The following is a 72,089-nucleotide window of genomic DNA, read 5'->3' on the forward strand; positions in this document are numbered from 1 at the left end:
ACAGTTCTTGCAGGGGCTTTTGCTTTCCAATATTGCTTTTCGTATATATATATATATATATATATATATATATATATATATATTTCAGAGGACCTGAGCTGTATATCAATGCAAAGATCTTGCATTGACAGATCTGTGTGACATGAAAGCCATGCTCCCCTGGAGAATAATTACTTTAAAGATGAGGACTTAAGACACTCTGGACCAAATCACTGCCTCCTTCAAGGTCACATGGGGTTAATCTCTGGATACAGTGTCTGATTATACGGATGGAAAATATCTGACCTGGATGTATTAAGTATTAATAACCCAGCTGTTTTAATACATTCTACACTTTGCAGGGCCCGTTTTATGGGCAAAAAATGATTTCTTGCTGTTTTAATTATGCAAATGCAGGCAGTGTACAATAAAATAAGACTGGTGACAAGCTGAAGGCTTGGCAAAGGTGTTGACTGGCCAATTTATTTATTTATACCTTAGGTCAGTCCCCACAATTTTTTAAATTATATTTCTTTTTCAAGGCAGGCCTGGTTAATAACAAAGTAACACTTTCCACATTTCCATAATGATGTAATAAAAATAACATTTGGTGCACATGCAGGGAAGTGTAGCATTGAAGTATTGTAAACAATCTGCCACTAGAGACTTGGTCTTAGTGTACTTCATAGCTAATTATCAAGCACACTAACCACATCATGCCAGAATAATTGATAATCCAGCTCTGAAAATGTATATACAATATGTGACATTTTTATACAATATTTTATATGTTTTATGTATACTGGCAATGGAAAAAATAGTTTTAAAATCTATTTAATTTTTTTTTTCAGATGCCTGTTGCATCATCAGCTAGTGAAAACCCACCAGCTTACAGCTGCCAACTGTGTTTATATTCATAAGACAAGCATAAAATGGGGCCTGTCTCTGAGGGCTACCAAGTTGCTCATACTGTTAAGAATCTGTTACAGTGTGTGGATGGGCCTAACGGTTTGGCACTGAATCTGAGCAGTTCCAGTGTCAACTAGGGCTTCAGCCCACCGGTGTAGCACCATTACATAGCTCAGGGCTGGACAAAATTGGTCGACCATCTCTCACTGTGAAATAGTGACCCCCACGGTTCAACAGTGGGGTTGCAGTCTACTCAGACAAGCTGCGCATGAATTGTACTCCAAAGTGTTCAAACGGCAATAACCACAAGCTCGGCCTGTGGACTGCAGACTGAAAGGAAAGAGTAGCTTGTGGCTGTGCTCTGTGAAACGGATGGAGACTTCTGTAGCTATGAAACTGGCATTGGGCATTCTAAAGTATTTAAAAAAATAAAAATAAATTAATGGAAAAAATTGGGCTCTTCCCTCTCCTTAAAGAGACACAGCTGCTTGTCACAGTCGGAGACATGGCTGTCCCTCCCTCTCCCAAAATATGAATGACAACAATTATTGTTGTTTTGTCTTGGTACTGTCGTGAGTTTTAGTTTGAGAATGTTCATATCCACAATGGTGATCTGTATAAGAATGTCAGCCCTTTTTTATATAGTACATAGTTTTTGTACACAGTTTTAGGGGACCAAAAGTAATTGGACGAATGAACATAATCTTAAATGAAGTCATCATATTCATTATTCATTCAATGGCTGCCTGAAGTCTGCAACGCACAGATTGTCACGGTAAGGGTAGGGGGGACCCAAACGCAGAGAGAAAAAAACACAAACTCAAAAGGGAAAATTAACAAAGGCTTTACTTACACGACAGGCAAACAAGTAGGGAACAGAAAAGGCCACGATGGGCAAAAACACAAACTCAAAAAATATCTAATGAAACAGAAAACAACAGGAACTCAAAAACACAGGCAGGGCAGAACACAGGCAGGCAGAGTACAAGTAAGTCAAACAAACACAAACAGGTCAAAAACACAGGCAGGTACATACGGTCTGAAACACAAGTCGGGAACAAACACAAGGAACCAGCACCCAAGTCAAGGGAACAAAGAACTTAAATAGACAGGGGGTAACAAGACACAGGTGAACTCAAAAAACAATCAACCCAGAAAAGGAAGGGATAACAAGACACAGGTGGGAACAATGATAGAATAACGAGACAATTGGAAACAATCATACAATTAACAGGGGGGAGCAGGACACAAAACAGAAGTGCCGCCATCTGGCGGCCCAACAAGGGAAACACAGACAGGAAAACACAGAACCATGACACAGATATTACCCGATGCCGAGTATCTTCGCTGGTGATGCTCTACCATGCCATTACTGCAGCCATCTTTAGTTCCTGTTTGTTTTGGGGTCCTTCTGACTTTAGTCTTCTTCAACAAGTGAAACACAATGTTCTGTTGCATTCAGGTCAGGTGATTGACTTAGCCAGTCAAAAGAATTCTACTATCTGGCCCTAAAATACTCCAACGTCCAATGAATTTTGAGGCATTTGGTTGGATCTGAACAGATAAGATGTTTCTGCGCACATCATAATTCATCCTGCTGCTGCCATTTATACAAAAGGGCTGTAATTCCTACACAGTTCACCCAATATGGATATAAATACCCAGATACCGTCAGATTAAAGTTGACAGTCTGCACTTCAGCCTCAGATTCATTGTCTAATTTTAAAACCAATGTTCTGGACAGAGCCAAAACTACAAAAAATGTGCCAATGTCCCAATACTTGATGAACTGCACTGAGTGTACTTACACACACACACAGAATCAAGGACACATCACTGGTCTAAAGAATTTGCTATCAGGAAGTCTCTCCATCTCCGCAGTCCCTATGGTTTTGCCAGTGTGTACTGCAGGCGTTGCTTCTTTGATCGGCACGTCACTCTTGTAGCAGTTGAGAGAGAGTGCGAGTTCACAGGACTGCCTGTCACAAATATTGATCGGGAGAGACCTGCTGAACTACATGCTGTCATTTACATTCAACACTGAGGAATTAGGTTGTCCATTTGCATGTGTTATTGTCATGTTATTTATTTCAACAAACAATTATTACAATACGTTGTTTTATTATTAATAATAATTACAATTATTTCACTTATTTGTAATATAAAATGTTTAAATAAATATTTTCCCCAAAAAAGAAAAAAGTTAGGAATTAAGGACTGGCCTTATTATTGCCATTCAGTACTGAAATGTATTTTATTTAACATTGACAAACCATAAGACCACAAGAAAAACATGTAATACCTGATTAGGTAATGTACTGTTGTCTGTGTTTGATTTGCTATGTGTGTGTTGGTCTGGATTAGCAAATTCCATGACCTTATTGTTTTACATTGTTAAAACTTCATTTTTTAATTCTGATTAAACAAACTAACCAAGTGATATAAAGTAGCGTGTCACTAACCCATAACACAAATTAACCTTTGTTAAATGGTAACACTGTTAACCTCTATGTTTAGCCGTCGCAGAATTATCATTTCCTCTGATTAGAATCGTATAATATTATTCATCATATGCAAATTCTTGTTTTCAATTAGTTTAGTCACATATTCATGATCATACCCAATAAATATATGTACCTTTTTTTTCCCCAAACTGTTGTTGTGTTTGTTATTTCACTAAGTTGGGCTCTACACATGTACATAATTCTTACTGGCTGTTGACCTCCATTGTTCTGAGTAAACCTGACCAAACCTCACTAAAACAACAACAACAACAACAACAACAACAACAACAACAACAACAAAAATAATAATAATAATAATAATAATAATAATAATTATTATTATTATTATTATTATTATTTGTTTAAAAAAATAGCTTTTTGTAAAAGAGATTCTGTTTCAATGGGACTCTCCTGGTAAAATAAAGGTAAAATAAAATAAAAAAATATTATTATTATTATTTTTATTATAAACCTGATACAATTTGGAAATTAAATAATGAATTAAATGTGGTGTGTCTTAAGGCAATACTAGCTCTTATAAATTAAGCTTTGTAATTTAAGGGGAAAAGTTAAAGTGCGATGCTGGCGAAACATTCAACTGGGGATTTGCAGGAAATGATGAGAGATCATTATTACACTACCCTCATTATAAGCTGCTCATCAGACGAAGCTGGAGTGTAATATTAATTAGACTGAAAAAAAAGAAAGGACATCACAACACAAACGCCATTTTTATTAGATTTTGTAGGTCTTTCCTCTCTTTTATAGAGAGACTGGAATAGTTGGTGTTGTGTCTGTATGGAGCAGGATTACTGGAAGCACTCAGATGCCCCAGATGTGCATGTTTTCCCCCCTTAATTGGGGACCGTTCTTCAAAATAATTGTTTTTGCTGGGCTCACCTTTTGCCTGCCCTGGGACAACTCATAAACCGTCCCTCACCCCAAGCCGCAGAATGTGAAGAAAAAGGGGACTGGGTAGGGGAAACAAGTTGATGGAGCAGTTTTGGTGAAAAGGAAGGGAGTGGCAATCTTCTGAACTGTGAAGGAGACCATCATGTGTGATGCAATGTTTCCGGAGCCTCATGCAGTCATTCACAAAATTGCCTAATTCGTGAATGCTCATGAAATTCAGTGTTTGCTTAGAAAGGGGGCATTAAGAGGGTCATGAAGACAGAGTTCATTTAAACACTTGACTCGTCCTCATATTGGTGCATGTAAGTGGACCACGGTAGCACAGCTGGGATTTACAGTTGAAAAGATGAAACTTCAAGTGCACCTCTCGACCAGTCATTTGAATTTGTAAGTGGGGTCCATTTCAGTCATGAATATGCATAATTGCGGTAATATATGCAAACTGCTACACTAATTCACTAACGGTGTATAAATGTCTTATTCGTACATATTTTTGGGTGTAAAAAATCATTCTTGCTCAGTAAATATATTTACATTACATCTCACAGATGTCTTGTCCAGAGCATCTTACACAGATTTTTTTTTTTTTTTTTGTCATACAATTCTTTTATATAGATAGTACAGAAGTAAATAAGGTCATGTATCTTGTGAAAGGGTGCAATGGCAGTGCCCCAGCTGGGCATAAAACCCACGACCTTTGAGTTACAAACCCAGTTCCCTAAGCCACGCCGCCGCAACAAAGTGGAGAGAAAAAAGATACCGCCCCCGGAAAATGTGGACGTCATCACCTCTACGAGGGTTATCCTCAGTCTCTCGCAAGAACATGCTCAGAGCATCAATGCCCTCATTGTGTTGGGGGCGTGTGCGTGTGTGCGTGTGTGTGTGTGTGCGTGTGTCTGTGCATTTGTGCATATACATACAGACAGTACAGTGCAAAAGTGTTGGAGCAGTGACACAGTGTATGTGTGTAAAAGAGAATGTATGCCTGTGGTGCACAGATCTGCTGATCTGCATAATACAAGTGTCTTAGATGACAAAGATGTGTTGCATGAAAATATTTTCAAAAATGTTATTTGTATTATTTGTATTGAATGTCCTTTGTAGTGTTGGCTGATCATTGGTTACTGAACGTGCTGTAAAATAAAGATATGACTTGTGAAAAGTTGCTAGGAAAAGTATGTGCAAGCTTGCCACAACAGTTTGTCCTTCATTGTAATAATTATCTTTCAGAACAGAAAATAAACCACCTGACATACAAACTATCCATTTTATAATTTAAATTTGCTGTTCTGTGAGTTGTTCAGTTCACAATAGAACACTTTGCACACACAGCCCACGCTGAGGAGTATGCCATTTTAACTGATAGTCCATGTTTTCTTGCATGTGTGTATTTGTACCATGTGATCCATTCCTGGCAAACGGCCCTGTGATTGGTTGTTGCCTATGCTGCGCAGTAATCAAAGGGAGCTTGAGTATGGCATTGGAACTCTGCCTCCCAAAAAATAAAAAAGAATGAAATATGACTGTTGGAGGGGTGGGTGATCGGAAAAGTCTTGGGCTTCTCTGAGTAGATGGGAAGAGAGCTGGAAGCCCGTAATGGAAGGACAGTGTGCCCATTTTTACCGGTGATGGGGTGTAATTTTCAGAGCAGGGGGTGAAGAACACAAGAGAGGGAAGAGAGAAGACTCGGGTAAAAACTGGCCAGGAGTCTGCAAAATGAAATGTCCTGCAATCGAACAATGGACAGTTCAGGAAAGGTTAAGATGGGGATTAAGACTGGCAGAATTCGAGTTATGAAGACATTGTATCAGTGAGAGCATTTTTCCTCTGGTAACAGCTGTTACATACAGCATTTCTTTCTGCACATAACTGTTTGATTCATAAAACAACCAAAACCATGTAAAATTGTCATATAAACACATTTTGTAGTGCTCCCTTATCATATTAGGGAGCACTACAAAAGCATGAGAACTGATTGGAGGAGAGGCGCGGCTCTCAACAGCTGGTAATATGGTAAACATTGGCACCTATATTAACTAATGAGATACATATGCAAAGGTAACTGCACCATTGCATATACCTACACCCCCTTAGACATGTACATATATGCATACAATACAGCTGACTACCACTTTCCTCCTAGCAGGGCTGCTGCAGACTCATACTTGGTGAATAGCATAGTCCAGACACACGACTCATTTAAGGCTATAGGGCTGATTCTGTGTGTGAGGCAAAGGACCGAGACAGTCTGATCCCACTCAGAAGGCCTCAAAATTTCACATTTCACCACCACCATTATCCTTAACATAATCATCATCATCCTCATCACCATCATCTTCAGCATCATCATTATCATCATCACCACCTTCATCATCGTCTTCATCACCACCATTAGCATCATCACCTTCATCCTCATCTTCATCATCAAACTTATCATCATCATGATCCTTATCATATTGCTGGCTTTTCTGGTATTTTCTCAGAGTCACAGGTTTTCAGTTTACCACGCTGCACTCAATGCCACCCACACAAAAGTATTTCCACAATCAATACCGAAGCCTCACGGATAAATGTAACAACTGAAGCATAATTTGTTGTTGTGCTGTGCCATCGAAGTGTGTCGGTGGAGAAAAATAATTGTCCTCAAACAGCCCGCATGAGCCCATTTATGTATGTATGCATTTATTTATTTATTTATTATTATTTTCATCATGAAGGGCAGTGATGCCAATCCTCAGACGCCACGATGACCGAGGAACAGCCGAGCTCCAGACACAATGGCCTCATTACCTCCCGAAAGCAGACTATTATACTGAGGGAGATAATGACCTCTTGCTCAGGGGTTGGGAGTCCTAGAAAACAAGCTCAAAGTTTTGTTGTTAGACAAACAAGGAATCAAAAAGCAGAAGCGGAGTGGAGTGTTGCTCCGGAACCGGAGACGGCGTGCCTGGACGCCGGCAAGCTCCCGACTGCTCGCTGAGATCTGGCGGATGACTTATCGCCCTCGCACCCTCGTTCGCATTCGGCGCAGTCATAATGAGCGAGGTCAAGCATGCCGAATGCAGCGCTCACAGCCAATGGACAGGCGCAACGCCGGCTCAATCCAGCACTTGCTGATTTATTCATTTGTTAAGCTTTATTTATGCACGGTAGGTTGACTGAGCACGCAGCATCTTTTGAGGCAGCACCCTGTGAATGCCCCCGACCCCCCAAGTTGCCTAACCTGCCTGTCTTTGGATGGCGGGAGGAAACCGGAGTATCCGGAGGAAGCCCACGCAGGCACAGGGAAAACATGCAAACTCCAGAAAGGCCTTGTACGGGATGAAACCAAGCAAAGAACACAGCTGCTCCAATGTAAGCATTCGACAAAAGTAGCAGAGACCATTTGGAGCACTGAAGCGATAGTCTTATAATTTGTGGGGTTGTTGTGCATCTCATTTCAGTCATAAGATACTGTTACGAACCAGTGTGCAATACATGAGATTTATTATTGTGCTGTGTGCATGTATTTAATCTATCATGTGCTCATTTTTCCACCGATTATCCAAGTTGTATTGAATTGAAAAATGGCAGGAGACAATACCATTCTATCATAATTTAAAACAGCTCTCAAAACATTTAGTTATTATTAAATAATAATTTATAACCCTATTTTAGAATCTGCAGTGCCGTAGAAGTGGTTATGTGCGGTGCTACTATATTTGCATATGCATTTGCCGAGGCACAAGGTAAGAAATGTTTCAAGTTGAATTAATTAGCTAATTAGTATGCAAATTTGCATATTAATGCTGTTCATTTTTGTACAGCAAGAATCAAAGATCAGGGGATGCAATTCAAAGACTTCCTTTCAAACTTTTCTGAAAGAAAAACTTGCAATAGCGAAACTACAGAGAAGGAAAAGTTAAAGTATCTGAAGTATGCACAGTAGTCAATTTGAAGCAGGTTCTGGCCACAGTAGTGTACAATTTTCATCTGCTGATTAGAGTGGGTTTGGAATTCTGTGAGCTTGAGCATGTGCAAATTTTTTTACTTTAAATATATAAATGAATAAATCTCCACTAAATGTACAGCATACATATACATATGCTATCCTACTGTCTGCAGATTAGTATAAGGAGTACAATCTGAGTTCATTGTTAGATTTTGTTCTAGGCAATAGCTGAATATGCGGGTAATACTGCTACTACTAATAATAATAACAATAATAATCATAATAACAGTAATAATTATTATTATAAAAACAAATAATTATTATAAAAACAGGTATTTATTTTGCGTGATGCAATGGTCTAATATGGTAAAATATGGTAAAACATGCTAACTTGATCACAAATCAAAGCTTCAACCTGAGATCTGACTGCGGTGAGGGGTAAATATGCAAATACGTGATGAAACAATTCCTTGATTCCTGCTTCAGCAGCCTACACAATTTTAATCTCCAGAAATGCCTTGTTTCTCTATTTCTCCTTTCATCGTAAAATAGGCCGTGAAACTTTCACAAACTTAAAGCAAATCTTGCTAACAGCTTAACTTCTGAAAATGAACACATTGACTTCCAGGGGACGTGCCGGTGAGGTATTTTTTTTAACTCGCAGTCCTACGGAGATGGAGAGGAATTTGATTGCCACGTACGGATTCCGTTTCAAAAACTTGTGCATGTTTTAGCGACCGATTTAGAGCTAATCCCAGAAGTATTCGGCTCCGGCATTCTGTAGAAGTGCCAATGATAGGTGTACTGAGTTTACATCCCTGCTCTGATAAAAAGCCGAGCGCAGGCACCGTGGTTTAATATTCCAGCCAACTTCCGCCGTCACAGGGATTCGGGTTCTCCCTTGGCGCCGCGGTGCCTTTGTAAACGCTGTAAGTTTTCTGGAGTTTGTCAGCTGAATTGCGATAGCGAGAGAGCCGCGAGGAGAGACTGTGTCCTCCCCGTCGCCGTTTGAGCCTCGCTGAACGCTGGCAAAAAAAAAAAACAAAAAAAAAGACACACAGGTCTCCCCGGGGCCGCTGAGCTGCGGAGTGGCCAGGTTTCGCCCGCTCGAGCGGCGGGCCTGCGGCCGGACCGGCCCAATCAACCGAGCCATGGCCACTCAAGGAGAACCTCTGACCGATTTTTTTGTACGTTATCTTGCGGGTGATTCTGCTTCAGACAAAAATCATAAATCACTATTGTCCTCTATTACTTTCTACACCCCACCCTCCCCTCCCGCCACCCCATGTAGTTGTATACGAGCTGTTTTGGTCACTAGTAAGCCAGTGGATGCTTTGGACTTGCTGTGATCTGTGTAACACTTTGTTCACTGTACTCGTGCATAAATAAATTTTAAATGTAAGGATTTGCCTCAGGTCATGTGGCCAGTTCCCCTTCTCATCACCTCCCACAGGCCTGTTAGAGACCGGCAAAGTGGCCAGTGGGCTCAGAGCCACCCTCTGGTGGCCGGATGTCCAGGGCCAGAGAGATCAGAGGCCCTGTTCTGTGGCTCCTGATGGCCCTGGATGAGATCCAGCCCAGCAAACAGTTATTGAGCTCTGGCTTCTTACACAAGACCGAGGCTCTGGAAGATCAGTGCTGTGAACCCAAACCGTCTGTCTGAAAACCCTGGAATCTTTCCCTGCACAACTCCTCTACATTACTACGGAGGAAGAAGGGCTTTAGCTGCCAGTGGAGAGCATTCGATTTGTCGCCTCTCCATCATGATGCAGTTGTCATGGTTTCCAAAGACACTGAGACTTATGAAATCCAACCGTATGTTTAAAAATAGAACAAATACATACATGTGATTAAGAGTGATGTTAAGCTCATTACTTCTAAATATCATCTTTTCAGAGTAAAGAATTAATGACTGCAGTTTGTGAGAATATTGGTTGACATTGACTGGAGTCACGTCATTGTAATAATGTTTTAGTACATCTAGTATCCAATCTAATGTTTGGTTTTCACATGTTTGTGATTGACAGCCTTGCTCAGTAAACTTTCCGGTCAGCTCAGCATATGGACCGTCGGTCGAATCAGTGTCACTGAAATTACGGTTTAAACTGCAGGGTGAAGATGGAAGAGAGAGCTCCATATACTGATCAGTCACAACCATGACTAGTTTCAGACTTTGCACTGCAAGCCCTTAAACAGTCCAGTCAATGAGCAGCTGTTGGAAAAAGCACTAAAGAAAGATGTTTGCCCAGGCTTCCTTGACTCGGATTGGTCTTTCTCATCCTCTACACCCTATAGAGTAGAATTTGTAATTGTCATCAGAGCCCAATAAAACCCGACCAGAACCTGAGAGTTTGGGCCGGGCTCTTTGTAGCTGGCCCTTTAAATTTTCAGCGCAAAGCACCGTGTGAGATGGATGGCAGTTGCAGGCAAGCTATAAGCTAAGCTATGTGACAGAATGGATGCCTCGGAGCAAACGTTATGGTCAGGGGAGTATGGAGCGAGGCTGCAGCCATCAAAAAGAAAATCTGAGGTCTAGACAAACTGTTACATGCTTTTATAAAGCTGCAAACAAAATTGGGGGTTTGTGAAATGCCTGTACTCGACCCATATGTCAGTTGCATTTTGTCCAAACAGAATATTAATGATACCAAAAACCAGGGTGTGTCTATTGTACGGACACAGTCATTAACGCCAGGTTCAAACTGGGTCAGGCTGTTCTCAGTGCTCCAAATGGTCTCTGCTACTTTTGTCAAATGCCTACATTGCTGCATCCCTGTTCTTTAGCTGATTTCATCTCCTGTTTTGTATTTAATAGAGAGTTGTTTTATTGTATTTTTACCTGTCCTCATGTGTTTCTTAAGTTACATCTTTTCTTTTATTTGTAGCTGGTGAAGAAATATGTTGTGCATTTGTGCTAATATACATTTTCCAGCTACAAATGTACAAGCTGCAGTCATCCCGTGATAGCAATCAGAGAAAGGTGCAGTTGGGTAGAATAGTGCCGTTCTCCGATCCAAGGCGTGGCAGCTCTCTCTCTGTCTCTCTCTCTCTCTCTTTCTCTCATTTATTCAGAATCTCTGGCTCAATGGCATATTGCAGCGCTCAGATGCCAAAAGCATTGCCTTGCATCTGCGTCAGAAGAAGCAGAAAATTGGACTGTTTGGGAGCGGAGCGGGGCGGTCCTCCATGTTATTTCACCTGGACGGGGTCCAAGGGGAACCAGCAGCCGGAGAGCTGGCCGGCAGCTGTAAGCGATTGGCTTTGTCCACACGCGCGACCGTGCGTGCGTCTGCGTGTGGTCGTATGGACAATAAAAACATACTTATAAAACATGTAGCACATAAACAGATGCAGTCAACATATGAGACGCAGTTAGCAAACGTATCAATAAATAAATTAAAAACCATGAATTACAATGATTTGATCACCCATTCTGAAATACAGTTTGGAGGCTGTTTCATTGGTCACCATCTGGGCTGCCTTTACATGATGAGCAAGCTGTATCTTAATTACACATTTATTATGTGAGTCTTTCATTAAAGTGGGCACGCATAAACGAAATCAAGTACATGGTGTAATTATGCACAATATGACATAAACACATCTGAAAAAAAAGATCTCGCTATGCAAATGTGTCTCATTTCAAACAGCAGAAAATCGCTCGTTCTGTGCAATTAAGAATTGCAAAATATTTTAAGCTTTGCACTTATCATCTCGCCATCTCTGAAACTACATAAACAGTAATCTGGAGGATTAATGGGCAAGTAAACAGTAGGCTGCAGGTTGAATTCCCTTGCAGGTAATCACTGAATCATTGCATCCAATATTCACCCAGATTGTTATATGTGAATAACATGAATTGATGTAAAAGAAATAATAATAATAATAATAAGTGTCTGCAGACCAAAGAGACGGTGAAGTAATGACATAAATACCCTGCTCTTAATGAAAATGAACACCATTGTATTGCTTCTTGTGTACAGCAATGCATATATTGGACTTTTGCATTTTGATGTGAATCAGATGCCCTATTAAAACTGAAAATGCAAACTATTATTGCAAGCTGTATAGTAACGTTCAACCAATTACAGAATAGTATCAACCACTTGCTGAATAAATAAACAAACAAACAAACAAATAAATAAATAAAATATTAGAGACAATTAACAGCCTTTGCTTTACGTCGCCATGGCTTCATAAGGAAACATTACCACGCTGCTGAATATTCGTGGCAGTGGGGGGTGCTGTGACTGGGCTTGCCACCAGATGCTTGATGTTCTCTCCCTCAGGAAGGATGCTGGCATCGTACTCTTCAGCAAGGTGCCTTGCCCAGGATCGCTTCGCTAAATATGCAGCTGCGCGAATCCGCGAAGCGTAAACACGCCGCCGGATGACGAGGGTGGTGGGGGGGGGGGGAGGAATCGGACGGTCGGGCGAGGCCGCGAACATGTTTGCGGTCGTGTGTGCCGGGAGCCCTGTCGAATATCAGCCCAAGGCCACGTCGCTGCACCACACGCGTGCGGTTTAGATGCCGCCCAATCAAGCCGAGCAGAGGTGCAAACCGCACGCGCTTGGCTCTGTTCTCCAGAGCCTCAATTAAACCATTTCAATCAGCCGGGCAGCCGAATTTCAGCTGGGCAGCGTCCAAACCTGTTTGCGTGTGTGTGTGTGTGTGTGTGTCTGTGTGTGTGCATGCACGCGTTTGTGTGCATGTGCACTTATTTTGGTGGACATGTGTAAATGTGTGTGTGTGTGTGTGTGTGGTGTGTGTTTGTGCATATATTTGGGGATGGAAACAACAAGTCAGAGCAGTCAGCAGACAGTTGTATCTGAACAGAAATCTGCGATCATGCCTTGAAAAATAATCAGTGGGTTTGTTTAACCTGTATAGCTGTTGACAGCAAAGTGTTTTTTTTTTTGTTTTTGTTTTTTGTATATGCTGCATTGTGTGGTCTTAAAAACATACACATAGTTTGTATGCCTCAATGTGTACTCTGAAATGCATATTTATACACACCGTGTATAGTTAAATGCAATACAGTGCATTGGCCTGGAAGTTCCCCACTCTCCACAGCTGAGATAATTGATGATGCATCACATTTGTGGCTGCCTGGCTCATTTACCACGTCCTGAGACAGTGCTCAAATTTACATCATCACTTCAAGGTGAGCAAGCAGCGAGAGCCATAGTGCAGCCATGGGAGAGAGCTTTAGTGATCCCAAATAATGGGCGGGGCTATCTTGTGATATACCTCACTGAACCAATCAAAGCCTCTCAAAGTCTCTGTTCGTCAATATTTTCTGAAACAAATTGATCGCGCTGTGCTCATGATTGACTGATACAGAAGGCTGTTTTAATGTACTGCATCCCAAGTTCATGATTTCTGCAGGTGAAATATGGATTTTGCCTCTGACAGCTCTAGCATTTTGGATGCCCACACTTTGGGACATGCATATATTATGTACATAGTTCATATCCATAAGTTTCCTAAAATTGGGGGACTATGCATAAAAGATCTGCAATTTAGACACAGTTCACATAATATAGAGGCAAATTCCCTCAAATATAAACTGACAGTCTGCACATTGACCTCTTATTTATTGTTTCATTTCACATCCAATGTGCTGGAGTACAGAGCTAAAGCAACAGAAATTGTGGCATTGTCCATTTATATAAATATAAATCCTTTGTGTTTACTGTACATACAGTATTAAGAACTGTGAGGAAACACAGTTTACCATCAGATAATAAAGTCACAACCACATAAGCTGAGTGCAGTCGATATGTCTATTTCCATATCTACTTTTACACAGAGCGTGTAGTTCCAGAATTGTTGTTAATTTAGCATTTTCAGCCAATAAAAACAGGAATTACACTACCCAAAGCTTTGCAGTACAGTTCTAATTTTACAGGGGAAGACATAGCTCACTAATCAATAAGCGAAATAAGGTTACCGATAAAGATGCAGGCACAAACACACACACAAACACACACACATTCTTACTGATTTTTTTCACAAGAGAGCATCCTCAGGTAGTCATCATAAACAAGCATTTTTATGAGTGATAGTTATCAATTTATTGATGAACACATAATTTTTATGACTATATTGTTACTAACTGAGCAGCTAAAATGTGGACAGGAGGATAAGAAAAGTAAACTGTTTTTTTAATTATATATTTATTTAGGAAATATAGGGAAATGAAGGGACGGTTACAAATATTCTAATAGAAAAATACCTTTGTGCATGCCTGACAACCAGGTAAGTAGTGTATCAATTAACAAATAAAAATTAAATGGATGTAATATGTTCTGCTCACAGAATGTTAATGTTAATGTAACAGCATCATTCACATTTTATTTATTTATTTATTTTTTGACCAATCAGATGTTAGCTATTACCATGTTCCCTGCCCTGAACTGAAGCTGCATTGGAAAGCCTGGTGTGGATGCCCTATGGAAAGAGCCACATGGGTGTAGCTCTTCCTCCAAACAAAATCTCCAGCCTGGATTCTCAACTGGTCACTTGGTTACCTATCGTTGTTGTCCTGCAGGACATGTGGTGGACAGGGTCTTTTTTATTCTTTTTTTAAGGGACGTGAGATTGTTGCTCAGCATGTGAATACCAATGAGTTGTGTCCCCCTCTCTCAAGCCCTCTGTTTGTGCTGTTATTGCCATCTGCTTGGCTAAACAGATCTCCCTGCTGTGTACATATGCGGAGTGGAGCTTTGGGACATTGGCTTGTAGTAGGAAGGAGGTTGTGGGTTCACATCCCAGATGGCGCATTGTCGTTTTACCCTTGAGCTCAGTGCTTCCGCTTATTGTTGGAAAGGGTACCCATAATATGCAGACATTGGTAATATTTCAGCATTTGACTGCTTACCAAAAAAACTTGTCCAATTTATAAATATTTGACTCGTGATTCTTTGGTGGAAGACTATAATTGTTCCATTTTCTAACCATGATTAAATCGTTAATTGATCCTTCTCAGTTTTACCAACACAATGCCAAATAAGGCTCAAACAAAGCTCTGAACTCAAACAAAATGAGATACAATCAAAAGGAACACATATATGTAACTCAAGAAGAATAAATAATCATGATATTTAGCTGAGAAATAGCTTCATAGAAAATGAGAACTTAAATTAAGATTGTAATAAGCATGTTTGATGCATCCATGAAGGCCACACTTTCCATGATCAGAGCAAGAAGTCTAAATCTAGTAGTAACTCCATCTCCTAACAGGACATTTTATACCCAGTTTAGGAGCTCTGTGATGAATTTATAAAACCCTGTCTGTGGTTGAGTAATGAGGGGAAAGGGGCTTATTTTCCATAGCCAGTATTCTGCTTATAATAGTCTATTCTCTTAGGTACCCCTGAAATACTAAAAAAGGGAGCCATTTGCATTTTTTGTTTTCTCCAAGGAATTCTCTCAAGAAAGCTTCAATGCGGAGAAAACTAATCTAAGCTTGGGAGAGATTTATGATTAGGCACCTTTCTTAAGTTTTTTTTTTCCCCCAGATTTTAATCTCCAAAGTTGCTTAGACTGTAGTTTGGCCATTATGTGCTGAGTTTACAATAGTGATGACAATGACGTTAAGTAATAATAATAATACTAATAATAATAATAATAATAATAATAATAAAGTTGTCAAATATTGAATGCATGCAACATCATTCTGTATTCATTGATTTATTAATTTTCTCTCATCGTAAGTTTCGCTGATTCCTGCATTGAAACGGTACTTTCCAGTGGTGTTTGACAGCCTCCTGAAGTCCTTGCCTGTATCCCCTGCCAATCATTCCTGAGAAAGCTGTTCTAGGGATTATCTAAATCAAATTAAAACACTATACATCATTATTACATAAAAAGCTTTGTTAGCCTTACACAAATAAGAGAACTGTCCCATGATGAATTTCTCAAATGTATTGCCTGCACAGGATGCTAATGCTAACAAGAGATAAATAATATAATGAAACCTAATGTCATCCTTCCACTTTATGTGTTGCACTTTAGTGACAATGGAAAACAGGCTATAAATCAAACATGGCCCAGAAGCTAATGAGTTTCGACACAAGCAAGAGATGACCACGGTGAGCAGGGATCTCCACCACTCTCCTGATATTCCCTCATTATCATCTGAAACCCAGGTGTCAGTCTCTGTCACCTTGACTACGTGCCATGATCATCGTTCCGTCACTGCGCATCGACTTCACGCGGCGTTCGCATGTGTGTTCTCAGCATGAACAACTGGCCAACTGCTGCCTGCTTTTTGCCAAGAGGATAATGTTCAGGTGTTTTTTTTTTTTAATTAAAAAAAAAAAAAAAAATCTTCTCAAGAAATAATTGGCTTGGGGGAAAACTGACCACGCCTATAACAAGAAGCAATTATCAAGCGTGATACGTTTACTGTATATGCATGACATTTCCAAATGGCATTCACATCTACGCCTATTCCCACAATTGCATTCTGTTAATCATGCATTAAACTAACTTTAAGGGGAAAAAAAGAAGAAGAAAAAAAATGTGGAAAATATGAAATAAATAAATAAATAAATAAAATAGCAACCCTTTAGACAGAACTAATTAAAAGGAGAGAAACAACCCAAAAGTGCAATTATAATTTGTATTAAGATAAATCGTGTGCAATTTAAAAAGTGAGATAAAAAAAAAAACATCCCACCTGGCACTTCTCTTAGAGGTGAACAGAAATGTAGCAGATTTGCAGCCATTTAGGAGTGAAGGGCTCTGAGGATGAGGAGGGGGGATAAGTCACTCAGGGCCAGGTGAAAAAGGAAGGCATGCCTGGTATAGAGATATGGCCCCGCGGGTTTCGTCACATTTCAGATGACTTGCGGAGGTTTGCAGATTCCTGGTGGGTTATGAAAGCACACAAACACGCTCTTAAAATAAACCGTGACCTTGAAATTAATTTTAAAAAAAAATTTGAAGCAGGATATGTTGTTCCATGTGAAAGAATCCTATTCAGAAGCAGTGTACCATTGGTAGTGTTGTCTGGTTCAATATAATTTTATTATACATCTCTTTGAGAGAGGTGAGGAATTAAACCTATTGCCTACTGCATGCGAGATGGAAGCAGGGGAATGTGAAAATATGAAGGAATGGTTTTTAAGCCTGGCATGCCAGGATGAAGACTGCAGACATGCACTTTTGGAGACAGAAGCCATTGTATGTAATCCAAAAAAAAATGAAGTGCTGGGTGGGGCAGATTCACAGAGATGGATCTTGCCCGGTGCAGCTTTTGATGAATGGTTCGCTTTAATGGGGGAATCTCACAGGGAGCATCAATGCCAATTCAGAGCCGGGAATCACAGGAACCACCAAGGACACCAGCTCACACAGGGCGCACCACACAGCGCAGGTGTGTGGAGCATTAGCATATCTCACTGCATAACCCATATCCTGCTATACCATGGAGTCAAGTTACAGCAAGTAAGATCTGCACCTGAAAGACTAGACGGCTCATTAATTTTTACTTGGCTTTATTGCATATTTCACCAAAAATTGCTACTATTACTCCTGTTACTGCCAGTTATTACTATCAAGACAACTACTACTTCTAATAATACTTCTACTACGAATTCTACCACTACTATAACTACTACTTCTACTACTACTGCTGCTGTTGCTGCTGCTACTACTGCTACTACTACTGCTATTACTACAACTACTACTACTACTACTAACAATAATAATAATAATAATAATAATAATAATAATATTATTATTAATAATAATGGCAACAAGCCTCAAAGTAACTTGGTCATTTCTTCTACTTCTGTAATGCAGGTTTCACAGTCTTGCCTCGAAATAAAAAAGGAATTTGCTCTACGGGTAGCAGCACGGGACTGCTGCATTAATACCAATAAGAATCGCAGCGTAGCGTGTTCATTCATTCATTCAGTCCGTCTGCGAAATGCTGTGCACCATGTGTAAGCAATGGCATGCAGTGCTGCTACTAGCTACTGTAGCTGCTACAAGGGTGTAACATTTGGGTTGAACACTTGAGGGCTTTGCAAGAAAGGTTATTAAATCTACTGATTTTTAAGGTGGAAAATATCTGAAAACAACTGATCCGAAAACAACTGATCTAGGCACACATGTTTACAACACACTCCAACCATGACCCAGTTCTTCTCATTACTGGGAGTATATTTTTGGTACCATCAAGTAGGCTGTATGTAATGTTGTGTGGAATAAAGGTTATATTGTGTGGAGTGGGGTGAAGAGCTTGAGAGCATTAACGTCACTATTCCATGTTAAAATGGGAAAACAGAGATCATTCTGATAATTTATGTTCTGATGTTCTGACAATGGCAAAAAAAAAAGATTAATCGTAACATTTTTACCCATTTATGTTTATTGAAGGGGTTACCACACCTGTACCCCCCACCCCATTAACACCATTGAGCTGACAGATAAATTGCAGTGTCACAAATATGGGGCAAATTAATTGCTTTTAAACCAGTCTTCAGTATTCACTTCAGTTAAAACATATCTGCTGGCAGACTGCAAGGGTAACTAGATAAGGACGTTGTGATTGATTAGCTTCAAAAACGTGAAAATATTAACGTGTGGCTGATTATCCATTTTTAATCATGTTCAAGGATGACAGATGTAAATTCTCAACCTGTCACCAACACAACTGCACCACAGACCTTGTGGATTATTTATTTATTTATCTATCTGGTCTTCTGAATAAATTGTATGTATGAATGTATGTACACTCACCGGACACTTTATTAGGTACACCTGTTCAACTGCTCGTTAACGCAAATATCTAATCACGTGGCAGCAACTCAATGCATTTAAGCATGTAAACATGGTCAAGACGATCTGCTGAAGTTCAAACCAAGCATCAGAATGGGGAAGAAAGGTGATCTAAGTGACTTTGAACGTGGCGTGGTTGTTGGTGCCAGACGGGTTGGTTTGAGTATTTCGGAAACTGCTGATCTACTGGGATTGTCACGCACAACCATCTGTAGGGTTTACAGAGAATGGTCCGAAAAAGAGAAAATATCCAGTGAGTGGCAGTTCTCTGGGCGAAAATGCCTTGTTGATGGCAGATGTTAGATGAGAATGGCCAGAGTGGTTCGAGCTGATAGAAAGGCAACAGTAACTGAAAAAAACACTCGTTACAACCGATGTATGCAGAAGAGCATCTCTGAACGAACAACATGTCGAAGCTTGGAGCAGATGGGCTACAGCAGCAGAAGACCAACCCGGTACTAGCAAGGTGTACCTAATAAAGTGGCCGGTGAGTGAGTGTGTGTGTGTGTGTGTGTGTGTGTATGTATGTATGTATGTATGTAAGTATGTAATTGGGCTCCCCTGTCAATCAGGCTGAAAGGCCAAAAATAAAAATAAAAATCTGTAAGGTCTGATATAACATTGATAATCAGTTACACTGCTACAGGATAATATTTTCACTTTTTCAAAGATAATCATTCACAATGTCCTAATCTATCACCCTTGCAGTCCCTCTACAGATATGTTTTAACAGAACTGAATACTGAAGACTGGTTTAAAAGTAATTAATTTGCTCCACATCTATGACAATGCAATTCATCTAACAACTACAGTTGGTAGTAGTGGTGCCATATGACATCACTTCCACTTTACACACATTTTGTGATAGTGTTGAATGAATGAATAGCCTACATGCTTTAGGATACGCAGATTGAGATCCCTTCTTTTCTGCTCTGAATGGGTCATGGCTCAATTTCAACGTGTGTGTGTGTGTGTGCTGTATGCATGCATGTAAGTGCCTGCACGTGCTTGCACACAGCACACGCGTGCAACATGCCCCCCGTAACCCACACTCACACATCCAATTCCCTTCCCTGAAATTGGGTGACTAACACAGGTTACAGCGCCATGCATATGAATTAAACCCACACACTTGTGGATACATATTCCATATCCCCTATGGCACGCATTTTAATTTAAAGCACCAGTGACCTTATACATATTTCAAGGCAAATATACCCATATTTCCCATATTCCAGTGTGTCCATTATGCTGTTTATTCATCATAGTCAAGTTACCCAAATGGCCTGTAATATGATTTTTGCCCTTATTAAATCAAAGAGCATGTGTTATAGGTACAACGTCGTGACAGGCCACAGACAGATGTATTTAATTAGTTCATCTTGACAGGCCGAGATTTTGAGGTTAGAGATCCATTCTTTGCTGCTCTGAATGGGTCAACTCAATTTCAGTTCCACACAAAATCTTCTCAAGCCTCGTTTGAAGTCACCAGCTTAAAGTAATGCAAATGACAATCTGAAATTGCATGTCTAACTGTGTAAAAGTTAATATCGTGTAGAAATGATAGAAGTTTTTCACCTGGCTAAACCTCTCTCTCTCTGCCTCTCTCTCTGTGTCTGTCTCTTTCTCTCTCTCCGTCTCTTTCTCTCTGTCTCTCTCTCACTCCCTCTCTTTCATATCCCAACCGAGGCCATTTGCGATTTCTTCGGATTTTGCGCGGGAATTTTCTGCACCCTGCCTCATGTTCAGCTCTGTTGTGGTTATTTTCCGAGCAACGTTTCTGGCCCCCCCATCTGAAATCTGTCTATGAACTAAAAAGTCACAACTCTTATACAGCGCTGCTGCCAGTGCTGACAGCTCATTATAAGGAAGGATTTACAACCTTTTTATAGTAATAGCATTTAAAAATCTCACACTGTCACAGTCACTTTCCCAATACGACTGTTCGTGTGGTATAGGAGGGTGAAGACTTAAAAAAAAAAAAGTCTTATTAAATAAACACTCAAATGTACTGAAACCAGCTGGCATGGACAAGACTGATAACTGCCTACTTGCATGGATGTCACTTTCATAGTCAGAAGCATCAGGCAAATGAGTTTAATGGTGTTTCTGCTTATTGTGAGAGAGATTTAAATGACATTATTTTGTAAACTTCTAATTAGTTCTTAATGATTTTCTGGAACTTAAACAGTTGAAATTACTGAGGCTGCAACACCCTTTTAGCCCTTGGCTTTGTTCGGGGTCTCAATGAATCAGTGTCTCCTGTTTTATTTGTTATTTTACCGTGTTCACATAAGATGGCGCAAGGACATGGTATACATGTTAGAAGAAGTGTTACTTTTCTGAAAATAGAATATGTGTTAGCACTGAAATAATCCGGAAACTTGAATTATTTGAAAACCGCTCCATTAGAACTTTGCGTTCCGCTTTGATAAGTGAAACTAATAAGGCGAGCTGAATCTTTAAAAGGACTGAATGGAAAGCAATCAGATGTGCCCCGCTGTTCCCCGGAAAGAGTAAGAAACAAGCCTTTAAGAAGCAGCAAGGCCTCGCAGCTTCCAGGTTATTGAAGAAGCAAATCACGTGATCACATACAAGCTGTACGACCAGCCTACTCATTGGCTGTCTTAACAGCACCAAGGAGATATCAGTGATGAAGTTTATTTCCCAGAAGCATTTCCTGTGGCCTCTGACGCATGGTTGTTTACTACCGCATCAGGTACGATTAAAGGAAAAAAAAAAAGACAGAAGATTGCCTATAAGCCTGATGGCTTCCTAGGCTTACCAGATTTTTTATGATTTCTGAGCTCACCAGTACTCTTTTATTTCTTAATGATGTTCCAAACAGTTGATTTTGGTTAGCCTAAGGTTTTTTTTTTCTTATTTCTCAGACTCATAATGTGTTCCATGACTTTCATTGTCACAACTCTGGTCCTCATGTTGACAAATAACAATCAAAAGCAATCAAAAGGCTAGAATCAAAAATAGATGCTGAAAGCTCTCTTATACCTGCACTAAGGAAGCAACTGAATGCACCGAAAAACACCTGCAAACCAATTTGTCCCAAACATTACGATCCCCTGAAACGGGGGGTCTATTTGTAAAAAGTGCAGTAATTTATACAAGGTGGAAGGAACATGTATAAAAAATACCCCTTCATAAAAGCACAAAGAAGGTGCACTTTAACCACATATGAATTGTTTGATTGCAAATCTAAAATTGCAGAGCGAATCCAAGAAAAAATATGTCCTTGTCCCAAATATTATGGAGCTCTCTGTATAGTGAACTATTACAATGCCATTCAATGAGCCATGTCACCCCATTTCAAGTAAGCGTAAGTAATATTTTGACAAATGCAATGATTTGCAAGTTCAATATTTTGCTGCATATCCCTTGCATGTGAAGTCTATGACTCATGTCCAGTACATCATTAGGTTCATGGTGTGATTCTTTGAGATGTTCTACCTTGTTGTTCCCGCTACCTCTTTCAGTCGCTGTGTGATTGCTGAGGTTTCAGGCTTCAATTTCCTTTTGAGCAAGTGAAAAGCATGCTCAGTGGGGTCTAAATCCGAAGGCTGACTGGGCCACGTCAAACATTTCCACCTTTTCTTCCTGATAAGCTACTCCGTTAGGTTTTTTTGTGCATTTTGCGTTGTTGTCTTGCTACACGGTAAACTTCCGTCTAATGAGTTTGGTGCCTTCACCATGCTTGACAGATGAAGTTTTCTGCTGAAAGTCTTGCGCAAGTCTCTCTCTTCCTCGACATTTTCACCTTTCCATCACTCTGGTAAAGGTTTATCTTTGTCTCGTCTTATTTTCAAAACTCATCAGGCTCATCTTTGTATTTATTTATTGGAAAATTCCAATCTCACCTTTCTGTTCTTGGTGCTGATGAGAGGATTACATCGGGAAGTGTAATTTGCCTCTCTCAGTCTTCTGCACAAAGTGTCCTGTGATACTTTCACCCCACAATGTATGGAGATCAGTGCCAATTACTCAAACTGACAATTTGGATTTTTTTTTCCATAACTCTTATAATCATCCTGTCATCAATTCTGATGTCTTCCACAGACAATCTGACCGCTGGTGATTCCCAAGTCATCCAGTTAGTTTATTTAGGGAATTCCATATTGTTGACTTTGGAATACACAAACATTCTGCAATAGTATTTTTTTTTCTTCTTTTCTTTCATCCTCACAATATCTTTTTTTGGTTGTCATACTCAGTCGAACAGTCGTTCTCTGGCCCTCATCTTCAGTTTTCTTGTCTTGTATCTTTTAGTTTACTGTATAAAGTAGACTGTATACACACTTCCAAAGGATGCAGCCCATTCCGAGACAATCACCGCCTTCCAATTAATTAATTACAGTGATATGGCAAACCTGTGATATTTGAAACTGTTGATGGTCATTTGTCCCAATACTTATGCTGACTTGGAATACGGGGACTAGGCTCATTAAATGGCACCATTGTAAAATAGTTCAATGAATGTAAAAAAAAAAAAAAAAAAAAAAACCGCATGAAATAAATGCAGAAGTTGTGCTTTTTTGCCTCATAGTCATTCTTTGATTTGAAATATAATTGTCATTACTAGCAAGGGAAAACAACCAATTTGTCACAACTGTCACAACATTTTTGCATTTAACTATAGAAGGGATATTGATTCAGGTAAGTTTAAGTGAAGCAGCTCATGGCAAAGGAGACCCCCTCTTCAGAAAACTATTGCGTAGTCCCCTTACACCAATGTACATCTTATACAGGGGGTTGTGTTCACAAGAGAACACATAATAATTATTTTTAACAAAAATGCATTTCATTATCTGTGAGATATTCCCGTTAACACAAACAAGCCAGCAAAGAAGAGATTCATACTACTACTACTACTACTACTACTACTACTACTACTACTACTACTACTACTACTACTAATAATAATAATAATAATAATAAAGGTGCATCTCTTAGTCTTTCAAGAAATGTCGGTCCTAGATCAAAATCAAACCAAAATAATGGGATAAAAGTCGTGGTGACCTAGTGTGTCCCCAAGATCATAGTTGAGTGGTGGTGGTTTAGAAATGTGCAGAAACATTCACACTCGAGAATGATTCAAAAACTTTGTTCACTTCTCGGGTTGAAAAAGGGCTCTACTGAGAATATTTTTATAGCCACGGACCACAATCCTCATTTCTGTCTTGGTTGCACTGCAGACAGCTTGATTTAGTATAGTTCTTTAAGTCTCAAGGGGGATGTCAGTCTCTCTGTCTCTAGGGCAACTGGGTGATCAGCAATATTTCATCTGGTTTCACTCTGACACATAAAGTTGGATGTCAATCACACAGTCACAATTTAACAGAAGAAAAATTGTCTCTGTATACTGCATAATGTGTCTACTGCAATATTATTATTATTATTATTTCCCATTATATGAATACAATGACTTACTAATGCATACAACACTGACAATAACAGTTATGTTTCTCATATTCCCTATACTATATGCAGTGGAATACATTAGCCCACAAACAATGAGATACTGGCATGAGAATGTTGCTATATTATATTTTGCAGTCGATCATGTCAAACACAAACCGCAAACTGAGAGCCAGTTATCAGAATACATTCTGAATTGGAATTGGGATATGCACTCTCTCAAATATAAACAAACAAACAAATAAACAAACAAAAAACAAATAAATGAATTAATTAAAAGTTAAAAAATGTGGTGACACGATGCAGCATAGCTTGGCATTGAGACTGCTGCTGGTTAGACACTGCACTTGACAAACTTGTAACAGACACTCACAGCAGAATCCATACAGAGGAGGCACAGCACATGGTCTGACAGACTCTCGGCTGATGTCTATTGATTAGTAAAGTGTGGTAAGGAATAGGCAACATGCATCCAATGTACAGAGTAACAGGCAACCAGAATCATTACCTCACAACCTCTTCTTCTTCTTCTTCTCATTCTTCTTCTTCTGCTACTACTTTACACTGGAAGCATGCACTGTGTGTACACACTGACACTGCATACACAATGTGGCTATTTTCTGAAGAGGGCGCACGGGAGACTGATCAAATATCTCAGAGACTTGGGCTCAGATAATCAAATACTGGTATGGATTTTGTGTACAGTATTAACTGCAGTCATCTTTTATGGTCAGTAATGAGTTCAATATTGAGTGGGTTAGGGGAGGGATAGGTTCTAAAAGCAAAAAGAAACATCCGTCCACTACAATGTCATAATTAAAATGGTTGGGCTGCGCTGATTGTTACATTCACTGATGTTAGTCCTGAAATAAGGTTTCACCCTTTCAGTTGGAAGTCGTTTTTGAGATAACCATTTGAAGCGATGTTATTTATTTGTAATTCCCACAACCCGCATGACTGAATTCACGTCGATTCACCTGCGTCGTCAAAGAGCCCTCTGCCATCGTCGTGGCTCGCCTTTGTGCAGGTCGGGGGGCTAGGCTGACAGAACAAACGCGCGAGTGCCAGCCCTACAGACGCTGCACGGGCATGCGGGCCGGAGCGCCAGGAGGCCGCTCTTCTCCTGGACCGGGCGACCTCGAGCCGGCGTGGCGTCGCCTCTCGGATTCTGCTCCGTTAGCCTTTCTCACGCCGCTGAGGTTTTTACGACCCATGATACCCCGCTGTTCCACGCAGAGCCGGCAAATCCGCTGTTAGGCGGGACGGCGTCGACCCAGCCCCGCACATCAAAGCCTCTCCGCACCCCGGTCGCGTTGGCGCAGACAATGAGTTCAGAAAAAAACTTTATTGAGCTGCAGCCAAAGAACCAGTCCAAAGATCACAGTGATCTGATCCCATGAGCAGAAGAGTAGACTATAGATACACAGGGGGAAATCACTGTGCATCCCCTCATCTGACACCTGTGCTCAGTTTGTACTGCACACCTGTTTTACTGTCTGTATACTGTACCTCTGCTCCTCTCTACATATCTTTATTCTTTATGCACCTGTAGTGCTACCCACTTACAGTGCCCGTACTCCTCCCTCCCTGCATTATTATTATTATTATTATTATTATTATTATTATTATTATTATTATTATTAGTATTAGTATTAGTATTAGTATTGTTGTTGTTGTTGTTAAAATTACATGATTAATGGCTATTACAGCATCAGCAACACACCGTTTGCAATAGAATGTCTCCAGGAAACAACGGGGACAGAATTTATACATTTTTACATGTGGCACTATTGTCATCCTTTCCATTATAAGGGAAGTAATTTTATTTTATCTTTCCCTACAGTGTCCACATGGAGACAGCGTGCTATAAATGTTAAAACTGCAAAATGAATAGAGTTTTCAGGCAGTGGGTGTCCATTTTTCTTTAATTCAATATAGTCAAAAACAGAGCAGCATGGTGGTGCAATAAGGTTAAAAAAAAATATGAATGAGTTTATGAATATGATATTGAATTACTATTTTAAATCTGAATAATTCAAATGTCTTGGATGAATGAGCTCCCGTTTGCTTTAATTTTATAAAAACAGAGGAATGAGTTGGAAAGAAACTTAAATGTATGCAACAAAATATTGTGACAGGTTTATAAACCCCCAAAAAAAGCCCTGTAGTGAATTACTGATTGAAATGAAAGCCATGGTTGATTTGCATCAAGGTTTTTCGCATGTTTTATGTATAATGTAATTTCTTAGCGCTGCTGCTGAACTAGTGTTTGACATCTTTTTGCAGAGCGAGAGACTGTGGTTTGTCATGGCGTGTAAACAGTGGTGCCTGCAGACACTGGATGAGACATGTTGGGTCTAACACGCTGTCACGCAACAGTGCATTCTCCACTGAAGGCCTTCTAGCATGTCTGGGCAAGTGTTGAGAAGATGATCCTGTTTTGAGTGTAAAGTTTGGAGGGTTTGATTTTCCTCTGCAGATGTAGGGAAGGGTTTTTTTTTTTCTTTTTCAGTTGTTTTGTTTTTCTTTCTTATTTTTACCTTGATGCCCTCCCCCCCCCCCCCCCCCCCCCCCCCCCCCCCCCCCCCCCCCCCCCCCCCCCCCCCCCCCCCCCAAAAAAAAAGGCACACTTTCCCGAACGTGTACGTTTTAATTGCCCGTCAGGGTAAAAATTTGGATCTGAGGAGGAATGTTCGGTTGAGCCAACATTTCAAACGCTTTTCCTCTTCCAGAGGGAGATGAGAAGTTATGCCAGCTTTCCAAAAATATGCTGTCAAGCATGCGGCCCGATTGTATCACTGCCAGCACAGCAACACCAAATCAAAACTCAGCAATGCTGTGCGCTGTCTACAGGCTGAGAACACAAAACAGGTTTACTAGAGCAGGGGTAATGCAGTAATCGCACCCAATATGTGTTATCTCTGTAGATGTAATGAGTCACATTTTTCCTGATGGATGTAGTCCTCTGTCTGACGTTTTTACTGCATTGCTACACATTCAAGTTTGCATGAGTTCAGTTCATTAAATATGTAAATGAATGCAGGTTGAGATTAGAGAAAATGCTGACAAGACATACAGGTAGATGGCAAGATGGCATCCGTCAATATGATGAGACCCATTTTTTTTCATCATATATTTTCTTCATATACACTGCCTGGCCAAAAGTGTATGGACAGTGGACAGTGCCCACTGCACAAGCCTCTGGAGGCAGTGTTATGATCTGGGGTTGCTTCAATGGGTCAGGTCTAGGCTCAGCAACGTTATGCAGCAATAAAATGAAGTCGGCTGAGTACCTGAATGTACTGAATGACCAGGTTATCCCATCAAAGGATTTTTTCTTCGCTGACGGCACGGGTATATTCCAGGACAACAATGCCAAGATTCATTGAGCTCAAATTGTGAAAGAGTGGTTCTGGGAGCATGAGGAATCATTTTCACACATGAATTGGCCACCACAGAGTCCTGACCTTAACCCCATTGAAAGTTTTTGGGATGTGCTGGAGAAGACTTTACGGAGTGGTTCGACTCTCCCGCCAATACAAGATCTCGGCCAAAAATGAATGCAATTCTGGACGGGAATAAATGTTGTGACGTTGCAAAAGGTTGTCGAAACAATGCCATAATCACGCCGTAATCAAAGCTAAAGGCGGTCCAACGAAATATTAGAGTGTGTAACTTTTTTTTTGGCCAGGCAGTGTATGTTCCCTTCAAGACCATGCTTGGAGAACAGTGAGATTTCAGCATGTGGCTGTTTCATGGTCATAAGGTCGCGGGTGAGTGTTTTGATGTCCCTAAACACGCTAGTAAGTCTTTTTTTTTCTATACTCATTAACAGCTTTAATACCATCCAGACCATCAATCATGTGATTAAGTTCTCTAAGCATTAACAGATGGAAATTGATGGTAAGAAAATTGGCCTTTAAAATGTCCAAACTTACGTGGCGTGCTTTGATTTGTTGACTGCTTTTCAAAAATGAGTTGGAAATTTATGCGATGTCTAATGTGAAGGAGAGCTTCTGGTGCTCAGTGTTCCTGTATACACCACTCATTAGTTTGCACACCTGACGGGTGGAGCTCTATACTGTGAGACTGAGCTGCTATGCCATTCTGCCATAAGTAGCTCATAGGAAACCAAGCTAGCTGGCTAACAAACTCGCAAATAAGCTACAGAAACAAACGGGAGAGAAATATAAGAAGAAGCGATAATTGCTAATTCAGTTCTTGCCTGTTTCCACCAACACAGATTGGCTCTGGTTGAGTATTTGATAGCTTACCAGGTATGTTTAGCCAATTGTTGAAAAAAGTTGACACTGTGGAAGGAGAGGCTGTTTTCCAGGAATGGTCTGATTCGAATCAATTACCCACTAAGACCTGTCAATCTGCGGGTAGTTGGTGGACAGAGCCTGCGGCAGGTATATTTTTTTATTTGATTTTTTTTTTCTATGCATTTCTATGCGGTAGCCGAGGAATGAGGAGTGAGGAGCTGGCTACTGAGACTGTTAAAAGAGATAAGGGTAGAAGAGGCAGTGACCTGTCTGCCTTCAGACACTCACGGTGAACATAGCCTAAGGCTGGGGGATAGCCTTGAGCCCTGCAACCCGCTAACCGCTACAAGGCAGAGGCTGTCATATCCTTGCTTGTTTTAAACATTTTCTTTTTCCTTTTAGGAGTGTTTTAGAGTCAACCCTCTCCCCTCCCCCCTGGAGGGGTCAGAAAGGAAACATTTCACTGGGGAAACCAATGGATTTGTCATTTTTAAGATACCTTTTTTTTTAGAAACTTCCCGGAAAAAAAAAAAAATTCACCCAATGTGTGTGAACAGAAAAAGAATAAAATTTTTATGAGTATTTAAGCCGTCTTACATTTACATTGGTAAGCCTAAGGTTTGGCCTCTGTCACTGATTGTTTTTTACCTCTTATTTCTCAGCCTCATATTGCCTTCCTTGATTTTCATTGCCACAACTCTGCTCCTCATGTTGACAAAAGGCAGTAACAGACTCAAAAGTCAATCAAAAGCCTAGAATCAAGGCTAGATACTGAAAGCAATTGAACCAAACTGACAAATCAGAAACACCTGTGAAGCTATTTGTCCTAAACATTATGGCGCCATGAAACTGGGGACGGGCGGGGGGGGGGGGGGGGGGGGGGGCTATGTACAAAAGTTCGATGTAATTGTTACATGGTGAAACCAAAAGGTAAAGACACCCTTTAATAAAAACTGAGAATGCACACTTAATCGCATGTGAATTGTTCGATTAGAAAACAAAAGACTTTGTCCCAAACATTATGGTGCTCACTGCACAGTATATGTGTGGCCCAGGGATGGCCGCTGCCCTAAACGACTCCGTGTAGCGTTAATGCCGGGGGCTTGCTCTGGGCGCGCAGCGTGCAGTCAGTCAAAAAGGGGGAAAGGCTCGTAAAATAATGGAAAATAATCGGTGGATTGCCCGCTGCAAGCGGACCACTGCAGCGCCAATCTGCATAATGCTGATGGACTAAGAGCTGGCTGATGGACTAAGTAGTTAAGGTATGAAACATTATTCCAAAGCCATACTTATCACGCAATCAACTCTGCTGTGTTCGAGAAAAGATCCATTTAAAGGGTCCATTCTAGTGTGAAATAAACTATGCGAAATAGAATTTGGTTGATTCATATTGCCATGCCACAAAGCTGACAGTCAGTAAAGAGATGTAGCCTCCAACTCCTGCCTTTGGAGAGATTCATTCGAGCTCACACCTGGAAAAACAGGTCATGCAGGTTACTTTACAATCAATGGGTAAGTAATTAATTAGAACAACAAACAGAAGCTAATGATTCTCCCAGTTCAAGCCTAAGAAATCGCATCGCGACAAGCGTCAACTAGCAACTCTTTCTGTTTTAATTACAGCATTCATACGACAACAAACATTTTATCGCAGCATGTTATTAAAAAAGATAAATATTACTGTAAATAATAATTACATAAACATTGTTCAGGTTGCACAACTGTATTTAGGGAACAAGTAGTAAGGAAGCAAAAAGATATATTAAATGTTTGCATGTTTTTTTCATGACTGGAATCTTACTTGAAAGAAAATGTTGATTCTACTTTCAAAACATGACAGTAATTGAATGTTGTTTATTTTTTGTTGCTTTTTAATGAAATGAAACATATTACTAAAATCAGGCTGCACTTAATATGCATTTGTACCACAGTTTTCATCTGTAAATCTATGATCAAGGGTATTCATTTAATTATCTGTTATATTAAAGAGGTAATTTATAATTTATTATGTTTTGATTGAGCATGCACAGGGAATTTTAGTCCTGAATTTATAAATTCAGACAGATATGAGTCACCCCACATTTAGTTACCTCATGTACATTTTCCTGCTTCATTTCTAATTGTGTTGTCAACTTATTTTAACATGTTCATGTTTAACTGGCTCTATTGAGGCAATGGAATATTGCTGTATTTCTACTCAGTAGCCAATCTGAAAATAGTTTCTCTGTTTATAGCTAATCTAAACCTGAAAACAGCCTGTCAGCTTGAAAACCAGAGAACTCATGACGTCAGTACTGCCTATTATCCTCTGTCGTTAGTTTGTGATTCGTTTTGGCAGTCGCCAAAATGAATGGGAGTTAATGGATACAGAAAAACCGAGAGGAACAGTGCAGCCGTTACCGGAAAACAGGGACATTTGATGTTTCTAGTATTCATGTGATAGCAGTGTCACTATCTGCAATTAACTGAAACTAGCAGAAAAGAACTTCAATGCATATATATAGTCTATAAACTACTGTAGCCACAGGCATTGGACTATGAGCTAGGCAATAAATAATATATAAATGGGTAAAACACATAAATTGCGTAAAATCTGTTGATAAATTAGACTTATAATTTTACATTCATAAAATTGTCATCTCTGTAATTGACATGTTTATCAACATCAACAACGCATCATCAACACTTTAATCAGCACCATAGTATTGTCTCAAAAATAATTTAAGAGTAATTTCAAAATATTAAGCTATTCTCTTACTAAACTGCAATACCTTCAGTAACCACTGGAGTTTGTGAGCTTCACAGAGAAGGGCAACCCCTGGTCCCCAGGGCACAAGCCACTGTGCGCCATGAGCAGAAGTACTGCCGAGGAGATTCTTGCCTAGCAACTGGTGATAAAAAAAAATAAAAATAAAAAAACGCCAATTATTGGCTGCCATGACCAGTCATTTTTGTGTGCAGAAAAACACAGCCTCATAGGATAGCAAGGTTGCTAGCTAAACCAATTGCATTACAATGGTGAATCATATGCAATACTTGTCGGTGAGTTTTAGCCATTGGAGGATAAAAACCTGTGATTAAATGTCTGGGACCACATAAGCAATCATGATGGCTCACAAATCACTCTGGATAACAGTGCCAGCATATGCCTGAAATCTAAAAATCACGTGTTCCCCACTACAATGTCCATGATTAAATTGCCAGTGGAGTTCCTGTGTGCATGCCCCTGTTCTGCAGTGGATGTGGGAGGGACAGAAACAGAGACAGATGGAATAGACCGTGGTCTGAGTTCAGGCTGTTTGTTCACAGTGAGGAAATCAGCCAAGAACTGTGACAGCATGTAAAAAGAGCAGCCATTGTGCTTCCACTGTTTCTGTCAAGCACACAGCACTGCACTTTGACTTTAGTGGGGCTTTCACTTCTGTCTGTTTGTAGCCAAGAGTACAAATCATTCCGGGAATATAAATTTAGACCAGTGAAAGAAAAATAAAATTGCCTGTAGGAGCGGAAACAGAAAGCTAAACAAGATGGATGTCCTGGAACAGAATAAATGAGTGGTATTGTATTATTTAAGCAGAGAAACAGGAAAACAACAATCCATATCTACAGAGATAAGGGCATCTATTTATTTTCTTTCTTTCTTTTTTTGTCATCATCACAATGTTGAACACTGTTTAATGTTGCTACCTTAGTACTGAACAGTGAAGATTATTAAGATATATGATATTATATCTTAATTATATTCTTATCTGAAGAAAAGACACAACCAACCAATCAAAAAGTAAATACATCTTAAGATACTTCATATTACATCCCTAAGATTGTAACTAGGATATAATGACAGGCAATAAACTTAACTTTCATCCACAAGGGTGAACCTATCAGTGACATTTTAAATGCAATAAGTTGTATTAATACTCTAAGTCTACTGAGCATTTCACAGCCATTTGAACTAAGGGCGGTAAGGTACAGAGCACACACACAGAGGACACACACATGCTACCGTATGCGTAAACATGCACAACACACACACACACACACACAGCAGTAGAGCCTTAAGCCAGTAAAAAGGACTGAAAAGCACAGAATGCAGAAAAATTCAATGTAGCACTGCAACCATGGCACAGGCCAATAACATATCCGGAACATCATTTCCCACGTAGCACCAGGATTCTGTGCACATCAGACCCCAGAGAGGATTTGTAGAACTGAGCAAAGCTGCTAAACGTGTATGCACACTAAATGACAACAACTAAATAAATAAATATTGCACCACTGTTCTAAAAATGTTAAAATTAAACATTGCTTTGGATTAAGTCCTTGTAAGCATACACACATATCTGACAACAAATAAAAATTTTTTTAAAAAATATATATATAAATAAGTTTTATCTCACAAATGTTTCCACTCTTACACACTAGGGTCTACATTCACAAAAGTGTCTCAGTATAGGAGAGCTGATCTAAGATCAGTTTTGCACTTCGAGCGCATAATTGGCCAGGTTAGGATACTAACAGGTGAAACCTGATCTAAGATCAGTTTTGCCCTTCAAGCGCATAATTGGCCAGGTTAGGGTACTAACAGGTGCAACCTGATCTAAGATCGGCGCTGCTTTGGGAAGCTCCATGTATGCACCTCTTTGGACGTTTCAGCGAAACAGAAACGAGTGTGATTTGACCAGACCATGCAGGAGGCCACCGTGCTCCGCCCCATTCATTACAGGTCTCTGGGGTTAGCGCGTCCCTGAGTGCGCTGTCCTTGTTTCTGGTGACCAGCGCATCATTGTTTTCTGGTGCCTGCCTGCTCTATTCTCCAAATAGAGCGCCTCAGAATGTCCCTCCAGTCCCGAACAGAACATGGAAAACTCTTGATCTATCTCCCACTTTACAAATGCCGTGGCCGTTTGTAACTGTCATAATAGCTAATGAGTGTTATGAGATAGCAATAATATGGTGAACCACACGTAACATGATCACAAATTCTAATTCTGGCACCTGGGTTGGAAAAAAAAAATAAATATATATATATATCCATTTTGCACAGTTGAACTGCTGTTTGCATGGAAAAATGCACTGCCATTAAAGCTTGCATTTTGGAAATTGTGTTCTAATGATGATCTAAGTGCTTTCGCAGACCGGAACACCAAGTCTGTCAGCAAGTGAAAAATTGACGCACTTTAGAGTGAAAGCATTTGTATCCCAGTCTTGCATGATAATGGAAATGCAAACCTTCAAATTAGTCTGCGTATTTGTATGACTTGTCTCGGAGGCCTTCAAAATCTTGCTGCGGCAGGTTTGTTATCTGTTATGAACGATTATCTTCCTTGAACTATGCTCTACACATTATAGTTATTTTGTAATTCAACTTCGGAACCAGAGGATTGCTAGGACTTATTATTTTGCACACACAAAAATGAAAAATAAAGCCTCTGGGGAGATAGTGTGCCAACTAATGAATGAATCGTAGTCTTCTGCAAACAATGGAGATGCAACTTCTTCAGAGAACTGTCAGCTTGGGTCATTTTGGCTGACGACATCTGTTGTCATTAGTAATTATAAAACGCAGATTAGATTTTTTTTTTCATTCTTGGATTTTAATAATTCACCATTCAAAACAGAGAAAAGCAGTCCATTTTGCCTGTTGATGTAGGCATCTCAAATAAATTGCTCAAAGGTATATCTTCAGCATATTGGTGACAGAGCCAATGACCTTGCGTGTATATATACAATCATTTAGATTCATATGCATATTCTTGTTAATATTTAAAGAAATCTCAATATTCAGATCACCGTCCCTAAAGCTCTGTGATTTCAGGAAAGTATGTGCTGGAAGTGTCATGTACAATATATGGTGCTTGGAGAGTTATCACTTACAATCTGTTAGAAAAGTATAACTATTTAAAGTAATTTCCACCAAGGAAGTAACTTCAATGTTGGGGAACAACAGACAGAAAAATTTATTTATTTATTTTATTTTGTTAATATACTATACACTAGCAATACAATGATACTATTTGGGGGGGGGGGGTCGTTAGATTTTTTTTATAACAGTTGGGGGGGGGGGGGGGGGGGTATGTCCCTCCCCAGCAGGATCTACATCCATGATTGGCATTCACATGCAGTTTCATGCAGCTATAATCAGCAACTTGTGAGAAATATACAAATATTTAAATGATTTCAGGAGAACCCAATAGGGAGCAGACAGTAGGGGCTGCCGTGAAATTTGCTAAACATAAAACCACATCCAACATGTGGAAAAGTTAGAAGATGCATTAGTTATACATGATTCATGATGCAGCTTGGAGAAAAGCTTACTGTTGTGTGAAATTTGACATTAAGAATCTTTTATGTTTTCCATCCTGCAAACCCAAGGGCAAGAATATGAAATGAATAATTGTGTTCGCTTTTTTAAAGCAAAATAGTGAACTCATAAAATTATTTGAGATTATTATTTAAATAAGCAATAATCCTATCACAGAATGTGCAAAAAAATGAGAATACAATGTTTCATAAAAGTATAAGATGCAAAATTAATTTCAATTTCCTTCAGGTGCATGTTTTTTGGGCCATATCTTCCATTGCTCTCTCATTTACACACTCCTTTGTAAATATCAAATTGGTGTGTGTGTGTGCGTGTGTGTGTGTGTGTGTGTGTTTCTTCTCAATTGTTTGTCAATGATTACAATGGGAGCCTACTCTGCTAAATTCACTCAGGAAGTTGCAGATTATAATGGGGAACTATGGGGGACATACATACTGGCTTAAACATTATATCTTCACATAAAGCTACTAAAAACCGAAACCTGACAATGTTAGTTCAATCCAGACAGTTTGAGGGAATTGGATTTCCAATTAATTTTGGGAATTAAATGGTTTCAGTGAAGAAATAAATCTACGAACCAATCATATTTCGGGTTGCATAAACATGAAGTAAGGAACGCGTGCAGTTATTGGTTGCAAAGATGCACAACAGCTAGGCAGCAACTCAAGATTCAAGGGCATCATGGACAATGTAGACCCATTTAAAATCAGAAATCATCTTGCATTTTCCCATGTTTCCAATTAAGCAGTACCAAAATATCAAATTTCGCAGTGATTTATGGCTTATGGTAATATCGCTACCTGCCTAAATTCCACTGATTAGCTCAAACTATTTTTAGCACTGCGCTCTCATCCCGTGAACCACCTTAATGACATGCAAATGATAAAACTTTGTGTCCCCGGTGGTGTTACCAAACCCTTTCGTTAATGTTAAATAACCTGTGGTAACCCCATGTGTGCGAATCAGAGAATTTTGTGGTGAGAATAGCAGAGTTAGCCTTCAGCCTTTTGGAAAAAAAAAAAAAGAAACTGCCGCTAACATTTATGAATAACCCCTTAAGAGACCAGGCTGCCAGGCTAATGGAAGCAGAATGGAAAATGAAAGCACTAAATGTGTGATTCTGAATGCAGCAGAGCAATATGTCTTATTTGCAAATATATTTATTTAATACAGACGCGAGCAAGCCACAGCCCGCAAGTATGAATAAACTGGTTTAATTTATTATGGGAAAACATGCCCGGACAATAAATTATATTTCACTGCATTCATCCCAGTGTCACCAATTTTCTTTCCCCCCTGTACTATTTTCCTTCATGCAATGCTCCAGTCTCAATCTGCTCTTCACCTTGGTGCTGACTATCATTATGATACGAAACCATGTTCCAGCTTAACGTTAAGGGGCCCTGTGATCTCTGCAAGTGTCCTGTAACATCAGAGGTAGGTGCAGTGGGTCTGCAGTGTACGCACACACTGTCACATAAACAGTATTTTAATTATCAAGTGCTGAATGTATTATGTCATGTATTGTGATTGTGTGGGCAATGCACAGCAGACGCAGTTGTGATTGTGACTGTGGAGACTAGAAAACAAAAAAAAGATACAATCACAAATCTGCAAACAAGTTAAACATGTTTGCATATGTCCTGTAGTAGTAACACTGTATCTGCTGTTGTAGTTACATTGTAATTGCACAGTCATCAGGTGAACTGAAGTGTTACACAAAGCAATTTTTGTAAGTTCACAGATTTATGTATTGCTATTTATTGTAGATTTAACTGATTGATTTAGGATAATTAATGATTTTTAATCTCAGACAATGACCCCTGACAACTCCCTTTTTTTTCAACAAACACATGAAAGTGAGTTCAATGCACTTGAAAAAGAATTAATTCCATGCAAGAGCCTTGAGTCTCACTTTGATCTTTAGCATTAAATATCTTCATGTCTCTCCGGTGATCTAAATGGGACGGTCTCAGAAAATAATGTGTTTGCCTGCTGTCATAGAGATGCACCTGGGCCTCCATGTGCTCTTTACGAGTGTTTTTACTTGTCTGAGCGCACACACACTCATCCGGCGAAATTACTTCTGTTTCTCACACCTATCGCAAAATAGCAGCATGATCAAAGCCGTACCCTCTAGTGGAAGGCCGGCCCCTCGCTCCTTTCAGAGCTGTGGTTATCAAATCCATTTACGGTGTTTAATCTAATTTAACGTGGCAACCTTCTCATGTTCGTTTTCAAAAAAGCGTAACCATGGAGATTTATTTATTTATTCGTTTATTTATTTATTTGCGCCGCCAAGCTGGAAATTGTTGCGAACCCGAAATATAGATAAGCAAACCACAGGCGAATCAAAGTCTGACCTCAGTGGCAGGCAATTACACTTGCTGCAGCGCAACCTTGTGTTGGTCTCCCACAAGACCTTAAACAGGTCTCTTCAATGGGGCTGGTAAATGAGTGTTTTTTTTTTTTCAAGTGCAAATTTGCATTGGGAAAAAACAGACTTATTTTCGGGCCTAGACATTCATTTTGCCCCCCCACCCCCACCACCCACTTATTTCACAGTTGAGTCCTTTGTTACTTTTTCTATATCTGTGTTGTGACACCCCCCACCGTTGACTATTAATGAGTAGTGAAAGCATTTGGTTTGCACCCTATTAAAATGAATCAGCATATTTTCTCATGCAGGCTTCCTTAGATGCGGGCAATTAACGTTTGACTAGATTTTATTTTTAGTTTGTCCTCATTTTGGCATATATTATTTATTTCCATTTTTTTCCAAAGCTGTTTTTTTCCCCTCCAAAGTGGTATTGTCTCTCTAAAGGCAGTGTAAAAAAAAAAAAAACAAGCTTTTTTGCTGTAATTGCTTTTTTTGATCTCAAGTCAGATTCATGTTAGTTGTGTATCAGAAATCACATGCATTCTATGAATCCTTACAAACAGCATAAGCTAAAATTGAATAGGCACCCTGTGTGCTCACAAATTCATCAATTTACACTCTTTAAACACAGGCATGTACACTCCATCTTAAAGAGTCATCATTAAAAATATTATTGATTACCAATACTGCTAACACATAAACTATCGGTCAGAAATTTTGGATAATTTTGCCATAGCCATGGCAATAAGGCCTGTCATTCCCAGCCACAACAGTGCATTACAAGTCCGGACAGGTGTCATATCACATATATCACATGTCTTAATATATGCGGCAATTGTAACAAAGCAGATTTCAAAACTGCTGCAAAAGAATAACTATATTTCCCACATTATGTAGTATGTGTCTATGTAATGACTTGCAGCCATGACAGGTTATGACAGGTGTTATACCATGTTTATGACAGTCTCATGGTGGCTTTATGGTTTATAGTTTAAGGAAAAGTGCTTCTCACAGTGTGTACAGAGAAAAGTTAACTACAATCTCCGTTTCAGCTGTTCAACCTAACTGACTGTTGTGCCTGCTAGAGATTCTATTAAAAGAGATCAGTTGCAGTCTTACACTCTAAACAATAAATTGTTGGATTTACTAATATTGCATCCATAACTAAAATTATTGATGCAATATTAAATATACTGTGTGTGACTTTAGAAGATTACAGATTAATTGGTCAGCGTTGGTTTCACTTAAATGAAGTTAGTAATGAATCAAAACGTAACAAATTTCACTCAAGAAAATCAAGTAAAACTAGAACTTGAAAAAATCGAGTAATGTAAACAGAAAAAAATAATGTGTGCTATACAGATTTTTCTTTTATATTTTATTTTATTTGTTTAGTCTGCAAGCTACAGGACTGTTCATTATGATACAGGGTAGTTTCAACAATCTAGTGACTGATTTTTTATTTTATTTTTTTCTTAAAGGAAATTAAAATATAGAAACTAAAACAGAAAAAATTTGTTGAGGAACAATAAAATAATTTTCCCTGCCTTCCATATCACAGAAAAATCATTCCTCATAAACTGATCACGGTCTTTTTTTTTTTTGTTCATTTATTTCCCCCCAGTGGGCTTTGAAAAAAGTCAAATCCAATTAATTTTTTTTTATTTTTTTTTAATTTCAAATCAATTGCAATATATTTCTTAACACAGAAAAAAAAAAAAACCCATGTGAAGCTGCACGTCAATGAGGCGGAACATCTGGGCCATTAATGGGTGTGCTGATCATTGCTGAGAAAAAACGGCTTCGTTAAGGATGTGCGAATGTCATGGGTGTGGCCCTTTAGCTGGTGAAACCAGGGGAAGGGGGGCAGCGAATCACATTGGGCAGAGAACAGAGGAGGGCCAGAGTGGCCTGTCAGCACCCAGGGGTTTGGCCATGTGGTGAGGGGATGCGGTATGCACGGGACAATATGGCCTCTCCTTGACCAGAGCAGGAGAGACTGGGAGGAGAGCCGGAGGGCGTACACTCTGAAGGAACATTACATTATATTGCTGCCATTTGGCAGACGCTCTTACCCGGAATGACTTACAACGGGAAGACAGGTGCATAAAGTGGGGTTAAGAGAAACGGTCACTCTAGAGGTGGAAGGAAAATACTCAGACCACAAATGCGAAAACGTTGGCTCCACTGCAAAGCCTATTTGGGAAAATACAAGAGAATTGCACAATAGCGAAATGTACAACCTACAACATCGCAATATGAATGCACAAGGATAATAGCAATAACACTGCAATGAAAAATATCAAAGGCAAAATCCATCACAGTTGCAGAAGGCAAACTGTTAGCACGAACACATTTCTCAAAGCCTCTCATTCGCCTCAGATGAACTTGCCTCTCTGTCTGTTTCTACTCTGCTTTACCAGGACTGGTCACATGCTGCTCATATGCTTCATTTACTATTCGTGGCTGTATTTTGTGCTTTGTGATGGCAGAGGGTACATTGTAAATAGCTCCGATACCATGAGCCAATCAAATGTTCGGGTGGTTCCAGTAACCGCACATGGGGTTCCGTCACGTCAGTGACTTTGGGGTATGAAAGATCAGCAATTTTGCTCGGAGGGTCTTTTTTCCCATGGCGCGCAGGCAGGACTGCTGCCGTGGGCTGTGGTGGCAAATTGTGGTCACTCACTCACTCATGGACGCTTACTCAGACGCATGCGCAGGTGATGCCAGCTAAAATGTGTCTGCGGAAGTGAGTTGCGCCGTGGGTCTGGACAGTTCCATGCTTGTTTGTGTGGAAATGGTACAGTCAAATACAATGGTAGAAGTACTTAAGCAGGTCATATGCAGTCAATGGGCTGGCTGGCAGTAGGTGGGCCTGAGTCAGGTATAACTGATGTGCTGATTTTGTTGTTTTATGTCTATATGTTGGTCTATAAGTTTGGAGGCACTTAGTAAATAAAACACCCCACTTGGGTTGCACAAGTTCTAGTCTCATCTCTCCAAGTTCACTGTAAAATCCATCGACTCGACCATCCTTTTAACAAAGGCCATTCACATAATGACATGATTTTTGATGGTATGTAATGCATATGTAATTTCACTTATGGAGGGCCAACCACATAATCACAGATAACCTGCACGGTATGTAAATCATGTTATGACACTTCTGGAAGACTATTCATATAATGCCACATAAACTGCATGGTAAATATTGCATATATAATTACACTTATGGAAGGCCACTGCAGTTTTCTGCTACCTTAATAATTGGTAATTGACTGCTAATCATGCTATATTAAGAAGACCTTAATAAAGGCTCAGGGGAACGCTTGGAAAACATCATGCACTCCTCTTAGGAAGGAGATAATAATGTGTTTTCATTCGTAAGTTATGGTGTTTGAGAGGCTGTGCTTAAAGATAAATACATTTTTTAAAAATGATAATAAATCAAAATGACATTTATATAAAAAAAAGTTAATTCTTGCACCCATTGTAAAAAGTTTGCCTGAAAAAAAAGTTTTTTGTTTTTTTTTTGTTTTTTTCTTCTTATGCTTTACATTCACCCAGAGGGGAGAGAAGAGACTTCAGTGAGAAGTTTGCTGAAGTTTATGCGTCACCGTTAGAAAGAGCATGTCGATACGCCGAGAGAAGAACGCCTTGTATGCGGATATCTTCAGAAGACTTATAAAACTCTGTAAAGATGACACGTCTTTGGTCCGTCTGAGAGAGAGATGTGTTGCACAGAAATAAATGTGTCAGAATTAGGTGGCATAAAATAAAGAAAAGAATGTACCACAAACACAAAAAGGCTGTAATTTGAGCTGGAAATTGCATGCCATGTTAAATTGAAAAGCACCACACAGATGACAGTTCAGTGTTATACCTGTCTCAGGAAAAAAAGTACCCATCACACTGACAGCAGACAGAAAGCCAAAGGTAATGGTGATAATTACCATTAAAATACATGTTTCCCCCTTCACAAGTATGTACCGGGCTGTCATAAGCCTTTATATTAAATGTATATGAAATAAATATTATAGAATGCATTCAAATGTCCAAATTAGAGGTATGGAAAGCAAATCTTCAGGCCCAAACAGAGCATGTCCATTCAGTTCTTTACATATCTTTCTTTTTTGTGGATGACAATTGCAGATATGCAATACAACTGCCATCACAACAGGAAATCAGTCAACGGTGATTACAGTAGCTGCTGAGCTTATTTTATTCTATTTTCTTTCTTTTCACTACAGACTAACTGCACTTTTTCAGGCACACACTTTTTGGCAGTTTTCTCCACTGGAATTTGAGTCACGATTATGTTAAAGAGAAACCATTTCACAGCAGGACCCAGGTGTAAGTGTGATGACAAACACATTTATATAGGCCTGCATAAAACTTTTGTTGTCCAAATTCGCCCCATTTTTCTATGCCACTTCTGAGCTCCACCGAAGAAAGAAATAAGCGTGTAACCACAGGGTTGCAGGCTCACACTCCAGGTGGGACAAAGCCATTATACCTCTAAACAAGCTGTGACTTAAGTTCTTTTCGATGCTGGCCAAAATAAAGACCCAACACACAAACTGTTAAAAGATTTTGTACACGCAACACTATTTTGTAACATCCAGATACCTGCTATCTTTTTTTTTTTTTTTTTTTTTTGCTTTGGCGATGAGCAGCAGCCAGCTTTGGCGCACAGCGCCCCCTGTGGCCTAGCGCGGGGAGGAGCGCACGCGGATGAGAGCGCGCTGCAGATGGTAAGGCATCTGTACGCAGTGACGTGGAAAACGGCGGGCCGCCACGCCGGAGCCTGGAGTCTGATTTCCTCCTGTTCGCTGTGACTGGGACACGGGGGCCACTTGGCTGGTCTGCCACGCCTTACCCCGCGATGTTACATCTCTCTCTCTCCCTCCGCCGCTCCATCTCCATCTCCCCCCGGTTCCCCGGAAGTCATCAATCATTCGGCTGGGCCCCGGGCCGCAAAAGCGGCTCGCCTGTAGCGGCGCGTAATCAAAGCCAGCGTAATGAGGCGGGGGACACGTCGAGGGCAGCCTACGCTGCTTCCAGTCTTCTCTTCTCCTCTCCTCTTCTCTCCTCTCCTCTCCTCTCCACTTGGGCGTCACAGGAGCTCGTCGCTGGTGGCTGTCTTAGCTACTGGTGCCCTGCACGTCACCCCCTGAGCTGGCATCGCCCCCTTCCCCTGTCCCCTCTCCCTGCTTGGAGCTGGGATGTCTCCTTCACGCTGGGCCTGATCCTGCTGTCCGTGTCCTGGCTGGGTGCGAGATTGTTTCTCCTCAGGCAGGTACTCCCTACTGATGCTACAGGGAGTAGCCTAGCTATACCTCCACTGCTAACAACGCCACGGGCAATACTGAACTAACACCACCACAAACCACAGATGTACAACTGGCTGTAAAACACTTCTGCACAGAGGGATCACATTAATACTTCAGAGAGTAACCAGCTCTTGCTACCACATGCCACAGCAAACCTATAGGAAATAACAGACTCCTTCCTCCAAAGCTTCAGCAGAGTAGCTACATCTCATCTGCTGCACAGACAACAGCAATACCACTGAAAGTCTTGTGCCTACAGTGCAAACCCCACAGCGATGCAACAGGCAGTAACTAAACCCCTCCCTCCCGCACAAACCACAGGAGGTTCCACATCCACGTTGGAAAGGTCGGACGGTGTTCTGATCACGACCGCCCCTCAAGCACCTCTTAAAGTTTTATATTTCATCCAGATCATTAGAGGATATTTTATATAGAGGCATATTCACTCCGGTGCTCCTGTCTATCTTTGAGCTTTTTATCCCTTTTACTTTTCATTTTCCTCACTCTTCCCCGGAGCTATGAGTCAAGCTCACCGGGTCACGCGGCTTTCTTTCCACGTTTCCCCCGTTATTTATTTATCTTCTGGGGGCATTCTTATATTTTTATGGTCTGAATGAATTTTAATTTCCAGTCATTTTAAATTTGTCATGGAAGGGTAAAAAAAATATCAGGACAGAGATAAATATTAAAAATATGGGAAAGGAATGTATGGGAAAGTAATTAGTTCTGATACTGACGTTGGAAATTCCTCACATTTCTCAAAAATGTATTTCTCACCATGTCAACTCCTCCTTTGTAAAATGCTTATCTGCTTTACCTATGTGGCCTTGCACAGTAGAATGAAGGGACAGACTTGCCTAAAAATTTATATGTCCATTCAATATTATAATTGCTTTGAAAACATCCAGTTCAGTTTTATTGACACATACATAATTTCTCTATCTTATTCAGTGTGAGAAAAGCAGACATGCTGTTTGTAAAGAACAGTTTGTTATCAATACAGTAATGATTGTATCTGTAACTCGTTTTCTCAACAAACATTGTCAAAACATTGCACTATTTTATGCTGCTTAAAATATGCTTTTACAAAAAAAATCAATTTTTACCTTTTTGACAATTGGTAAATGGATGAATAGGCCAGAGAGATATTTTTGGCAGACCCTTGTTGTATCGGTAAAGGAATATGTTTCCGGAAACACTCCCTCATCAGATCTATCCTCCCTCCACTCCACAGCTAACCATCAGCGCTCACATCAAATTTAAAACCTTGATATCAGCCTTCCAGGCTACCAAAGGGACTGCCCCTTCATACCTTCAGAAGATCATCAGACCGTACACACCAGCCAGACCCCTCTCCGTTCCACGATCACAGGATATCTGACTCTCACCCCCCCCCCCCCTCCCCTCCCCTCACTCCCCCTCTGAGCCTGCACTTCCCCATCAGGTCTGCTGTCTGTTCAGGCCCCCTGGTGGAGGAATGAGCTTCCCAATGTCCCAGTGCAATCACAGCCGCAGAGATGTTGGCCGTCTTCTGATATGGACTGAAGACCCACCTCGTCAGGTCCAGCTTGGCCCCTTTACACGCCCCTCTTGAGCCTTTTTACCTAGCTCTGATTCAGCATAAGGGCTATGTAGTATAATGGTTAACGAGCTAGCCGTATAACTTAAAGGCGGCAAGTTTGATTCCCAGGGATGACACTGCTGTTGTCCTTTTGATCAAGATATTTAACCTACATTACTTCAGTATATATCCAGCTGTCTAAATGGATGCTATGCAGAACCGTGGCAGCCAGCCCAGTTCCTGAAGATCCACCGACCTGTAGGTATTCATTCAAGCCAAATGAAGCACACCTCATTCAACAGCTAGAGATCTTCTAGAGCTGCAGATTATAAGAATCAGATGTGTCAAATTAGGGTTGAAATGACAACCTGCAGGATGGTAGATCTTCAGGAACAGGGTTGGTTACCACTGATGTAGAAAATGGAAAAAGCCATGTGAATTTCTTTGGATGAGAACATCAGCTAAATGCCTGTAACTTAAGTTGTTTGTTTTTAGAGTCTGTGGTTTTCTCTTGCCTAGTGTATCCTTTCCCTCCTGCCCCACTCTCGGGATGGGCAGCAGTACCCACAGAATGGGTATAAAGTAAAGATTTACAGTTTATTTTAAAAACATGGGCTACAAACACACCACAAATTCAAACTCAGCGCCTGCAACAGGCTCATTTCTGGCCATAGAATGCCACTTGTTCCCATATCAGTGCTCAGGGCAATAAATGACAATAAAACAAAAGAAGCCTCCTCATCCCCCGATCGCTTATTACACACTAACCCACATCATAAAACTTATTTTTTAATACTTTCCACAGTTATCCGGTCTTGTTTATTTTGCATTTAAAAAATGTGTACCCTTTTCTCTTTCAGAACAGCACCTCAGGTCACTGAATATATCGTTTTAAATGTGTTAAAAGTTTTAAATGTGCATATGTAATGTATTTACGTTGTATTCACTTTTGTTGTATACAATACTTGGGTCTTTGATCCATGTAATTGAATTTTTTTTTTTTTTTTTTTGTAATGCAAAATGCTGGGTCAGGCGCCATTTTCAACTCAATACGACAAGCATCCAGTCAGAACATGGCCAGCATATCTAACCACCCGATGTTCTCTTTATGTAGTATTTTGTTAAGCAGACATTTGGTTATCTGAACAGAGATTTACTTTTATGTCAGTTAAATTACAGTACGAATTAAACAAAAAATTAAGACCTTTAAAAAGAGGTATTTCATGAGCTGCTATTCACAAATAATCTAAGTGCATATCTGCCCCTCCATGTGCATAACATAGACTGTGTTGACAAGCAGAGAGAGCCCGCAGACTGAAGCTAGCTAGTTCTCAAAACAACTGTACTATAAAATGTATTTATAATTATGGCAGATTGGAGAAACCAGTTTTGCACTGTGACAGAAGCAATTTAAGAGCTTGAAAAAGCAGATCTGAATTAGAGGCTTTATTTTCATATTTGGAACTGGGAGACTCACTTGAAGAGGGTGTTCTAGACAAAGCAATAGCCTCACTGGTGGGTATGTAAGTTTACTAAGAAAGTAAATTTAGTGTTTTCCTTATTATTTCTCCTTCCACATCAACATTAGGTACGCTACTCCTCCTAAAGCTTTTCAACAAGACCTACCATGTTTGGCCAGTAGCTTCATCTTTGCTTTTTATGTCAATAGCACAAATATTTTTTGAGTTATCTGTTAAAAATATGTCATTCTGAGTGAAGAAAACTGGTTTTGGTGTAGATAACATGTTCCAAAATGTGCTATTTCAAAAGGTATTGATAAAACATCCTAAATGCAAGGGAATGCATAGGAAATCAGTTCTGCTAAAGACAAAAAAATACAAAGAAATTTGAATTTGTAGCAGCAGGCAACTTTTACTTTGTTAATACAGTGCACAGTTTGGGCTGACTAAGTAGATTAAGTGGGCAAATTCGAATACATTTGTTGACAAAATGTCAGAATAACTCATGTTATAAGGTCACCAATCTTCAATTTGTATTTTTAAAACTATATTTATATATTTAAATATATATATGTATGTGTAAAACCCTCAGATTTTCATTTATGTTTATATTTTGTATTTATAAACAAAATTGACCTGTATCTACAAATTTTAGAAATACAGTAGCATTCAAATGGAAACAGGTATAGTTGATGTTTGAAAAAAAACAAAACAAATTACAGTAATAGCAGTGTGTGTGTGTGTGGTAGACAGAGAGAGAGAGAGAGAGAGAGAGAGAGAGAGACAGCGAGAGAGCGAGAGAGAGAGATAAACCAGTGTCTGTCTGTGTGTATAGGCTATTTGTTCTTTGTGCACAAACATGATTGAGCTGTTCAGCATTTACCAGTTAGTATTTGTGAAATAAAATCTTGAGGACCACATGTATAGAGCATACCGCATTTCACAGTGGTCAAGTGAAGGGTAGGAGGCTGGGGGTTGTAGGAGTAGTGACTGTGAGCCCCAGCTTCAGAGTTCAGACTTTTCTGAAATGAACATTCCAAACTTTGTTGACAAGGAAGAAATGCTAACAACAAAGTTCAGATTGCATTTAGACTGAGAATTAATGTATTCCCAAGAATCCAAGAATGCAAGAATCTAGTAGTCTTTGTTTTAGTACACAGGCCATGGTCATCAATACCATGGATTACTTTTGGTCACCACCAAGAAATCCTTCAATACAATCCAAAATCCTTTAAAATCCTGTCACCACAGAGTGTGCTGTGACGCCTGATCTTGCACACGTGCCACCCCAAAGTCTCGCCCATGTCCACAGAGGCAGAGTTGCGCTAGCGTCATTCAGGTTCCCACCCACGTGCAGTTTCACCCTATGCCCTCTGGCCGGGGCATGTTAATAAACCTCAGCCACACGCGGCTGGATACGGGACCGGGGCGCGGCTAGCCTAGCCTGCACTTCACCTGGGCCGCCCTGGAACGCACACTCTGTGGTCCCTGTATCATTTGCACTATGGCCCAAAAAAGGCTGCAGGCCATTTCGACTCCTACATTTTTGGAACGCAACTGCATACGCACATCAGAATTATGTGGTGCGGTAAGCTTACATGGATGTGACAGAGTAATCCTGCTCAATTCTTCGCCTGTGAGGGCTCCATTTTGAAGCCTGCTTTATAATGGCGAGACGCCTATGAGAGGCTGGGACAAGTGTTTGATCATGTGATCAAAGTTTCTCGCTCTCTCTCTCTCTTTTTTGGTGAAAAACCTCGCAGCGGCATTCTGGGCTAATTAGAGAAACGAAAGGAGGAAACATTCGGACAGACAGAAGGAGTAGCACGGCAGTAATATCACTGCGGGGAGACAAAAGTGTGATCAAGGTTTTCCAGCATTTTCAAGAGATAGGCATCATCCTCGTTTTTCATTTATTCGCAGATGAAAAAAGGTTACTGGATGTGTTTTTAGGTGAGATTAATTACTTCAGACAGGCGAACCTGGCGTCTAGTTCAAAAACACCACTTTTCATGATATTGTTGCAAAGGTTTATCTCCTTTATAATGCTTCTATTTTCAGAATATATATCATCAAAAAAAGTTAATGTGAGTGTGTTCGTTTAAATAGATTTTTCTACTGCATTGTTAGTTTTTTTTTGCAGCACGTATAGGTGATTACATTTTAATTACAGTATAATCAGACCATTGCGGAACACTTGTGGCTAGAGATCGTATAGATATTAACAAACAAAACAATTTATACGGTGGGTGTGGTGGTGGTGGTTGGGGGGGGGGGGGGGGGGGTGGGGATTGGGGGGGGGGGGGGGGGGGTGGGGATGCTGGAACAAAATTACCCCTAAGCTCAGTATCCCAGAGTGTCAATAGAAATTATCTAGTGTCAAGCGTTGAGAGAGTTCAGATGAAGCCTTCTGAGGTCCCAAACTGATGTTTCCACAGATAGGAGCTCCAATTTCCCCTGCTCTGTTTGAAGTTGGAGATGCTTTATTTAAAACCTTCTTTTTAATCTCATGCCCCATGCCGATACACTTCAGCGCTATACCTCCTGGAAATCAGTCTTAAGACATTATTTCAGAGGCATGCTTGTATCATATTTATTTAGTAACGTGTAATGAAATAAATACCTAAGAAATACTGCACATACTTTCACAATGTAGGATTTGACAGACACACACACATGGAGAGAGAGAGAGAGAGAATATATATATATATATATATATATATATATATATATATATATATATTCTTTTTTTTTTCTTTTACTTTAGAGATGCTGGAACTCATACATGCAAATCCATTAAAAATACAGTAGGTGAATCATCACTGCTGCGATCTGAAATGTATAGAGCTTGTAGGAATAGTTCACATATAAAAAAGAAGCTCACAATTCATTATTTGTGAAACGCCAAGCATAAAGACAATAATGATGGTGTAAAGACCAGTGTTCCAGAAGTTCACATATTCAGACACTTCTGTTCCACCAAGGAGTGGTTTTTAAGGTGAATGTGAAAGAAAAAAAAAAAAAAAGGTTTGTCAATATCAAAGAAACACATGAAAAAAAAAAAGATGTTTATTTTCATTATCTCATGACTGGTGATATGGTTTGCCCTTGTCTGAGCTTGGATGAGGGAGTCCATCCAAGCTCAGACAGGTCCTCTCTGTTTTGCACTGCACATCATGGAGCGTCATTTCTTAATTAAATGACTGCTTTGACCTCCCCCCCCCCCCACACACACACACACACACAAACTTCAGATAACAGGGTAGATTTAAAATTTTTACAGCCGTTGCATTCAAATGTCAGTCATGTCAATATATAAATAAATAAACAATCTCGGGGCCGGCAGAAAATAACATCTGTTATCTCCGAAGAAAGATTGTGCTCCGGCATTTTCAGTGCATAGTCCCAATACAATATAATTACTCAGTTTTTATTGGGCTTCTCCAGAGTGGCGGCCAGAAAGCTGGAAGCCTCCATGACACATGTAATCCATTGAAAATGGTTTTGTTATATTAATGACATAAGTGCTGCTGGGAGGACCTTGTACCGAGCCCGTTGTAATACTAATTATAGAATCGAAGGTTTTGCATTTTAATTATCACCTTTCCACAGCTTTGCAAATAGAAATATGCATTCCATTTGTGTCACAATTATCATGGAACAAGGTGGGGAGTTCTAGAGGGAGGTGTGTGTGTGTGTGTGGGGGGGGGGGTGCTCTTAATTTTGTTTTGAAATTTTAATATGAAAAACATCACAGTGGGGATTGCTTTTAAGGAGGGAAAAAAATGTAACAGGAAAACACAATTTATTTATTTTTTTTAGGTTTGTGGTTAAATGTGCTCATGTGTGCTCGTGACAAAATGTCCACTGATTCATGGGCTCAGGCGCTTAAGTATAAATAAATAAGTAAATAAATAAATAAATAAATAAATACTCCAGATTTATGATTTTCCACTTTAGGAGAATGGGACTTCACATTAAAAAAATAACTGTTTTGAGTTCCAGTAAAGAGCAATCAATGTGCATTTATTTCCAGCTGACTAGCTATCTGCAAAGTATTGAAAATCAAAAGGAACTTATTACATATACATGAAACAATATAGAAGCAAGGCCCCCAGGTCTCTACCAGAGCACTGTAGAGCCAGATTGCTATCTATCACCACAAGTGACGCACCTCAGCATTAAGACCATCGAAGTCCATTGATTGGTTTGCCACACAAAGAATATTGGAAATGCGCATCTGTGTCAGATTCACTGAAAACCTAGTGTCAGCTTTAAAGAGGACTAGGCTACATTGCTGGCCTGGGATCTTGCTGGCACTGTCTCATTTTATTTATTGGACAATTACTTAAATTTTTTATTAGCAACCGTTTTGCAATTATTGCATCCGGCTCAAGCAAACAGTGACTCTTTGCACAGCGATGATGAGATCAGCAGTCCACAACAAACATTTGAATAAAGTGAGTTTTCAAATTTAGCAAGTTCAGCTATTTTAGCTGTTAATCCTTGATACTTTAGTAGTTTGGCTTCCTGTATTGGTGAACACCGAGTAGCACTGGGTCCTGATGAGATCGACTATATTGTTGGTTTTTGATAAAATAGGATGAATAATCATGAGTATATTTTATTTCCGTTACAATATATTGGAATGTAAATCCCAGTAAATTGTATATTTACTCATATATTGTGAAGTGCTTCAGCATCTTGGAGCTACAATCCAAGTCTGTGTAGTTGCCTTCTTCAGTTTTAACTACAGGTAAACAGTGTAACTCCAGTAAGAGTGTGTGTGTGTGAGTCCAATATTTACTAAATACAATCGACTGGAGTTGATTTTACACTGATTCTTCTGCAGGTTGCTGCAGCCAGGTATTTCGGCTTCAATGTGAACTGAAAATATGCAAACAATCACAGAAACGGCGAGGAACACCTCAAGATCGACCTGTGCTGTGACTCCAACTTTTCCCGATCGTAGCCTGCCTGTCTTTGTCAGATTGCGTTTTTGGCTGTCAGCATTTTCCAATATTATAAATAGCTGGCAGCGAGCACCTTTGTCGTGGTAAGCATGCTAGGCTGCTCGCTATTTTTCTCCTCTTGATTTCCACCAGGCTCGGCCTTCATCAGGTAAAAATGGGCTCATTTCCTGTTCCAGGTCAACTCTCTGACTAACGATGATGCAGTACTTATGCAACAGTCTTGGTTACCCAGGCGTATCACCGACAGTCACAAGCGCTCATTAATCAAAGCGACGCTGAAACCATTTAATCAATATCTAAACATTTGTCCTTATATGTGTTTGTTTCTTTTAAGGAGATGTTTTTTTATGCTGAGATTTTAGTAGAAAAACATATTTTTTAATTTTATGACTGACCAATGTTGCAAAATATTAACTATTGATGTTTGCCATCAGCGGTGAAAAATGGGAATGGTTGTGTAGTTACTGTACGGAGCAGAGTTGTCTAAGATGGTTTTTTTATGGGTAGGAAAGCTTCAAGTGATAGGAAATAATGAATCTCTAATGTAATGCGATTCTGAAGATAAACAATCCCAGTCTGTTGTCCACAGTCTCTTGAGCTTAGGCACATTAAAGTCAAAATAACTAATCTTCATTAAATGCCTCATGCTTAAAAAAAAAAAAAAAAAATAAAAAATACAAATCTGGATAAATTGTCCAATTATCATCACCCTGTTTTTTTTTTTTTTTTTGGTTTTTATTTAATCCTGGCATTGTAAATGTATTTAGGGCATGGCTGTCAAACTCCAGTCCTGGAGGGCTGAAGTGTCTGCTTGTTTTCAGCTTGTTTTTCAGAATGAGTGATTCAAGTAAGCCATTGATTGGAAAGAGTCCGCACACATTGTTCTCAAATGCCTTAATTGGCTGCTGATTGAAAGGAAACCACAAATACCAGCAGACACTTTGGCTCTCCTGGACTGGAGTTTGACACCTCAGATTTAGGGGATATCCGCGGTAATGACAATATAGACTGTGACAAGTGTTCAGGGCTTGTTTCTCCTTTGCAAGTGTAGAGTTCTCTATATGATTCACAACATTTTTTTTTTCAGTGAAGATGCTGTGAAGTGAAGCATTGCCAAAAGGTACAGAGTGACCTCAAGTATTGTGTAGGCTCCAGAATGTCATGTCTATGTGGGCTAGGGTTTTAGTCATGTATCCTGCTGTGAAACACACACACACATACACACGCGCATGCACACACACACAAACACACACACACACACATATATGCTTACATGTGCAGATACTGAGAGGTTTGTTTGTAATAGTGAATGCACAGTAGGCTGACCTCTCTTGGCTAGTCGATTGTTCCCTCTGTGATGGATTACATTAAAGCTGAAATAATGACTGTAGTCAAGTCTGTTTATCCCTCTTAGAATTTTATAGGCCATGATAAATAAACTGATTTCAACTCCCCTAGGTTAAAGGAAGCAGTTTTTAAATCTTTCATCATGCATCACGGTTCTGTCCGTGTACATGGCTGTTTCGTGGCTTCCGTGTTTTGTCTGCAGTGTGTCAGGCTGGATTTGTGCATCACACGTGCAGATGTAGCGAGCCTCTGCTCCAGCCTCCCTCACCAGGGCAGGCAAACGCTCACGGGTACACACGCATGCAATCACACACGCACGCGGTGCATACACCCAGACACAGACACTCACACACACGCACACACATATACACGCACGGGAACACATGTACATGCATACATGGTGATACACATGCACACACACACACATACAAAAAACTTCTGAATATCAGTATATCTCCCAAATGCATTATTTACAGTAATTGTCCCTGCTACACCCACCCACAAACACTCTATTGCACACATGCACACACACACAAGCACACACACACACATGAACGCGTTCACATACAAACACACAGATATGCTAATTGCTTTGACATTCATCTATATCTCCCTGACACATGAGCATCGTGTGATTATATTCTGCTATAAACGGCAGTAATATAACAGTTTTTTTTTCTTTTTTGAGGGGCGGGGGGCGCCATTGGCAGTAGTCTCATTTCTGGAAGCAGCAGTGCAAACGCCGCACCTCAATCTGTGTAATAGGAGAACATGGGGTGACCCAGTGCTAAAACCACCATACAGTACAGTAACTACACATGCACATACACACCCGCCCACACACAGAAGACTTATTTTTTTATACCTATTTTCTTTCCATGCTTGGTCCATTATTTCTTTAAAATGACTGATTAATGCGGTGGTGCCTGTAATTATTATGCAAATATATGAAAATATAGGCTTAATGGATGGCCCATAGGTTGACAGGAACAAACACTTTATGGAGATTTCTCTGAGCTTCTCATCAAAATTCAAGGACAAATGGAAATGGTTTATTGGAGCAGTTCATAAGTCTCAACCAATTCCCCACAAACCATCAAAAAACAACAGGCACAGATATACTCTTAATGTTTAACATTATACAGAATAATCGAGATGTTCATCGCATTTCTCAGTCGTGGCCTTTATAATTTGCTGTATCAGTAGCAGCATTAGAATAGTAGCAGTGATTTTAGTAGCAGTACTGAGCAGTTCTCCCCATGCCATTAATTTATCATTAATTATGTCCTTATCTAACATTTATCATTGTTTTTCAGTGATCTATTGTGTGTTTTATTTATATGCCATGTACTGTGCACTGTACCCGGTGTGGTTACATTGGTAACATAAAAATCAGGGGTTTTCTACAGCAGACATGAGCATTTTGGCGGTTTTCCTCCTGTACCCCCTCCCCACCTGCACCCGCACCCCCACCCTCCACCCCACTGTATGTCCTTTCTGTTTCACGTGAGGAAGAAGGGGGGAAAAGGATTATGAAAGCCGGCACACAAGGACATTGCTGTAGACCCCCTTTCCGCTAATTAAGGGTGTAAACATGACAGAATGCTATTTCACAGAGCAAAGCACCCAAGCCAAAGTTGATTATTTCCGACTCTTATCATCTATCGCTTATCAGAGCGGACCCAGACATGGGCTAATGGTGTTAAGTGGGCCAGTGTATTAAATGTGTGTACAGTATGCGTGTTGTGATTATTATTGTGACTGACTGCCGCGTCTGACTTTATGGCTGGTGCGCAGTGAATGGGTAAGCCCGTTTAAAATAATCCGAGACTGCGGCTGATAACAAGCTTCTTTTATGTGCTGTCAGCAGAAATCAGGATCTAAGCCTTGAATTTAATGTTTCTTAATGAGGCTGAATTATGTATCATCAGTACTTTGGAGTATTTAATGCAGAGGAAGCCTGACTCAAATTAAAAATGATCTGTGCTAGTACCACTCTACTTAACGGCTCATCTTAACGGCCACTGCTGGGACTTCATAGGGGGCCTTCTTAACCCTGTTGTAGGTTTGCATGTCGGAGTGATGGAATCGGGACGATGCTGAAGACACAACATGCACTAAATCGTGTGTGTATCCGTGTGTGTGTGGGTGAGAGATAACCAGAGAGTAAGAGAGAGACGCATAATTACTGTGTGTATGTAGCCTACGTGTACGCTGTACACTATACTACTTCAACACTTGCTATCTTTTCTCGGTGCAATGCTGAACTGTTTTTCGATTGAAAGAAAGCTAAAATTGTAGTCTTTATGCCATATATGGCCATAACAACATCTGAGAGAGAGCGAGAGAGAGTGAGAGAGAGAGACTAATTACTAATTCTGTAACCCAAACTAACCTGCATCACGCTCAGACCAGCACTGCTTACCAGCCGCAAATCAGAATAACCCAAATTATGCAACAAACAAAAAAATTTGTATTTAGAACATTGGGATAAAGAAACCAAAACACAAAGTCGACTAAATTGCTATCAAACCCTAAAAAAGACTCTTCTGTCAGAGATACAAAGCAGAGACAGATCCTGACCAAATACAGATTCAGTGACCACACCCTTGAAACTGAAAAAGTCAGACACAAAAATTCATGGTTACCAAAAGAAAAACGAATATGTGGCGTAAGACAGGAGAGGTTGAGACAGAGATGCACTTCCTCCTAAACTGTACAAAATATACAAATATAAAAAAAATATATTACAACAAATTTTCAAAAATTATAAAAAAACTATTTTTTAGCAAAGAATGAAAAATGTGCAGTCCTATTAGGACAAGGATCAACAGCCCCAATTGCGGCTCAATATGTCTCAGCTTGCCATAACCTGAGGGACACTGAGTGACCATCCTACATAATTATATTTATTTATTTATATTATTTTTCTTTAAATGCTTGTGTTGATTGAACACAAATATTGTTATTGTTCTGTTTTTTTTGTTCATAGAATGTTCACTTTTATTAGTACCTCACTGTACATATGTAGTTTGAATTGATTTGTGATGCTTTGGCAATATGTACGTATGTACTTCCTGCCAATAAAGCAATTTGAATTAGAAATTTAAGCGAGCGAGTGAGAGAGAGAGAGAGAGAGAGAGAGAGAGCGCTCTTTGGGCTGTGGGGGTTATGGTGGATCTGAGTGTTCATGTCAAGCCCCACAATCCCCAGGTGACCCTAGTAGATATGCTCAGTGGATCACAGGTGCCCTCTGGGAATCCACAGACCATGATCCTCTCTGAGTGAACGCGCAGCGAAGTGGAACGGCAGGCTGTGGAGTGTGAAAGGAGAACCACACTGCCATACTCCTGAATAAGGTCCAGAAGTGCCCGGCTCTATTACAACAGCTACACTTATAAACCCAAACTAAATGTTTCCTGTTTTATGCTCATCTCCTCCCATCAAACCTGACGTAACTATGATAAAAAGCCGATCATCAGGATGTAAAAAAATAAATAAAAAGCCATCAATGATACAAGAAAGAAAATTTTTTTTTTTTTTATTATCAGTGAAGGCATGCCAGCAATCATTTCAACTGTATCCGCTGTGTTACAAATATGCATGTGTCAGGGCTGTTTCTTTTATTTTTCTGAATTTGTTGTTTGGAAATTAGGGGGAGCTTAAAATCAGCCACACTCGTTCCAGAATCCTGACTGTAACCTGCTTCTAAAGAAAGTCTGACAGTCCTGTCATATTTGCTTCACAAGTAATTATGGGCTGAATACTAGCATTCTTTCAAAAACAAACAAAAATTAATGAATGAATTAATTAATTAATAATCTGGTGAGTCACATTCCAAAAATTGTCAAATGTGAATTCAGCTGGGACATTCTATTTGACTATATGCTAGATGTCACCATTAAAACAGGCTGACACTAGCAAATGGACAAAATGGCCAAATGTTGTTTTTTTCTTGTTCTGTTTGTTTGCTTGTTCCCTTGAGCTGCATCTTAGTGCAAAATAATGAGAATAATATTCTTCCTCAGTTGGTGTAAACATATGATTGCAAACCAATTATTCTGCCTCAATTTTGATTCAATGCCAAACAACTGTGCAGCTAATCATACGAGGTCAATATCTTTCAGAATCATTTTATTTATACTTAATTTATTTTGTTAGCAATCAGATGGGTGTCAGGTAAAAAAATTGATAAATTATTAAATAATATACATAATATATTTATAAATAAATTAAACTCGCTGTTTCCACATGTCAGCAAGTCCCCGGGCCATGGAGCTCGGTTTCCAGATCTCATTAGTGTGTACAATTTTCATCACCACATATGAAAAAAACGTTAACCCAGCAGTTTTTCCCATTTTTCCCTGCTGAAAACAGCACCAATCCCCCCCCCCCCACTCCCACACACACACGCACCCTACAACCTAGCCGCAAGCATCCCCATCCCCCTCCCCCACCCCCATCCCCCCCAACCCAACCACCTCACCACCCTAACAACCCTCAAGGTACACCTAAAACAGGGGTAGGGGTGGGGGTGGGGTGGGGGGGGGGGGCGAGCTGACTATAAATTTTGTGTCTCAAGTCTAAATATTTCAGTTATGTCTCCTGGATATATTCGTCATGAAGAGGCGGTTGTTATCGCTGTTAGCAGGTCTAGGTTACAGTGGCCTCATTACGAGTACTGTAAGGGCGTGGGAGCATGGCCGTTCAGGTAGCCGATGTCGGCAAAAAAAAAAGAAAGAAAATGTTACGGAAGACCCGGTAGATTAATCTCTGCATTTCAACACTTGTCTTTTTATTAGACACCCTCTTCAAAAGTTTTCTCCATCCTCGATATTAATCGTTCAAAGTAATGAGATGTCAGAGAAATCAGATAATTTCACAGCAGGGTAAAACAGATGAACATATTTTCATATGCCCGTTGGCATGTTCATCTACTAAATGTCAATTGGGTTCAAATCTGGGGAACTCGGCGATCGTCTCATTAGTTTTAATGGACACATTGCTCATAAAAAAGGCTTGTGTCAAATGTTTCAGTATCCCACATGAATCCTTAATCTAGTTTCATGTTTCTTGTTTTTATCTCTTTTTTTCTGTTTTCTGGATGTCGGAATATCCTTTCCACACATCATTGGTGAATATAAATTGTCCTTTTCATATTAGCAAGTTTTACATATTGTTCAGACATTTTGCTTTTCCTTTTCTATTGAAAGCTGTTTTCTAAATGACCCTGCTCGCTGAAGATTACGTGAGAAATGTAGGCCTGTTTCTTTCTTTAGATCACTTACAGTTAATAGCCTTTGGGTCCACCCATCTGGCTTTAAAATAGATTCATCAAGATGAGCACCCAAATTGAAACTAAAAAAAGTTCAGAACATTAAAAAGGACTAGAAATAAAAAGAGGGAACACGTTCTTACTAAAAGTGATGATAAAGGCATTTTTGTGCATCAACCTTATTATAATTCACCAGTCCACATTTTTTTTTTTCAATTTTAAATTGCATTACAATTACAATTGCAATTGTATGTATGTATGTGCACACACAAATAATCATGATATAGTGTCTGTCGTAGACCTATCATCCCTGCCCCCTAGTGGAAGGGACGCCGGCGTCCACAGAATGGTAATAAAGGAAATATCCACAATTTATTTAAAAAATGGGCTGCAGACACGCAGCAAATTCAAGGTCAGCCCACGCAACAGACTCCTTTCTGGCCCACAACGCTACTCGTTCCCTTATCAGCACTCAGGGCGATAAATGGGAGTAGAATAAAAGGAGCCTCTCCATCCCCCAATCACTTATTACACAGTAACTCACATCATGAAACTTTTTGTACTTTCTACAGTTGCCCAGTCTCATTTATTTTTGCATTTAAAAAATTGTATACCCTTTCAGCTTTCAGAACAGTAGCTCAGATCACCAAAAAAATCATTCAGAAAAAAGTTTTAAATGTCTATATGTAATGCATTACATTCACTTTCGGAATATACAATACTGGCTCCTTTGTCTATGTGTACGTGTCTGTAATCAAAAATGCCTCTGCTCGTATTCAAGCTAATGTTGTTAGCTAGGTTGGGCACTATACTGAGCTCAATTCGACAAGAATACATTTGAAAAAATTGATGGTTTATCTGACCACCCCATGCTCTCTTTTGTAGAGTAGTATTTTGTATAGCAGACGTTTGCTTATCCGAACAGCGATTGGTTTACTTTTAAGTCAATCAAGTTACAGAACAAATTAAATAAGACTGTAACCTTTCAAATAAGTCCTCATTGGTGTTAATGAGGCTACCCATTCCCAAGTATTCTAACTGTATACTGCCAGGGAGGGTGTCATGAAGATCATGTTGATAGTGAGTGAATGTGTGCAGCAGAAAAGCCAGCTAGTTAGCCTATCCAAATAACTTGCCATTGTGCTATAAATTGTATTATACAATTATGGCAGATAGGAGAAAAAAGCTGTGACAGAATTACTTTAAGAGCTTGAAAAAACGGATCTCAATTAGAGGCTTCATTTTCACGTTAATAACATGCAGGTTTTTTCAAAGGTCGGCTCCTAGACAAAGTTATGGCCCCACTGGTGGGCATTTAAGTTCACTGAAGTGTTATTATTTATCTTATTCCACATCAACATTGGGCACACAACTCGTAAAACAGCTTTTCAGAAAAAACTGGCAAGTTTGACTAGTAGTAGCCTATAACTCGTTGCCTCTGCCTTCTTGTGCAAATAGCGCAGATATTATTTTTAGATGTTTACCATTTCACATCGGATAATTTTCCATTGATTAAAACGTTCAGAATGTTATCGTTATCGCTGCTGCCATAGGTACAGACTGTCTCTCTCTTTTGCAAAGCTTCTAATTGACAAATTCTCTGGCAATAGGACATTCACAGCAGTATGATTTTGTGACATAAACAGTACAGTTGAATTATTGTTAACATTTTGTGTATACCATGAATAGAATAATTCTTCACATATTTCTTATTTTTTTGATGCATAGTCTTGATGGCACACGTGCCCTTCAAATGATGCCATAAGCTCTCTGTTGTGTGTTGCCACAAAGTTGTAAGGCTCAATTTATGTGCAGTACACCCAGGTGAAAATTAACTTTATAAATGCTTCGGGGGAACGGGTTTAACCAGCCACAACAGCATATTACAGTTCAAGGAAAGTGTCATATTGCTGTCATAATAAATGCAGTAAATTTCTGTTACAAAGTGATGACATGAAATGTCAATGTAACAATGCTATCTTAATTTTGTTCTATGAAAATTATCAGTGATATATAGGCCTATTGCCCAGCCCTAACACCTGTCAACACCTAGTTTAGGCCAGCCCACGGCTATGCAGGGTTTCTATTTATGTTTGAAATTATGTATATGCATATGCCTGGAAACAAACAGGAATTCTGAAACTGCCGATTGTATTTTTAGAATTTCATTGTGATCCATTGGATTAAAAGAGAACTTAGTTTTTTTTTTTTTTTTTTTAATATAATGAGACAGACAGTGTACCTATAAGTGTGTGTAAAAATATTCTGACATAGTGGCAGACTGAGATGTTCTCTAAAGCACACTATGGAAGACTCCTGACTAATGAAGTTCAGAGGCTTTGGGCAATTAAAAAACATCAAAGCTTGAGCCAAAAATTAATTAGGCTCTGCTCTTTTAAAGGAACATAATGTAGATATGAGAATAATTAGTGTGTCGTCACTTAGATGTACCTGGTTTCATTCTGATGAGATTAGTTTTTTGTTCTTCATTTTTTTGTTTATGTGAACTTCTGTTGTCGATAACACATCTAGACTGATGGGGAGTGGGGAGTGGAGAGAGGGTTATTTTAATCTCAGCACTTCTGTGCTTTGCCCCTAACATTTTTATCATTTATATTCGATCCTATACTTTACATTGCCTGCCTCACACACACGCACAAGCACACACACAGACACATACACACACAGAAACAAACACATACACACACGCACGCACACACACACACAAACACACAAAGGGGATTTTTATACATTTTGGTTCTGCTATGGGGAAATGGCAGCACTTTTAATGCAGGTATAAAACATCTTTCTGCATCTAGTCTTTATTCTAGGTTTTTGATTGCCTTTGGAGTCTGTTAATAGTGTTTGTAAACATGAGGGCCAGAATTGTACCAATGAAAGCCAAGAAAGCCATAGTGAGGTTGAGATATCAGAAGAAAAAAAAAAAAGAAAAAAAAAACTTCTGAGTCAATGGCCAAACCTTACCAAAATCAACTGTTCATTACATCAATTAGAAGAAAGAGAGCACTGGTGAGCTCAGTAATCACAAGGGCCTGGTAGGCTAAGGAAGACCTCTACAGTTGATGACAAAAATTGTACAGAGCCAATCAAGAAAAAAATACAGTATGTCTTTGTCCAGGCATGGAGTAGCTAGCTAGCCAGCAGGGAATCCCATTCATTCAGAGCAAGCCAGCATTATGTTAGGTCTGCTGTCACTTGCGTAACTTAGCTAGTATTACAATTCGACCTTGGGTCATAATAGTCCCACAGTTCTATCGTGGATACCTAGCTAGCAACATGCTCAATTTGCTTCAAAACTGCAGCTATAGCTATGGTCGTAGCAAAAACACAGCAAAGTTTTCTCCATTCAATTGAGCACCTATGTATGAAAAGCCATCGATGCTAAAACCTCTGTAAAAAATCTCCTCATTACGATTATTTAAAAACTGAAAACACATTACATATATTTACACCAAACTGCTTAGCTAGCTTAGAGTAGATGTTACTAAGATATTAAATGCAAAATAAGTGTACATATCATCCACTTCAGCATCTGCAATCGCAAGTTGATGTCGATTTTTTCTTTGCAAAACATTAACTGTGCCACACTAGGCTGTGGCGTTGCTCAGAAACCAGTCTTTTTCACCCAGCGTTCTATATTGCCATAGCAACACGTCTGCTTCCTGTGTAGAAGGTGTCAATGGTTTAGAATGCTGATGGGTGTATGCCATAAGCAGCGCAATAAGGGCAAAAGGTGCATATTTGGCATGACAGAGCCATAAAACCTATTGTAAATGAATGAAATAAAGAACATGGGATGTGTAAACAATTGACCTATTTCTGCAATTAACTAATTAATTGAAATCCTGGTACCGCTATTGCCTCACTATATATATATATATATATATATATATATAGCATTTTTTGTGCTGAAGTGATTAGACATTAAGTGATTAGGCTCTAGAATTAATGAGTGGAGGGACAATTACTGTAGTGATTTGTAATGGGATGAATATAAACCATACCAATGCCATCTGTGGCTGGGAGTCTCATCCGATATTGCATAAATATTTTTTAGCATATAAGGGGAATCAAAGTCATCAAGGTTTCTTCTGACTGGCCATGGCATCGTCTAAGGGTTTCAGAGTGAAGGCTGATCTCCAGCCTCATCGCACAATGAACTCCTCAGCTACGTTATTCTTTCGTCCAAAACACGCCCCTCACCGAGTCTGCCCTTCTAAGATCAGAGCTCTTAAAGTAAGTATGGGTGACCCCGACAGGAGTAAAGTCTTATCTTTTCCAAATTCTCATACATTACTCTTCCAATCGCGCTAGTGTGGAGCATGTTTTGGGGGCATATTTTGGACGAAAGCAGGGGCCAAAAATATCGCTCCTCAGGTCAGTTCAAGGAGGCCTCTGCATTCTACACACACCCCCTGCCCCAGCTGCCAAGTCCTAACAGTACAGACAGGAAGATAACCGTAAATTGTGATGTATTAACTCTGACACTGACTTCCTGTTTCATTTTGTTTCCTAGTTTATTTGCTTTTTTTTTTATCTTTTCCAGATAGATCTACCCGTCCAGTCGCAAGACCTCTCTGGCTTCTGACAAAGTCCAGATGGCCAAATCGTGCCACTGTCTGTCTCCTGCACATGCAAAAGCAAAGCTTCCTAAGGGAAAGATCAAAGTCTCCATCGAACTCATTTAAAATCAGGTATCACTCCTCCTTTCGTGTTGCACAAAGCTCATGAAAGGGAATGAAATGCGACTTGCTGTCAAGTACAGTATGTGCAGACAGACCCTTGCCATGGGTGGGTCTGAGTGGGTCGGGCCAACCCAAAAAAAACCAAAAAAAAACATGATTGTATCCTTGGCCCCGTCACCCCACCCCCCCCACCTGGTCCGCGATTACTGACACTCCCATCAACAACTAACCAATCCCCCCCCCCACCCTCGCGTTTCACAACTGCGCTGTCCACAAACTGTTACCGGCTTGTCCAAATAGCAGAATGATTTAACAAATAGACATATGGGGAGACATTAAACAAAGAAAAAAACACCTATTGCGACTACTTTTTCTTGTGGAAAAAAATGATTGACTTTGTATTTTGACTGCATTGTTGCCATTGACTTACATTAAAACAGGTGGCTGAAACACCTTCTGTATACTGGAGCCAACCGCAGTGTCGCTAAGGAGCGGCATGTCTCAACAAGACAAGAAAGTGAGCTTAAAAAATGCAGCCTGGATTTGGTTGCTAGATCTCTCTCCCCTTCTGCCTTATAACTGGGCCCTGGTGATAGGTTTGTGTGTGTACCAGGCTGGTCAGCACTACTGTCATACTGTCGGAGTGGGTAGCTTCATAGCAGACTATTAAACATTTCCAAGTCAGTGTCATTAAAGCAAACATTCAGCTACACCACTCTAATGTGATTCAGTTATCTTGTTAGGTTTAATGTCAAAGGAGAGACTGACATTTAGTGAACACAATCATTTGCATAGGTTCATTAGCTGTTTTCATACAGCTTTTTTTCTGTCTGATGTAATTTCAAAGGTTTGGTAATGAACCATTGCTACATAACCCAAGTGCTCATTATTAAAGACACCTGATATTAAATGTTTGGTGCATTATTTTTTTTTTTTTTCTTACAGCCTCTATTAGTTTTGTTCTCAATCATTAAACTTGAAATTTGAAAGAAACAATTTATTAAAGTTCATCACAGTAAGCCTTCCCTTTTGTTTATAATGAGACAAAATATACTTATAAACTAAATTTGTATACACTAAAAAGATATGAGTATGTAAACATTTGTTCTATTATACAGATCATGACCTGATCATGTTTATGAGATTTTAAAAAGCAAGATGCCCAATATCTTGTAAAACTACATTTTGCAAAGTCTAATGTATAGCTAAATACTGTAGTTAATTTCTTCTTATTTGATTCAATATTCGAGAGCTCTTAATTGAGGACTGTTTTTCTCAAGGCTGATGTGGGATTAATTAGTTAGGCTAAAGAAGTAGTACACTGTATAAACACACCAAAAAGTCCAAGAAAAACACTATTGAGACCTAGCAGAAAAAAACATGTTTATTTTTACATAATACAAGCATCTTGGATGAAAAAAAAAAAAAACATTTTGGGGTGAAAATATTTTCAAAAATATTATTTATTTTATTTTTTTATTGAATGCCCCATGTATCATAGGATTCAGCATAGTAGAATATATTATTTTTGAGATTATGACCAAAAACTCATGTCCCCCACATGGGATAAAACATGAATTGCCGGGTCTAGCAGGAGGACAACATACTTTGCTGTCATTTACCGTTGTTCATTATGGCTAACCAGTAAGTGAAGGGTGTGAGGCAAATAAACTAGTAACTCCACAGCATGGGGGAATGTAGACTTTGGCAAATGTGACACACTCTAGTTACTGTTTTGCTCAAAACTCTCCCCACGCAGACTGCCTGCTATCGCTAGATGGGTGAATTAATACCATTTTGAGGTGATCTTGCTCATTTGCATATTCACTCTGTTACATATATCAAGTCCAGAGGAACAGATAAGTAAAAAACAGAGGACAGAGAAGTAAAAAAAAAAATATCTATATATATTATGACACTTGGCTTTTTTCCAGAAACTGTCAGCTGGAAAATAAAGCCCTGAATAATTTATCATTTGCATACTGTGGTTTGTGTTTAAGGCTCTGCCACTTGTAAAATAGAAATTGCCTTCATTGGAAGTGATCTGCTGAGCTGGTAGCCATACAACCTGCTGAATAAGCATCCGTGTAAGAACTTCTCTAAAGTTTGCGAGATTCCTGTGGCTGAATCAATCAGCTGGATCAATTATCGTGTGCATGTGACGTCTAACTGTACTTCCCAAACCGTCCACATGTCGCATGTAATTTTTTGAGAGCCTTTTTGGGGCTTTGTGAGAGATGGGCTAGTTTGGTGCATGAAACGCTGATAATACTTTTGGGCGTTTGGTGTTTAGCATTGTAAGAGCGGTGAGTGGGTTTCCTGACAGCCAGGTGGGGGAAGGATACAAGGAAAAAAGGATACTCAGCCATCATAGAAGGACCATGAATCACAGCCACAGCACTTGTTTACATAGTTACAGTTAACTCAAACAGTTCTGGCTCCCAGAGGCAGCTTAATAAGGCCAAATTAAACAACAAACACTCACATACACTCAGCTTTTTACACCGTACCCCCAAGTTACAACAACCAGGCAAACAAGTCCATTAGTATGCAGAATAAAAAGCCCAGGGTTGAGACCTAGCACCTGAAAATAAGTTTGATAAATAAACATGCATATCATGAATGCATTTACTATAGACTGGTTACGGCAATGGCTGCATGTGGTAGTGTTACATCATATAAAGTAAATAGTTTATTTTAATGACATACATAACCATGTATTTGGCCAGCTCGCTTAATATCATGTCAAACTCATACAGCAAAACACAATGTATACACAGGCACACACACATGCACAGGAAGGCCAGGAATACTCCTGTTAGTTTTAAAAATGTAAATGGATACAGACAAAATGCTCTTGTATTTGGTGACTCGCAATGACAAATAGCACCAGTCTGGGGAACCCTGAAGTTTACTCGATGACTGGGGTTAAACACAACTTTGTTACCCCCAAGGCAGGAATAGTAGATTTAGAAGACATCAGTCATGTCTTGGTGTCGTTAAAAATTTACTCTGTTTCGCTTTGTACAGAGTTCCTCTTACTGTCAGCTCATAAATCCTTAAATCAGGTCTGAGGAAAAATCCTACGTGCGACTGTTCCTGAAACAGACATAGCTGTTTACCACTCCTAGGAAGTGGTGAGGTTTGAACTCCTTGGTGGGGTAATGCTGTAGGAATAGAATAGAACAGAATAAAATATATTTATTTTTCACAGGGAGAACTTCAGTAAAATTAATTTAGCATAAGTAGGAAATTAATATGAAATTGTGCTGAATCGGTACTACTAGGAGGCGCATCATGTTAAGACACTGCTACTATGTGGATGGGGCCATGCCAGTGCTAATTTTGGTTGGCATTTGGCAGGGTGGCACATAATTATCTGTGTCACCTAGGGAGGAAGGGAATTTCACGCAGCGGCCCTGGTCATTTGGATGAATAAGTTATGTCTGCATAAGCGGTAAAGGAAGTGTATTCCAAAGTTCACAGTGGAAAGATTCCAATCTCTGGCCACGTGGAGTGAAATGACAAGACGGTCAACAGCAGCTGCATGGTTGTCTTAGAAGAGCAAGTGCTTGTTGTGTGCTCTTAAATTGGGAGAATAGGTAGAACATTCAAAAAGGACACTAGGACAAAGAAATACTTAGTATAAATAGCAAGTTGCAAGAGAGCTTTACATGTAAACGTAAATTTTGTTGCCAGGGAGAAACTGCTGTGACAAACAACTTTGACACTCAGCCGTCCCCTGGCACAGTTTGGAGACTTGTATACATAGGTAATTGAGCATACCCCTCTTCCTTATCAAAATGCACAGAGGTAGACAGATGCTCTTATTTGTGACTTTACAAATGATAGCATTGCTGTTTTTGCAGTTTTGCATTTCAGTTTTTCATTTGTGTGTCTTTGCCCAAGTCTATATTACTGTTACTCATATAAATTATATGGATGCATTTACGTTATCTAGCATTGTAAATCGCTCTGGATTAGAGCGTCTGCTAAATGCGCTTAGCACAAATGTAAGGATATCAACGGCCTACGTGTAATGGCATACTGTATAAGTGTGAATGCAGCAGGGATTCTCCTCTCCCAGAGAATGCGGAGTATGCTAAAATGAGCTGATTACTGTGACTGTCGCTGACAGACTGCAGGAAAATGTGGTCGGCACATAAGCGCGATATCTCTCTGGTGGGATTAATTGAGTTGGAGGAACATGTTGTGGTAAATTTCAGCCATATGAAGGGAACATTGAAGGAAAATTGTCATTTTAGCCAGTTGCCTACATTTTTATAAGCAAATTATCGCACAAGAAAATTTTTTTTTTTTGGAATCACTTACCCCTTAGGAACACTTTAGGAAAGGACAAGTGAAAAAACTAACCTATGTGATTATTCAAATTGAAGTCGTGTTTAAGGGGTGACCATATAGTATAAAGACTAGTGTCTGCATTACATAGGGTATATAGAGAGAAAATGAAATGACTACTAGAATGGGTACCACAGTGGTGCAGTGGGGGGCCCTGGGTTCGAATCCCAGCCTGGGCCTTTCTGTGTGGAGTTTGCAAGTTCTTCCTGCGTCTGCGTGAGTTTCCTCCAGGTATTCTGGTTCCCTTCCACAGTCTAAGACATGCAGGTAGTGTGCCCTGCAATAGACTGGCAACCTGACCAGGGTGTTTTCCTGCCTCTCTCACAATTCATTTTGGGTTAAGCATCAGCACTCCCCCACCCCACACCCCCCAGCCCTCACCTGGAATAAGCGAACATAGATAATGGATAATTATTAGAGGCTTAGAGACTACATAGAGGGAAAGGTCCGATAACCAGTAGCTTCAGCCCAGCTTTATTTTTACCTATTAGTCATTGATGTCATATTATAACCAGAATAATCAGAAAGGCAGATGGGTCTCTTTTGGTAGGGGATCATTGGAGGGAGCGTAACCTCATGGGGGATATAAGAGAAGAAAGCAAACAAGAAAATGATAATGATAATTATAATGATAATAATAAAAAATAAAAAATAATAATAATAATATGCAACATGATTGCACGAAGCCACATTTACTTGCATATATCTTTTACTCTCCCTCTCCTATATTGGTTACATAACAATACAGGTGGTTTTGGTGGTTCTGACTGCAGTGATTTAACCACATGGTGTTCCAGATCTGTCACAACAGAAGCCCTGTTTCAAGATCCGTCACAGGTGCTTTCATTGGATGGATCTGTTCATAACAACAGTTAGTCGAGGACAGCAAACAGCATTTCCTTGGCAAATGTCCAGCGATGACATCACAGAAGGTCAACAACATCATATTTACAGGAGGACACTCTCATGATGGACAGCAGACCAGAGGCATCGTGAATCTGTGTCAGGACTGAAGCCAGGGCCACAGGTTGGGTGGGTTTTCAAACATCAGGCGGCCGTATTATGAATGTGCTGTTTTCTCTCACTTTCTCTTCTCAAATTGTGAGGGACATCAGCTGGAAGAGTGGGCAAAATCGCCTGTTGTAATTCCAGGTGTCTCCTGAGTAGGAGCACCTTCTGCTTGTCGAGAGCTGGCTGAAATGGACTTCCATTCTCCTTCTCTATAATTTACACCCATGACAAAAGACAGTGTTGCCAAAACAGAGGTGACAGAAAACAACAATACACGTACAATATTTTACATACAAATGGATGGTATGTAAAATAAAATGCATGTTTTTGGCTTGGATGATGGTACTGGAAAAAAAAAAACATGAATAATATGTCATTGATGACATTTTCTAGATTACTGTTCCTAGTACGGATTATTATTAGGCATGTAAAATAAAACACACATACACACACAAACAAACAAGCACAGATCTGTTGAAACAACCATGTCCTAGTAAAATAAACAGCTGGGTAATGTATTTGTTCAATTCCAGGTTCAGTAATGAACATGAAAATGCAAAAAGATAGATAAATGTTGTTTAACATTTTGAAATAGAGCACATCACACAGAAATTATATATTAATTTAGTTGTGTTTCATTTGTTGAGGGATACTTTACCCTCTTATGTTCTTTCATATTTTTTCCCTTAAACTTATTAGCACAACGCAGGCTAGTTTTAGTGGCCATGTGTTCACATTTTCGCCAGTTAGGGGTCCATCTTTAATTTGATCAGTTAAAATAACTTTTTAACCCCCTTTATGTAATCATTTACAGTATAGCACAATGTGAATAGGGGGCTTTTATTCTTCATGGCAAGAACAGCCATTTATGGTATAATGCGGTTTAAGATGGTAAATAATTCCTATAAATGTGAAAAGCATATTTAAGAAAAAATGACAGTTTGTTAAAATTCTGGGATTGCAATTGTGGTTGGAATGCAACCCAGCGTGCACTGTGGTACCCCAGGACCGCGTTTGAGAACCACTTATTTAAATCTCTGCTATCTGATACATTGAGCAATGCACTTGGATGCATTATGAGTGCTGTCTAGTGGCATGGTCAGCTGCCTCTGTGGTGTTTTTGATGGCTTTCCTCTTTTGCACTCCAGTGATGCCCAGTAGCGTATAATCTATTGAGCGACATGCCAGTTAACCCCATGCAGCCAACTTCCACTGGCTTGCATCCTTCCCTATAGCACCAACCATGGCACTGCTACACCTGGTCCTGATACTTGGCCCCCTTACAACTGTTGGCCTCTTCTGTCTGGTCTTCCCAGGGCACTGCTAGCTCCAACTTGACCACCTGCTTGGATGTGTCCAATGGCAAGATAATGTCCGACATGAGCGACATCAACCGTTTCCCCAGGGCGACCTTCAGCTACCTGTCAGATGCTGTTGCTAAGAGATTCCATGTTGATTTAGGCTGTGGGTGCTCCCCAGCTTTGGCAAATGCAACACTCTGTCTTACTGGGTGGGGCTGCTTGCTGTTTATGATGGCCCTGCATTTCCAGCCACAGCTGTCAATACCTGGCCATGACACCACCGAAAGTGGCCCTCTCCAAGGGCTTTTGGAAAGGAACCTCTTCTCTGGTACTATGGGCATACAAACATGTCACTCATTGCATAAAAAGAGGTTAAATGGGCTTGGCAGGACTTCAGAGACTATATGGATCATGAACTCAGCCTGGCAAAGTTTAGTCCAGAAAATTTTACAGTCCAACGCCTGCTCCCACCTCCCCCAGGCTCACTGCTGCCGTATACCCACCATCATCCATCTACTGTACTTCTCATTGTTGATGTCATAGTCATCATGAGGTAATCCATGAATGCTCTAATTTATGGTTGATGCAGATCAGTGTTAGACTTAACCGACATGTTCACTGCAAGGGCAAATATCTCTGAGATGGTGCCACTAGTTATGATTGCCTTCTCTAGCTGGTGTAATCCTGATGTAGTTGTCTCAAATATGACCCAAACCAGAAATTACTACACTAATCCAGGTTTAGGTCCTTGAACTTTCCTGAGATATAGTGTCAGTCAAGTGCAGTATCTAACCAGCTTGTGTGGCACTGACCCATAGACCCATCTTGCTGAGGTGAAGCTAAAGCACAACTAGGTCTCCCTCACTACACCTGTATACTCCATGCACCATGAAGCTCAGGGGATACCACCTCTCTGTACTGCTGCGTTGATGTAGCCGTTCTTTAAGAGGAATTCTGATAGCTGAAAAATATGGTCCCTTTAACGCTGAGCACTGTGATGGTTCTGAACAGCTCAATCTTATCAGAGCCCTCCTCGTTAGAGACGCCCTCTGCCATTCTCTACTCATTAGAAACTCTTCCACTCTGCGAGATGACCCTCAAGATCTTCCAGAGGAAGCCAAGAACTAGGGTCACTTACACTACATCTTACAGCAGAGCTATTCAACTTCAACAGAAAGTGAGCCAAATAGGAAAATCACTGGGGGTTTGTGGGCCACACAGAATACTTTGTAAACTAATGGCTACAAATAACTCTAACAGTATAATGTTAATAGATATATTACATTTTATAAATGAGCCCCCTGCAGTTTCTGGTTGCACCCTGGGGCCTTGTTGGAGCAGGTAAGGTGTCCACTGTACTTCTGCCCAAGCAGTTGTTATAAACTATAGGTTTTCCTGGCTCTCTCTCTCTTAAACCATCCTTCAATACCACTCAGCTCTATACAGAGTCACTAGCTTCTTCCTAAGGATGTGCTACAGCTCAGACAATGCTGGTCTCCCATCTTCTTGAGCTTATTTGAACTGCTGTCTCACAGTTAGTGAGCATCTGCCTCAGTTGCTGGATTTTTACTCCAACATAATCTGGAGTCGCCGGTCTGACTCTCTCTTAGCAGTAGTTTCAAGGTTCATGTTCTGAAACTTTGCCCTGGGCTGGAGCTCCTCGCACTTGGAGGTTCTGGGCACTGTGGGGTGACTCTTCCATCATCATTCACCCCTGCCCCACAAATTAAATTCTGACTTGGTGGATCTTCAGGTTACATTGGTTCTTACAGTTATTGCCGCAACTGCAAATCACCCTTTTTTTGGTAAAATATTTGGGCTTGGGTTGTTAACCGTCCTTCTTTTTCGGGTGTTCATTCTCCTCCCATCTTGGTCATCCCTTGGGATGTTCTTGGGAATTTCTGTAGCTTAGGTGGGTTCTTCATCCTGAATAGTAGCAGGTTGCACCCCTTCCCACCATAGTTGCCATCTATACGTGCTGTCACTGTCCATCCATTAGTCTATAATCTATTCAGGATTGTCACCCAGTCTCTTTGTGGATATCACTAGATGAAACCACATGAAAATGTTTTTTGATGCATTGAGTGGTGCACTTGGACACATCATCAGTGATGTTAAGTAGTTTAGCCTGTGATAAGATGTCTCTCGGGCACCATAGGGGACTGGAACGTACTGCTAACGAATGGCTGGAGCTTTTATGAGGTGCAGAAATCATTAAGGAACTTATAATTACACAGGGCCTCCCATGTGTGCTGTGGTGGACCACTATATCGCTGCTGCAAGGGCCCTCAGAATCCTTATACATTTCAGCAGGAGAGAAATATAATGATTTCTCTCTTGTTCTCTCTCATCTTTTTGTTCTGGAAGTGTATTTTCATTTTTAATCTATGCCTTGTGCGTGTTTTTGTTTATGTGGTTGTTTGTTTATCTTGGGTTGGGTGTTCATCTTAAGCAGTCCTTTACTAACACATAAGATGGACTCTTGAGAAATATTCATCATTTTAAGCATACGTTATTCCCTTAATAGCTCCACACAAGCAGGAGAAAGCAGAAAAGTGGCTTAACATTTCTTTAGGCAATGATGATACATCACATTCCATTTCTTCTCTCTAAATTACATTTTGCATCCCCCCCTCCCCCCAAAATTACAAATAAAGATTTTACAATTTACAATTTAGTTATCTGTACTGTATCAGCTTCACTTGATTACACATTTGACGTCATTACAGAGGATTGTTTTCTATATATACTGTTATATCAGATGAAGTTTGATGAAGAAATGTTTACTGGCAGCAGTACAGTGGTCTAACAGAACAGCTATTTTCTTTGCTTGAAATGGCAGGGGTTGTGTCTGGGAACTTGGAGGAAGTCTGCTTTCTGCAAGGTGGCAATACACTATACCATCAAGACTGACAAATCTTCCTTTTCTTAAAGGGAGAAAATTATAACTGCAAATACAAAAACACATTTGCATGTAACATCCATCACAGTCAGCAGTTAGGCTAATTATAGTGTATTGTCATTTTAGCATATCATATTGTGATCTCAGGATTTGAAATATTTCAGCTTTGAGCTCCCAAAAATACATTCGGTTTGAAATGTAATATTCAACCGTGCGCATGTAAGGACCACAGGAGATGATGGGAGAATCTTCTCTTGGGGAGATGAATGGCACAGCTTAATCCTGGCAATTAATACCAAAATCCCCACTGGGATTTCAAATTATAGTCTTGCTTTATTAGGAAGCTCAGCGAACAAGTTCCCATGTGATTATATTGCGCTATAAAAAGGAGGTAATATCACTTTTTTTTTTTGGGGGGGGGGGGGGTGCCA

The sequence above is a fragment of the Anguilla anguilla genome, chromosome 7 (assembly GCF_013347855.1).
Source record: "Anguilla anguilla isolate fAngAng1 chromosome 7, fAngAng1.pri, whole genome shotgun sequence".
Classification (NCBI taxonomy): domain Eukaryota; kingdom Metazoa; phylum Chordata; class Actinopteri; order Anguilliformes; family Anguillidae; genus Anguilla; species Anguilla anguilla.